The sequence below is a fragment of the Emydura macquarii genome, unplaced genomic scaffold, assembly GCF_026122565.2.
Source record: "Emydura macquarii macquarii isolate MOO-44397 ecotype Brisbane River unplaced genomic scaffold, CSIRO-AGI_Emac_v2 contig_1390, whole genome shotgun sequence".
NCBI lineage: Eukaryota > Metazoa > Chordata > Testudines > Chelidae > Emydura > Emydura macquarii.
Genome location: NW_027131527.1, coordinates 20,181,018 through 20,253,106, shown reverse-complemented (window position 1 = coordinate 20,253,106; position 72,089 = coordinate 20,181,018). Strand labels below are relative to the sequence as shown.

At 41.1% G+C, this 72,089-nt stretch overlaps 2 protein-coding genes and 1 long non-coding RNA gene across 5 annotated transcripts in view; all 3 read left to right on the top strand.

The window, feature by feature from the left end:
- The window catches only part of LOC137156130 (putative lysosomal acid lipase/cholesteryl ester hydrolase), a 21,542-nt gene extending 10,683 nt beyond the window's left edge, over positions 1 to 10,859 (top strand). For all 3 annotated transcript variants that reach the window (XM_067552812.1, XM_067552811.1, XM_067552813.1), the window contains exons 6-10: positions 1 to 83; positions 2,715 to 2,861; positions 5,895 to 5,966; positions 7,796 to 7,867; positions 9,178 to 10,859. The exon at positions 1 to 83 is cut by the window's left edge and continues 54 nt beyond it. In XM_067552812.1, the coding sequence (XP_067408913.1) occupies positions 1 to 83; positions 2,715 to 2,861; positions 5,895 to 5,966; positions 7,796 to 7,867; positions 9,178 to 9,411 (608 nt within the window). In that variant the 3' untranslated portion in view covers positions 9,412 to 10,859. The remainder of the gene's footprint in view (positions 84 to 2,714; positions 2,862 to 5,894; positions 5,967 to 7,795; positions 7,868 to 9,177) is intronic.
- Positions 10,860 to 17,663: 6,804 nt separating this feature from the next.
- CH25H (cholesterol 25-hydroxylase) lies at positions 17,664 to 21,487 on the top strand. The gene has a single exon (XM_067552965.1). It carries the CDS (start codon positions 19,368 to 19,370, stop codon positions 20,193 to 20,195), a length of 828 nt encoding a protein of 275 aa, XP_067409066.1. The 5' UTR covers positions 17,664 to 19,367; the 3' UTR covers positions 20,196 to 21,487.
- Positions 21,488 to 22,234: 747 nt separating this feature from the next.
- Positions 22,235 to 48,775, top strand: LOC137156245 (uncharacterized). The gene is made up of 3 exons (XR_010920724.1): positions 22,235 to 22,446; positions 24,178 to 24,263; positions 48,687 to 48,775. It is a non-coding gene; the product is annotated as an uncharacterized lncRNA (long non-coding RNA).
- The last annotated feature ends 23,314 nt before the right edge of the window (positions 48,776 to 72,089 follow it).

Below are 72,089 nucleotides of genomic sequence, written 5' to 3'. Positions count from 1 at the left end.
TTGCATTGGCACCTGTAGCTACAGTCAAGTTCGCCACTAGCCCTCTGACAAAACTTGGAGTGCTTCCTGAGCTGCTGCTCAAGGTATGTATTTCAGTCATGATATTTGATTTTAAACCCAAGTGAGAGTATTTCTTTTCAATGTAAAATGGTTTTAGCAGAGAATGTAAATAAAACTGTGCATGTAAACTTAATGCATGTGAACGTGCCTCTCTTGCTATGTACACACTTGTACAGAAGATTAACATACGCAACACGAGTTCTAAGCTAAATGTTGACCTTGCATCGGTATATATGTCCATAGTTGCTCTGTGGAGGTCAGTGATGGTTTTCCATATTAATAACTGCGTAACTAAGAGTAGAATTTGACCCAGTGACCAAAAAATGCATTTGATGCTGCCCATTGTGCTGCATGCCCCCCCCCATTTAAAAATATTATGTGAATAATAATGTGAAAACAAACATTTGTTTTGATGTTGGTGCATCACATGCTATCTGAAAACACTTAATATTTATCTTCGACGTACCATACACAAGGATGTAGACAGCCTTCAAAATGGGAGAGTGGAACCAGCAGGCTGAGAAATCTAAATACGTGACTGGAGAAGCCAGGGGAAAGTTAAAACTTAAAATTTATCTTATAAATAGGGCTTGACCTTAAAGAATCAGAAATATGTTTACTCATCAGCACATGGTTCTAGCACTTGTATTGCCAAAAAGCCATGATTAATTTATAAGTTGGTCAATTTTAGGAGGGTCATGTGATATCCTTTCTGCCTTTATATAGAATATTTTTCATTTGTCATCAGTTTCTGCAAATTTATTTAGCAATCACCTCTCTGTACTTCAGTCTTTATACAGATTTTTCTGTCGATACACCCACATGTTCCTCTCCACTAAATTGGGATGCCTCCTAGAGACTCTGCTTAATCTAATGCCTGCTTCTTGGGCAGGAGAATATTGGCTTAAATGCTGCCCCCATTAAGGAGAGTTTGGCTGGTGAAAAATGGCCCTAGTGCTTGTTCAAATATGAAATTCTAAATTCTTGTTTTCCAATGCAAGTTGCCAAACAGAGAGTGAGAGGAAACAGAAGGTGGATACAGTAAGATGTTTGATGGGTGTCGTGTGCTATGTATGGGGACAGCGCTGCCTACATCCACCCATTCAGCTCTCCTTTGGTTGGAGAAAGAAGGGGAGCCATGTGAGTTATGGCAGACTAGATTTTAGATGTTGGGAGTGTCACTTTACCTCTGTTAGGCATAAAGTTCTCTTTCTAACCAGAGGACACATCTTGAATAGATATTATTGTGTATTGTAACTGCCACTAGCTCCCCCTCTTCTGTCAGGCAGATAGAGACAAGACAGAATAACACATACCAGCTCCCTCTGTCCCTCTTCTCATAGTGAGGATGGCTGCTTAGTTAGGATAATATCAGAATTCCCAGTTAAGAGACCTTTATTTTATAGAAAATGCACCTGTTCACATAATACTGTGAAACTTGATTCAGTCATGGTGACTTGCATAGTGAGCTATTGTGGAACCACCCAGTTCACCACAAACCAGTGGATGGGTCATAAACTTTGTGCTGTGTCAGTGTGTGTTAAAAGCACTCTGTAGATTATGCTTAAACCCTTGGACTTTTAAAAAACAGTATCTTGGAAGAGGAAGCTGTCACCACAAGCCACACTTGTGTTTTACTCACATAGTTTAAATTGAGGAAGTTGCAAATATCAAACATCCCAATTTAAGCAGATGTAGCTTAAAATATTTAGCCTTTTTCCAGATATCTTGAATGCTCTCTTTGACATAATGAATACAAAACTGAAAACTTCTTAAAAAGTTAGAATTTTCATGGATTTTCTTTGGGTAACTATGAATATTTTATTCTATTCTTAACCTGTTAGCAAAGGTACTGATCATATATTTCACTTCAGAATAATGATCTAGGCCAGTGTTTCTCAACCTTTTAAGAAGCAAGTACCTAATAAGTACCCGAACACTCAATTTTCCAGGGAATTTTATGTTTACAGACTAATGTGAGCCATATGTTGGAAAAAGGGCTGAGTACAAGGCCGTGATATGACCGATGTCAGATCTAGTGTGGGTAGTGTTACCACTTTTACATCAGGGGTGCACAACTCAAGTATGTACCTGGGCTAGAGGGGATGTTGGCCAAAGCTAGGAGGCTTTGAGCGGCATGCCAATGCTGGGGAACATAAAGCGCTGTGCCAATTTTTTTGCTATAGATTTGAGAGGAGGAAGGGCTGAGAGAGAGAGACAGGGAAGAAGGGTGAGAGAGAGAGACAGGAAAAGAGGGTAAAATCTGGGGCTGTCATAGTTGTCAATTTCACTTCTCAGTTAGAGCAGTGAAATTGACAAGTTTTCTGGGCCCTGGGCTTTGAGCCAGGGAGGGAGGCTGCCATCTGGGCAAGTTGCAGGCTGGGACTGGGCGGGAAGTGGGCGGCTGCCGCACGCCTCTCCCAGAAACCAGGGGCTGCCGCCTGCCTCCCCTTCACTGTTTTTCCCTGGGTACTGCCCTGCCTGTGGGGTACGCGTACCACAGGTTGAGGAACTATGATCTAGGCTCTCGTGGTGAAAATGTTTTGCATTACTCTATCTTTCTTTATGAATTGAAATGGTTATCCGATGAAAGCTAAAATATAATGAGTAAAAGCAAAGAGCCTTCTGTTATGTGTGCACTTATTATTTTGCAGGATATGTTTGGAAAGAAGCAATTCCTTCCCCAGAATTCATTGCTGAAGTGGCTTGCCACTCATGTCTGTACCCACAGAATACTTGATGACCTTTGTGGCAATTTCTTCTTTCTTGTATGTGGTTTTGATGAGAAAAACTTAAACATGGTATGTTCTTTATACACCTAACAATTAGCTTCTTGTGACTTTAAAAGAGTATAGACTAGGATATAAGAATTTATACTCTACATGTGACCTAAAAAAAGTTTAGTGCCTTCTAGTTCTTGTGACTTTGAATGAGTATCTTACTATAGACAAGAGTTCAAAATCTATTTGATAAAATACATAAACTGAGTTTTAAAATTGTTTGAGAGGCTGAAACATTTGTACTCTGTGGGAGGAACATGGGCTAGATGGAGAAGAGAATGATATGAGACATGGAAAGGAGGAGTAGTAAAAATTAGACTTCACAGCTTGGGATGCATCTATGTGCAAGAGCTGCTGAAATTTCCAGATCTCATAGTGGACACATGCAATTGTTTCTCTAGGGGCCAGTTTGTACATTTAAGTCTGTAGCTGTTCCGTGTTCCAAATGGAGATTGACGCACAGGAGACAGTGCAGGTTGTGTTATGGTCAAATTAGTTAAGTGTATTTCTAATCTGAAAAGCGATTATGTATAAAATTGTCTATCAAGTCCTAATCTGTTATACCTGTGCAAATGCATTGGTGGAAATGTTGTTGCTGAAGATGTAATTTGAAGACTGAAGGGTTGCATGTTTTGATGAGGGCATAATTTGGCCTATGGAACCTTTGTTGCTGGTGATAAATAGGGCCCTACCAAATTCACAGCTGTGAAAAATGTGTCTTGGACCGTGAAATCTGATCTCTTTGAAATCTGGCTTTTGTAGGGGAGGGGCAGAGCTGGAGGCACCCCAGCCAGGGGCTCCTGGCATGGACCTACCTCCAGCTGCCAGTCCTGGATTGGGCTGAGGAAGGATGGGACTTCCTGTTCTCCTGCAGGGCCTGCTCCTGGCGCAGGGTCAGATCACCTCTGGGAACCTCCCTGGGCTGCAGGAAGCTCCACAGCTGCTGGCTGGGACTGCCCCTGACCGGGCAGGAGGCTGCAGCTTGATGCCAGGAAAACCTGGATGTATGATAACCTGTTCCCATACCCTATGACCCTCACTTCTGCACTGCTGCTGGGGCTGGCTTTAGAGTTTAGTGCCTGGCCAGCAGCCTCTGCTCTCCAGCTGCCCAGCTCTGAAGGCAGCGCCCCTGCCAGCAGCAGCACAGAAGGGTGGCAATCCCACGATTCCCCCATTCCCCACCCCTTACTGTGATGGTAGGGCTCTAGTGATAAAGCTTATGAAGGAAAGAAGACAGACAGCTTGAAATGTCTTAATCTCAAGGTTGAGTTTCCAGAGCTGGATTTTTGTTTAAAAAACAAACAAAAACACCAAGTAGCAGAACATCTCTCTGTGTTGCTCTGGACATCTGTGACCGACATTAAATGGGGAATCCCACAATGCCACTTTTTAGAATCTGTTCCTGGAGTAGTACTGTAAGCAGGGGCAGTGGTCAAGACAGATTTGTAAGAATCTACATAAAGAGCTCTGGGTTTGATCAGCACATGGAGAGAGAGTGAGTGTGAATCCGACTGGCCATCCTAGTGGGATCAAGCCATCTGAAGGAGCAATGAAACAGGGACACTGATGTCGGAAGATTGTGCAAAATATTCCCAACAAAACTTGTAACTTCAATGTTAGGTTTTTACTTTATAGACTCATATACTCTAAGGTCAGAAGGGACCAATATGATCATCTGGTCTGACCTTCTGCACAACGCAGGCCACGGAACCTCACCCATCCACAGAGAATCTACCAGCAAGTAACCCATGCCCTATGCTACAGAGGAAGGTGAAAACCCCCAGAGCCTTTGCCAATCTGCCCTGGGGGAAAATTCCTTCCTGACCTCAAACATGACGATCAATTAAACCCTGAGCTTGTGGGCTAGACTCACCAGCCAGAAACCCAAGAAAGACTTCGCTGTAGTAATGCAGAACCCATCCCATCTAACATCCCCTCACAGGCCATTGGCATATCAACCACCAGTAGTAAAAGATCCGCTTTTCCATGTAACTTCACTAAAATTGTGGGAAGACTGGCAAAACCATTTCTTCTGTCAAAAAGGAATTATTTGGGCAAAATCCTCCTGGTGAAATCTTGATCCAATTGATCAAGACGACTTGTCATTAACTTCAAAAGGGCCAGATTTCATCCTCACTTAAAAAAAACAGAATTTTGGTTGACAATCTGAATTTGGCATGATTTACATGAAATAGGAAAAAAGCTAATTTTTTTCATGCAGATTTTCCCACTCCCCACACACAATTGTGCAGGGTTCTAGATATGGGTAATACTTTACTCTGCCTGAGGATTCACCTTTCAGAAGACCGTCAGTATTTTTAAGCTGAAAATAAATGAAGATTATTAAAGTAGGCTGAACAGTTGGTCAAAACTAGCATAGTATAGGGAGACGTTTAAAACAGAAGAACTTGCAACGCTAATATTACCACTTTTAAACTTGTACATTAATATAAAAAATCATGCATATCATTGTCAACTTTAAAGTATTTATTTATAAAAAAAAATCCTTGTGTTAAGAACACCATAGAATATTTAAAATGAAGTGCTTTTCCTAAATTTAGTTTACTTTTCAACATCTATGCTTTTTATTTATTTATTTTTTTTTGCATTTCATTGAGCTGGATCGCAAAACTGGATTGATTAGTTTCACTTTTGCATCTAGTAACTTTTATTAACTTGAGCAGTACTGTTCTCTTGTTTTTTCTCAATGCGTTAGAAGGCTTACATCTCTTCGTATACAACCACACTTGTATTTTTTTCTTGGAAAAAACTCACAAAAAAACAAGGAACTAAATTTGACTTTTTATGTTTTTTTAAGTGTAATTTTACAGTAAAATAAACAGAACATCAACTTTAGTTTACACCCAGTTGACAATGTAATTCAATTAATAGGATGCTTAAGTCTTGGAGAGTACATGCCATCTAGTTGTGTATGCTAATCTACTCTCAACTTATTTCTTTTAAATTTAATTGATTTGGTTTTGCAAAAAGCAATACGGGATGGAACTGATGTACATTGATAGATGAAAATTGTTAACTATGTTGTTGTTGCAGAGCCGAGTGGATGTGTATTCAACACACTGCCCTGCTGGGACATCTGTACAAAACATGATCCATTGGAGCCAGGTACAGTTTCTGAAATGTAAAGTGCCTATTAACCAAACTTGTTTTATAAAATACTGCTGTCTGTGAAATGGGGGCAAAATGCCAAAATGATCCTATGGTAGCACAACTTGGGTAAGACTTTGGAACTACTAGAGAGAAAGTTAGAACAGTAGCTGTTAATCACTGCAATTTTAATTCTCCTCTTCCTTTCGATGTAGCATGTTTTTTGCATGAGTGCAAATAATAGATGCTCCAGATCAGCAGACAGTAATTCCTCCTGCATTTAAAACTACCATGTCAGAGATAGCGTTGCTACAACAAACATTTGATTCTCCTTCAACAAGCTTGGTTTCTGACCATGAGCTACATACTGTAGCAGGACTTAGATCAGAGGTTGTCTGCTTGCTAGATCAGAAAGAAGACCTGGCGTCAGTTTAAACTCAGGCTGTGTATCCAAAATCCCTTTCTCTGTCTGTTGGGTTTTGGAGAATCCAGTTTGAGCCAGTATATGCTAGCCTTTCCAGGTGGTAGTACCTCTTCGAAGGTGTTGCAACCTGAGTGAATTTGCCTAAACACCCCCTACTGTTCTTAGTTCATGGGGGGGCTGTGATCACCCTTCCCCATGAAATTACATGCATTCTTGGCCCATACACTGCCTTCGTCTACGCTAGACTTTTTTCCTCACTTTCCTACTGTTGATACCAGGAAATGTTAAGAGACCATATCTAATTGTAAAGATGCCAGTAAGTGTTAACGTTTCCCACTCCCAGGACTCTCAGCAAGGCAGGAAGATAAGACTGGTTTCCCCACAACAGATAAAGATGAGAAAATATGAATTAAGGATCCAGTTCTCGCACCCTCATTCCCACTGTGTAGTGCTTTCTCCCCAAGTAATACTTCCCATTGAGTAAGGTACTATTGGATCTGAGCAACTGTGGCAGAATTGAGCTAGGGAGATATTAATATACACAGTTGAGATCGTTGCAAGGGAATTAAATTGGGCTGGGAGCCTTAGGCCAAAGGAAGAGGATATATTAATATCAAAGATTGTGTCTTACATAACCGACATCGCTTTTTAAACTCTCATGGCTGGTTGTGTGAGGTTACCTTGCCAGTCTTTAGAAGTGTTTCTTTGTAATATTAGGCCAAAAATGTATGTGCGCCTGAGTGGTTAGCCTGCATATTTTTTCTGCTGTGATCCATGCATGTTCCCAGAACTGATTGTTTGCTTGTTACCAAAATGGCTAAGATGGCTTTGTGTGACATGAATTGTTTGTTTGCTGCAGTACAAATGCACCAAAACAACTTCTGTGTAAGAACCAATCTTTACTGCTTAAATCGTGACCTGCAGCTACTGAGCCAGATTTTCAGAAATATATAGTCCAATGTGCAAGTAAGTGCAACCCCCAATTTGGATTAAATCCAGCATACTTGGATATTTATCTTTTGAAAATCTGGCCAACTGTGTGTTGTTCCATTTCAGTACATGGTGTCTGCTCCCGCTTGTTCACTCTCAGTGCCCATAAGCTGTAGGTGAAAATGTGAGACCTAAGACGACATGTGGAGAAGTGGGTATATGGGAATGGTTAGCGGAACAGGGTCTGGAAATGATAAAAATGAATATTTTATATGAAAGAACAAAGGCTGTAATCAAGTCAGCTTTCCTTGCTCCAGTTATCTTTGTTTCATTGTGTAGATAAAACATTACCTCTTTTTCCTGGGGTGTGTTCTTTGTTTTTAATTTAAACACATAGGATTAAGGCATTCTCCAGCAGACCTTCATTTTTTATTTCTTTGCAATTCCTGAGTGCAGACACTGACATACATGTTTGTGTGAATATTTGTTTTAGGCCGTTAAATCTGGAGAACTCAAAGCTTATGACTGGGGAAGCGAGGCTGAAAATTTTGTTCATTATAACCAGGTAAAGAACTTTTAATGGAAGTCTTATGATCCTTGAGAAACAAAAAAGAAAATGTCTAAGGCACTGCCAGGAGACCCTGTTAGGCTGTGATCTAGTCAGCTCTTGCAAGCTTAAGCAGGGACCTGCAGCTGGGATGTAGACCTATAGGTGCTAGGAAATGGTTAGACACTAGGTAGCATTGTTGTCTGAGAGTACAGAGTCAATGCTTCAATGTAACAGGGATACTTTGTTGCTAGAGGAGCAGTAAATAGGTCTTAACCAAGGTCCTGACTGGTGCTGGGTGCAGGTTTTTTTGGTGAATACTAAATTCACCCAAAAAATGCATGTAAGGGACACTGAAAGTATTCACAAATTCTACAAATTTTTCAGCCAAAAGAGATTTTTTTAAATATCAAAACTGTTCATTTTGATCATTCTGAAATGATTTGACTTTTTGTTTTGAAATATAGTTTAAAAAAAAAAATTGGTGAAACCACCCGAAATGAAACAAAACTACAAACATTTCATTTTAATGTTAGATTTAGGGTGTTTTTTTTAGTCTGAAACCGTTTTTTACATTTATTTTCACTTTAGCCAAAACCTGAAAAAATTCATCTTTAGTTAGAAACTAATTTTTTTTCCAAAATATTTGGTGTGGCCCTGAAAAATCACTTATTTGCTCACCTCTAGGCCTGACTGTTTAGATCATTTATGATCTCACAGCACTTCTCATTAGAAGTTGGATAGGGTTAAATCTGATGTCCTGACCAAATTTCAGCTTACTTAAATCCTTCCTGCAGCTTCATTTGGATACCAAATTCTTCTCTAGATCCTTAGTTAAAAGTTTACCCCTCTTTAAGGTTACTGTGACTGTAATGTCTTGCAGTAATCTAGCTTGAGCAGTGCAATACAGACTAGAAACATGCATGCTCGTTGGTAGGTGTAATGTATTTTACTTTTAGTGTAATAATGACCTATAAAAGCAGGTTTGGGATTTAAATCGTATGTGATAGACTTTTTGCACACATCACTCATCCAGCATTACCTTGTAATGTCCAAAAGTCTCATTCTTCCTACTGAGTAGGCTTTAACGCTGAGTTAGTCAGGGCGTCTCTTGAATCGAGTGCTGCTCTCCCACCTGCTGCTCCAGAGCAAAGAAAGGGAAGGGTTAGGATTCTGCCTTCTACCATCCTCTTGCATTTGCTAGTACACTGTGCTACTGTTTAGCAGACAGGCTCTTTCTAAAGCCAGAATTGTCTTTTTACATATATGCTTTTATTTTTAAAAGGTTGCCATCTTTTTTTTTTCTTCTTCTTTTTCCCCCCTCCCAGTCTATCCCTCCAATCTATAAAGTTAAAGAGATGACAGTGCCAACTGCCATCTGGACTGGTGGACGTGACTGGCTTGCAGACTCGAAGGATATTGCCATGTTGCTCACTCAAGTCACTAATTTGGTTTACCACAAACACGTTCCTGAATGGGAACATCTGGATTTCATCTGGGGTCTCGACGCACCGCAACGCATGTATAAAGAAATCATTAACGAGATGAGCACATACCTGTAAAACTGCTTGGTGTTTGGGGGGTTAAAATCTGGCTAAATGCCTCTCTTGGAATGTGTTTTTGCCATGGCAATAGCACTACGTCTTTATTTATAATGCCTTTAAAAATGCCAATAATGCCTACTGATTTGGATTAATATCTATTTTTGGTGAAACAGAGTTATTTCTTTCCCCTTACAGTCCATTTCCTATCCTGCTGGCTTCATGCAATGTGGTAATACTGTCAGAAAACAATAGTGTGGCTTTGCCTAGACAAAATATTTTAAATCCCTGTAGATTTAATTAAATGTTTAAAAGACAAATTAACCCATTTTGCATGTCAGCAGCCTGAAAGTTCAAAAGGTAAGCACTTCCCCTGAATAAAATATTGACATGGATCTGAAAATCAAATAGACATTTCCAAACCTTTAGTGGTGCTCTTGCTAATACAGTGACAGTTTAACACTGACATCACAGTAACCAAAGACACCTAGCCATTTTCTCTTGTGTTTTAGCCGTATTTTAAGAACTAAACATATCAGGTTTTTTTTTCCTCCAAGAAGAATCATGCTGACACTGAAAGCTTTCAGTGCCAGTTGGAGTTGCAAATTCTGGGTCTGATTCAGTACTGCATTATTCCAGATTTCAGTGGAGTTACACGTACATACAACTAGACTAAGGCCCTTTATGTCTAAAATACAAAATACTGATGAGAATTACTACTTATTGTTTGCAGGTTGCTGGGAGACGCAAACAGGTTAAAAGAAAACACTGCTTTCTGTAACAAGTTAATTGTTATGAGTTGCAGTGAAAAGGATGGAAGATGTAGATAATATTTTTTTGCACTAATAACCACTAGAAAACAAGGCTTAAATATGTAGTACTGGCAGAGGAGGGGCCAAAGGTAAACAATTCTGTAATTCAAGTATGCTGTGCTTACAGTTTCAGTGGAACTCTATCCATAATCAGGTGCTGTACTGATGAGCTAGGAGATCATAGGATTTCTGTGGCAGAGCAGGAATTGAACCCAAGGTCTCCAGAGTCCCAGTCTGTAACCCTAACCAAAAAGCCATCCTTTCTCCTTTAGCTGCCTCCTTTGCTTGATATAGAAAATGTTAGATGTTAAGCTATTGGGGGAGAATTCTTTGTAAATAAACAAGAAAAAAAAGCTGTAATTTTTTGCAGTTTTTTCTCCTCATCAAGTCTCAGGGAGTCCCTTGCATTTATAAGTTCTGTTACTTTTCACTTTTAAAAAATTGTTCTTGATTAATATCCTAGTTTTGGCTCCTAACAGAGCCCTAAGCTTTGTACTCTTGATATTGGCATTTGATTTAAATTGCTTTTAAAAAGAAGTCTCTGAAAGAGCCTGAAGTGGTTTGGACAGCCGCAGCCACAGTAAATGATATAGCTGAAGCATTGCCCATCATGTTCATTAATGCTTTAAATATTTCCAATAAATCCAACTGATCTGCCATAGCTTGGAATGGCATGTTCTGTTACGTTGCATGTAGTTTTATATATGCATATATAATGTTTGTCAAAGGTACTTCATTGACATAGATGACCAGGATAGATACACGGAAGGGATAAGGTAGCAAACTGAACACCAAGAGCACACTTCACTCCTAAAACAGTCGCTCTCTAGAGCTAATCGATCATTCATTTAGTCTCTAGCTTCTCTTGTGAGACTTTCAAGAAGGGTGTCAATTGTGATAACATAGTCACAGGGACTAGCCTGTGAGCCCAACACATGGCTTATAAGCCTCCATACAGTGGGTTATGACCTCTCTTCACACCAGTGACCTGGGAAAAAGGCTTTCTGCATCACATTCCTTGTCTCTATCCCCTAAACAATCCAGTTACTAGTGTTTTGTTTGTTAATCTGCTACATAGTGAGTAACTGTGCTGCTGTGCAGGGGGGGGCCCTAATCTCAAAACACTCTGAGATAGAGGTCATGAACTTCATGTTTTCTATTTATCTACATACACTGAACATGAGCTGTAAATTGCATTTGTACATTAGTACTTCTCCCTTTGGAACATATTTGATCTTTACACTCAGTAAATGCATGTTGTGAGTTCCTAGTATAGTAGAGAATGTGCATTTGGGTACTAACTTTCCCCAAGCTGCTGTCCTAGAGGGGCCCCAGCATGATTGGAGGTAGCACAAAAGCAGCATCCCATGTTCCATAGAAGCCTCTGCAAAGTTTCTGTTCTTTTCAGGAATTGGGATATGGATTAACAGCTGCCGCTGTTCCTGTGGATGTATATGCAAGCAGCACCCCTCTGCATGACTGCACTGGATGGGAAGAAGCATGCCATCTATGATGGATGGGGACAGGAAAATCGTTCTAGTGGAGTTACAATATTTAAAATCTACCGTGGGGGGGAAAACACAATTACACATTTATTGATTTATTTATATATATATATATTTTATATATAAAATCTTCTGTACCAACCCTCACCCACCCATCTCTGGGCTGGACACAGGTGCTGGTAGATGTCCTAATGTAGCATGTGCCTGCACCTGTTTCTCTGGATTGGGCGTAGACTCCCTTTGTTTACGTGGAGCTGATGCAAAACCTAATAGTGCATAAAGGGTTCTGAGAAGATATACATAAAAGAATATCAGACAAGGGAAAGGGTACAGATCAATGGGTGAAAGAGGATGGGGGACCTAAGGGAATTTAACAGCAATAGTGAAACAATACCACAGTCCCTTTCCCCACCTGCAGACGTGCCCAAAACCTTCCCTCCCCTTGAGGCCCCTAATCCCACCCATGCACATAAAGTTGAGATGTGGTAGCCTGGTGAGGTGGTTGCTCAGTCTGGACCTGTGGGGTGGTGGGTACATGCGCCTCAGCTACTTGGACTTTTCCTTCCCTCAGGAAGTGTACGTCCAAAATGTTTATCACCAGCCTGAGTCGAGCAGTGTCCAATGCTGTCCTTTTCCCTGGGCTCACATACACCCTCATTCAGGGCAACACAGTCTGCCTCTTGTTCATGGATGCCTACCCATGCATATAATCCTACTAAAACGGTACCTCCCCACCCAGCTGCTCTCAACTGTCCTGAAATCCTCCAGCTTCTTGCTCTTCTAAGCCGTTGTTCCTCTAGGACTTGGCTGAATGCCCTTAAGTGTCATCTGCTGGTTTACGTTATTCCCATCCCCTCAACCCCCTCTCACCTCCCAAAAGAGGATGCATACGTGCAACCTGCTGAAGCTCCTTCATCTGGCCAGTCTACATACCTGCTATGAACTGCCTTGGGGTTGAGACTGGAGCCAAGCGGGAGTCTCCGAAATGGTCTGCAGAGCCCTGCCCTGCTGCCCCATAGAGCATATGCTTGCCCTCGCTATCTCCATTTTCAACAGGCTCCGGTCATACTGGTTTCTGACTGAGGAGCGTTGTTTAGCGGTTGTGTGTTGGAACTGGAGAAGCTTGTAATACAGGACCCCTGAGAGTATCTTGGCTAAGATTGGGTGGTCACCCAGGATTCCTGTGTAGGATCAATGTCCTTGCACTGGGAATTCCCCAAGGATTTCAGCCAGTTGTAGTGTACCGCAAGAGATGGTCTGTCCAGCTCTGGAGAGAGCTCAAATATAGCTCACCTCAGGCAGTTTCCTGGTGGCTGAAAAGGTATCATTACATTTTCTGTGTCGTTTTTGACACTGCACTTTTCTTCTAGTCTGGTCTTGTACCCACACCAATGCTCCTGGCTAGCACATGTAACTGGTAAGCCTGAGGTCAGAGTGTTCTATCTGTCTTTGTGTGGCCTTTCCCTAGTGCCGCATAACAGCTTGGCTCACAAAACTCAAGTCCTCTGCTACCCATGTGGCGTATTCAGGCGGCTTGCCGAATTCTTCTGATACTTCAGAGGCTGTTACAAGGAGGAGAGAGAAAAATTGTTCATGTTAACATCTGAATATGGGACAAGAAGCAGTGGGCTTAAATTTTACAGCAAGAGTGGTTTAGGTTGGACATTAGGAAAAACTTCCTGTCAGGGGAGTTGAGCACTGAAATAAATTGCCTAGGGAGATTGTGGAATCTCTGTCATTGAAGATTTTTAAGAGCAGGTTAGACAAACACCTCTCAGGGATGGTCTAGGTAATACTTAGTTCAGCCTTGAGTGCAGGGGGACTGAACTAGAAGACATCTCGAGGTCCTTTCCAGTCCTGCACTTCTATAATTCTACCCTAGATATAAGTTCAAGGGCGAGGGAGATTTTCTCCCTAAAAACACCATTCCACTTGTCTTGCTTGTGGGATGACCGCCCAGCAATCCCATATCTACCATCAATTTGTATCAACCCTTTCACTTCTCTGTGCAGGACACAAATGTTGGTAGATGTCCTAAGGTAGCACGTGTTTGCACCTATTTCTCTTTGGGTTGTGCTGAGAATCACTTCACGTACATGGATCCAGCAGTCCTACACAAAAACTCAAATTGCTCACACAGGAGTTCTAAGACCATTTATATAAAAGAATATTCTTCGAGTGCTTGCTCATGTCCATTCCAAGTAGGTATGTGCATGCCATGTGCACAGTCTGAAAAGTTTCTCCCCTAGTGGTATCTGTAGGGTTGACTCTGGAGCTCCCTGGAGATGTACATTCATGGCGCTTACTGCCCATGATGGTCACTAAAACACCGCATCTTCTCTTGCTTTGCAAGCATCTTCCTAGTGGTTGTTTGAAATGATACCTGTAAATAGTTAGTAATTATAGCTAGTCTAGTTAGACAGGACCCCGCTTATCAGGGTCATCTCCCCTTTCCTGCTGCTGGAACATGTCTTGTTCCCCTGGCTTTAAACCATGCAGGTCTTGCAAAAAGCCCATGCCCAGGAGCAATCCCCGTACCACTTGTCGTAAGTGTCTCGGGAAGACCCAGCAGAGGGATTGATGTAAGATCTGCAGCAAGATTTCACCCAAGGATAAAAAAGGCGAGGAGTCAGAGATTAAAGTTCATCCTAATGGAGGCTACTTTCTGACCACACTGAGCCCGGCCAAGCTGATACCTAGTACATAGGCTTCATTGTGCAGCGCACCGGCGTCTGTAGAAGAGATGACATCAAGAAGGATTCTGTGTCTAGAGACCTCTGGCACTGTCACAGATCACCAGCACTGAGGTACACATTATGGACGCGGCACTGCTTGCATTCCCCTGTACTGCGTAAGAAGCAGAGGAAGACAGACAGGGCACTCACTGACGCCCAAAGCAATGGGATGTAAGGGCTCAAGTGGAGCGTGACCCACATGGGGCCGCTCCACTGCTGCACCTTGCCTGGGTACTGTTGACTCCAGCCCAGGAAGGGATCCATCAAGTCTGGTGCCTTTGGACTCCCTGCTCAGGGAGACCCACGAAGAGGACCTACAGCTCCCCTCCATGCTGGAGACCTTTGAAGCAGCCAGGGAACTGACAGAGAACTCGGTACCACCATCCCCTTCCAGGCGGGAGTGTGCTCTGGACATCAGACCACTGGTGCCAAAGAAGCATCCAGTGCCATCCAAGAGAGAGCCATCTATTATGGTGTGCTCTCTGGCACCAATGGGAACCACACCACCCTGGTCCCTGTGGAGCAAGTTGTTGGGCTCTGACTCCGAAGCAGAGTCCTACTCAGCTAGTGAAGCTAGCACTGATCAGAGAAGTAGTATCAGAGGATTAAGATTGGTCAGCCCTTCCCCATACAGTGGTTGCCACATTGGCAAATGCCAGCTGAGTGGCCTTTTTGGACCCCCTAGGTGTTCCATCAGGCTCAACAGTCATAATCAGGATGGTCGCTATTGCTCTCCTCTGGGAGCAGATATCACCCACCTCAACTGGAGGACATGCTACTGCTTGGTACCAAAACCGGCACTGAATATGATGCCCGGCACCAAGCATGACGTTGGCCCTGATTTGAGGAACCAGCACTGCAGGACCCTCTGGGGGCAGAAGGTCAAGAGACTGCCCCAGTTAACATGTCATCGTCTTCGTTCCTGGACAAAGCAGTTGAGAGCCTTGGGCCTCCTACACGAGGTCCAGCATATGATTCAGGACCTTCCCTTCCCTGCCGTTCTCTGAGCAGACAGAGTCGAAACTGAACAGCCTTACGGATTCTTGGGCTACTTCAAGGTTCTTAGGCCTCCACACTCCAGCACCGTAAACTAAAGGAGGCATTTCAAACTTCAGCCCCTACCTCGGTTCTACACAGCCCTGCCAAGATGGTGCTCTTCCCAGCTGTCTTCGATTCCTTCAGCTTCTTGTCCCTCGGGGCTGTTGATTCTCCAGGTCTATAGCTGCCATCTTCTGGCTTATTATACTTTCTTTCTTTAGCCTCCTGCACCCTCAGGTGCATAGGGCGTCCACCACTTTTTTCAGTGTTGTGCTGATATGTTCAGGCTTCTGAGTGTCATGCTGATAAATATCACTTTGTTGTTCTGCCTGGTGTATCTCTGGGTCAACCTCTTCTTTTTCCGGGTGGTGTCCATATTATCAGTTGCAACGGAAGTCATGTTAATAACATCCATAAAGAGTGTCCTAAATAGGTCCATCATCTTACTGCGTTTGATGCTTTAGATGAGTTTCTTCTACATAGAATTTCTGATGTTGCAATAAACTTTTTCCAGTGGAAATTGAAGGGTTTTTTTTAATCTACTCTTGTATAATATTATGATACTTGAGATTTGGGGGTACACAACTCGGAACCGTGTAAAAAATGGATCAGTATGGGAGCTAAGGGAACATGGCAATCCTTCTATTGAGGACCTGAAGATAGTAGAAAGTTGTGCCATTTCAGCTATACCAGTTTAGTTAAAATGCTACAACCCCACCTAATGTGGATGTAGTTATAGTTGTATAAAGGTGATTTGGACCAGTATAGCAATTCCTGTATGGGAAGGAGATATCTGTTGGTATAAGTGTATCCACATTAGGGCATGTATCGCTGTCCCTGCTTTAGTAAAAGTCAGCACACTCCCCAACTGAAATAGTCACACTGATAAAATGTTTGTGTGTAGACCAGGCCTGAGTTAGGCTTATAGTCTATTGAGGTGATCAGGATCAAGAAAGCACGAGACTAGAGATCACTGTACAGCTAATCAATCAGTGGATACACAGGCCTACATTTAAAAAAATAGATATGAAACGCAAGAAGTATATCTGCATAAGTCCAGTATTTGCAGACTCTGACAAGTGTGCACATTTGTGCATACAAAAGGATGTGTGCTTTGTTCTCACACTTTAAAACATCTGAGCCACAAAATTTCTGATTAGAATTTTGGGTTACAGCTTTCAGTCAAGCTGTCTGCAATATGGATTCAGATTTGTCTTCTTCTCCTGGTCCTCTGAAGGCATTTTGAAGCTTATTTTTTAAAAACAGGAATAAAAAAACTGTATCCTATATTCAGCACATTGCAAAACATAAATATTTCTCTAATATTAAAGGTAAGCTAGTTTCATCCATGGACAATGCAAACAATTTTATCATTATTGAATTGAAGAACTAAGTAAATCATGGACTGTGATCAAAGTTACCCCCATGTGGTGTGTGGTTTTTTTTTTTAAATAGATATTGGTACTAAGTTAAACTTTGAGGAAACAATTTACTTTGCTGGCAGCATCCAGTTGCAGCTGCTCGTGAAAATTCATCTGAGTAAGAAACTACTTTTAGAGTTTTATTATTTGCTGCTAACAGCATAAAGCAAATCTTTACTTCCAAAATAGCCATTATAACTAAGTCTCTCTCATGAAAGCTTTTATTTTAAAACCACTTTATCTTGTCATTGATAAAGCCATTTGAAATCTGGTTTTGGCCACAAGGTGGCGCAGATATACTTGTAAATGAGACTCTGCAGTCTAGTTCAGCTGCTGTTGGCACTTGGTGTTTTAACAGAACTCAAGTACAACAATCACCTGACTTGTTTCACACAGCTTCTTGGAGCAAGGTGAGTCTTTATGTAAGGACCCCAGTCACCTTCCCTTTTCCCATCTCGCTTAGCAGTTTGTTCTAAAATGAAAGACAGGGAAGCCTTTCCCCTTCTTTACTCCAGTATCTTTGTAGTTTAGGTAAGCCCTGAATGGCTCGCCTCTCCAGCTGCTGTCCTACAGAGCTTGCCTATGCTGCTCCCCAACTCCCTTTTCCAGTATGGGGCTTAATGTGCATTAGGACTGGCTGTCTGAACTATCCCCATAACTGTGGACAAGAGAAGGGAATTTTGACCCCCCCGAGTGCTGATCTTGGGTCCTATCAAAACATCCTGGAAAAACAAGTCAAATTCAGAATTTTCTTCCTTGTTAGCATTTAGTTCCAGATGGTGAATTATTCAGGTCTGAATTTCCCTCAGCAAACCTCCTGCAGTTTGACTTGTGCAAAGGAGCTGGACCTCATGATCCTCACCTCCAGCAGCTGGGATCTAACTGGGACAGAGTTGAATATTGCAGGGCCTCATTCCAATATATGGCTTGTTCACTGAATCTCTATAGCAAGCCCCCCTGATTTTTGTGAGGTACCAATTTGAAATCCTGTGGCGTATGGAAACTTTGGCAGCATCATGAACTGAGTGAAAAAAGCTAGGTGAGTAATGTTGAGTTAAATACAGAAGGGATATGCAAGTACTTATTCCAATAGTGTGCTCAGTAACTGAAATGTTTTTCAGTTTGTTTTACACTGACACGGAAACCTTGGGGCTTATCCACATGGTGCATTAGTCTGTGCCACAGAGGTGTAAATTCTAGCATGCACTATAGGTTGTGTACTAACCAGCCTGTGTGGACGCTGCTGATGAATGAGCCTAAAAGGTCCTTAGTGCACATTGATGTACTATTTAACATACACTGACACAGACACCTCAGTTTGATGTGAGATGATGTATTTAAATAAAATTACATAACCAAGGGCCCAATTATGCATCCAGCCTAAGTCAGTGGGAGTTTTGCCACTTACTTCAGTGAGTGCAGGATCACAACTTGGATATGTGCTGTGAACTAGACAGATGTGTATCAAAGCCACAAATTCAGTTCCACAGCTTGGTGCTGTTCTGATTTCAGGGGTGGGTTGAGCCCATTATGGAGATTAGGGGCCTGTGACAGGGTGTGAGTAGCCTAAACCAGACTTGCCACTTTGTGCACTTTCTAAACATCCCTAGGTGGGACAAATTGATAAGATAACTGATTAATCACCAGGTGCTCAATCAATTAACAAGGCGATTCAGCTTGTCAGCACTAGATAGTGAAGAAGAGACCATAGGAGAATAAGGAAAGGCCAAAAAAGCTGAGCCCTGGGGTTTGGATAGAAGGTAAGTGCTTTATGCTCAGGGGGCCAAGCACATGTATAGGGTGTGGTAAATAAAGGACAGCATGTGGTGCTCCGGGGGAGTGTGTAAGGATTTTACAGAGAGGAATCTAGGGTGAGAGAATCTAGCCCTATAACAGAGCTGTTTGCAAAATATGTGTGTACTTTGGTTCAGATTTCTAGCCTTCTCACTCCAAAGAGTTTGGGGAGGGGATGTCATATCTGGGGTTAGGTTCAGGTAAATCTCTAGTGTGAATCACAGAAAAATACGCTGTGTAGCTATTCCTAGGTTGTTGAGACAGAGCTGTGACTGCTTTGATTTACAAAGTTGTAAAATGGCAACAGTCTTTGTGCCATAGAAAATGGTATTGCAGCCATTTCTCCTGTTTCTAATGTTCAGGGATATTGCATTCGTTTACTTCCAGTTACCATTCATATAATACAGTAAGTTTTTTGCATGATACTCCCTTTTCCTGTAACTATTATCAATTTACAAAATTAGTTTCTACAATATAGGTGGGCTAATGAGACAAATCTACTTGCACAGACACTGTAGTGCACTCCCTTGCTTCTGGACTGAGAGATTTCCTTTTTGCGTGCTTGTGCTGTGACTACGTTTTGTGTGATGTCACTAAATGGGTGGGGTAAAGTCTTAAAAAAGCAGCACAATCATTCACAGCAGCTTCAGTAGGAACTGAGACAGCATCAGTATGAATGGCAGCGTGCAGAACAGAGCGCTGCTGCTCAGCTGTGGAATGGATAGGAGGCTGGATCCATTGATTCTGCAGCCACTCTGGGACTTTGTCAAAGCAAAGGAGCCATTGATCAAGTCACCTTACTTTCCAGTACTGTTTTCCTTTACAGCTTACATGACTTTCTGCCTTCCTTATGTTGCTCTGGACATCTTAAGCACTAAAGTTCCAGCCTTGAGAAAATACAAAATCCAGCCTCTGAGTTATCCAACTCTGGGAATGATGGTGCCTTGTGTGGTTCAATGTGTCTATCATCACGTTGTCTTTATCTTCCCAGTGACAGTTGCTCACTGGTACTGGAGACCAGTGGATTTACCATTAATGGCTCCAGAGCTGCCAAAGGTCGTGCTGGATGTAACAGTTTGCCTGTTTCTCTTTGACTTCCAATATTTTTTGTGGCATTTGCTTCATCATAAGGTGCCTTGGCTCTACAAGACATTTCACAAGGTTCATCACAAGCATGTATCTACGTTTGCTCTTACCACACAGTACTCAAGTGTTTGGGAATTACTTTCATTGGGATTTTTTGCTGCCATTAATCCGGTGTTGCTGAACTGCCATCCTTTGACAGAAATTATTTTCTTTCTTGTTAATATCTGGCTGTCAGTGGAGGATCATTCAGGCTATGACCTTCCATGGTCAACAAACAGACTGGTGCCATTTGGCTTGTATGGAGGCGCTCCACATCACGATCTCCATCACCTGAAGTTCAAATCTAACTATGCTCCTTACTTCACCCACTGGGACAGACTCTTTGGAACACTTGCTCATGTGCATTCTCAGTAAGGGAATTCGTCTATAACCTAGCACATTCTGGACAGCTAATAAACTAAAAGAAAAGTATATTTTCAAAGACACAGAAATCCATATATGGGAAATCATTTTAAAACAAATCTGATTTAATATTGTGTGTGTGTGTGTGTGTGTGTGTGTTTGTTTGTTACTGTTTGTTTGGAAACAATGCCACTTTATAAGGGAAGTATTAAGAGAGAGACTCTGCTTTCTTTCCTTTTGAATATGCTAGCTTTTATAAAGCTTGTTATTACTGTGTTTTATACATACATAGAAAAATATTTTCTTGCTGTTTGTAGAATGATTTGTGGTATGAATAGAAACAATGTGCATATAGTTCCTTGAAATTTTGTTTGCCTTAGAGCACATGTTTTGTTTGCTTTAATATATACCTCTTATTTAAAAGAAAAAGTGTTTGCTGCGGGATTGCGTTAATTCTCTAATCTGATTCTGTTTTTCATTCCAATAATTTGGATCTTTATATTGCATACCCCAGTATGCTCTATTTTTTTAAAAATGAGAAATAAATATATATGTTTAAAACTATATTTTGTTTCCTTATATTTAATACTCAGTCTGTATATTGAAAATGTACTATTCAGACTGTATGTAGTCTTGTAGTTGTGTTGGTCCCAGGATATTAGAGAGACAAAGGAGATGGGGAGCATGGTAATATCTATTTTATTGGACCAATGTCCTATTAAAGACCCTGAAAGCTTGTCTGTCACTGACAGAAGTTGATCCAATACAGAAGTTGATACAGTAAAAGATATTACCTCACCTACCTTGTCTCTCTGATTCTGTCTGCACAGTTTGGGATTTGTTTCAATTTCATAGGCCAGGATTTTCTTATTAAAATATTTAGGTTCATGTAGGCAAAGGCATATGTTGAATATCAGAATAACAGTTTGCTTGTTCTCCAGAATAAAGCACTAATCAAGAGGATTTATTTAATTTTCAGTTTTTGATGGTACAAAGAAAGGTAGAATTCAGTCTAAAAATGTGGGCCAAATTCTACTCTGTTATATTGGTGTTCATTTTGAATAATTTGCACTACATTATGGTGTGAGTAGGACAACCCTTCTATAAGAGTCTGACTTGAAATTCTCTTAACTCTTGTTCAGCCAAATTCGTTGTGACTTGCAAAAATCTGACTGGAACACCCTCCTCCCCACCCCACCCCCAATGAGGAATCTTTCAATTGATTTTCATGCATCTTGAATGGCATTGGTTGAAGAACAATTAAGGCTGTCAATAGCATAGTTATTGCTAACATGGGCAGAGTTATCCAGAAATATAAAGCTGATAAGAGAATGTAAAAATACAAGTCATGGGTCAGATCCCTCGCTCCTCCCTCAGCAAAATCCCTAGTGACTTCACTGGGCATTCTATTAGTGAAGTAGTACAGCACTGGTCCTCCAACATGAAATCCTGGAAAGCTCCTGTACTGGATTCTAGTAAACCACACACACACATCTCTGGAGCAGGTGAAGGTATGAGTCTGCGGTGCGGGATGACTGTTCTGTATACACACTGCGTCATCCCGAGATGCATTTGTATTTAATTTTCTTCAGCAGAAGAATTGCACAGGTTCTGAAGAGGCTGAGCATCCATGAGTAAAAGTCATTGTTGCTGTTGGAGATTGTCAGGCTGTATGGTAAAGATGGAAATATTTCTGGAAATATCTTGTTTTGTGGGGGGGTTGGTTTTTTCGTTTTTTTGTTTTGTTTTTGTTTTTGTTTTGTTTTTTTTGGAGGGAGGGGAGCCATATGATATTTTTAGTAGCTGCCTGGGGTGATTATTTCATGAGTGAAACATCTCCATAAAAAATAATTTATGTTTATCTAAAATCACATTCTGTTTTTAAAAGGGACTAAATTAGCTTAGATTTTTTTTCAAAGAATAGAACCAATTGATGTGTTCACTAAGCAGAAATAAAGACCCATCTACTCTGCTTTCTTATTATAATCTTAAATATTTTGGGGTGTGCTGCTGGGAAAGAAAATGTTCTTTTATGGCAAATGAGAGGCAAGTCTCAAACTTTGATTTCTCTTTAATCAACATGTCGTCTTTTGAGGTGGCCAAGGGTCCAAAGCTCTACCCTTAAACTCAGGAAAAATTTCCACTGCCTCCAGCTGGCCAAATTCTTAATTTCTACTGATGGTGTTCGGTGGTTTCAATGGGGGTGTGATATCGTACTGTACATGTGATGCTGTGAGCTTATCAGATCTGCATGCTAAACAAGGTTAAGCCAAATTTTGAATACCTCTGTTTTTAAAAAACAAAACCCTTACAAACAGATGCTACACAGGAAGTGAGGCTGGCAATTCAGTAGAATGCTCTTTTTGAATAGATACTGAGTCTGCTAGAGTAGATTGAGGACTCTGCTACTGGAGGTGCTGTGTCTGGGGCACCTGCCCCCTAGGTTATTGAATGAGCTGCAGAAGAAGGAGTGTTAGGCCAGGCATTTTAGGCGAATGCTAAGTGAGTTAATTCACTCAGCCTTTCTACCACCACCTTTGGAGAGGATGGCTATGACGTAGTCACATCTCACTGTGCTTATCTTTTAAGCCATCGCTGAGATTCCAAGTCTCTTGAGAAACAACAAGTAGCTTCCTACCCGAAAAATATTTCCTCCCTTAGTCATCTGTTGAACTTCTAAACTTACACTGTTGTAATGCCTGTGTTTGGCAATCAGGTCTGGAACATGAGGCAGAATAAGGCATGTTATTGCCCGAGCTTGCAGAAGTTGAAATGGAAGATTTGTACCATTGGAAAAGGGGGATTCCAACATTGCAGATCTGACACACAACACACTTCTCACCTTGAAGAGGCTTGAGATAGGGCTAATTTGTAGCAAAGAGCACAGCAATCAGTTTAACATTCTCACTGGTCTCACCAGGGCCCCTCTGCTGTCAAAATTACCACTGGCCTGGACCCATCCTTTCAGAGTTTACAGGGACAATGTTTTTAACTGCCATGAATGATCAAGGTGAAGTAACTTGATCTTAAATGACTTGCCCCTTACACCACAAAGAGCCTGTACACCCATTCACAGATCAACTAAGCACCCAAACAGAAATCACTCTCCACCCCAGAACTGAGCTGCTATTGAGCAACATTACACAGCAGTGCCCTCCAGGCAGTGAAGAATATCCCAGACAATGGATGTTACCGGAAGAATCTTATGTCAGCTAAGTGTAATTACCCCAACTGAAATTTGGCCAGGACCCTGGGGCTAACCTTCCTATCACAGGCAAAATGTGACATGGAATATTTACTTAATGGCTACATGTTGTCAGGGATTTTAATAGCTCTCTTTCCCCATAAAGGGCACTCTGCTGATGGAGTGGCCCTCAGCATGATGCTAAGGCATTGTCACTGACTCAGGGTCTGGCTACACTGCAGTCAGTTTGAGTGATTTCATCACATGCAGACATCTGCAAGCTAGCCTAAGTACCACCAGCAGTGCAGCTGTAGCAGCAGCGGCACTAGAGGCTGTAAGGCACTAGACTGGGACTGAGATCCTAGCCCCATTGAAGCCAGGGAGAGTTTTGCCATTGACATTCTGGCCAGCATGTCTATACCTTTGTATATAATATGCACACAATTTATATGAAAAAGAGCTATTACAATGTTACCTTTAGAAAATAGCCTCCTTTTTCAGATGTAGGTCTTTAAATACATCAGATTTCGGTTGCTACTTAAATGGTCTGTGGGACAACCTGACCCCTGTTGCATAGATCCAACACATAAAACATGGAAATTGAGAAGAATCAATCACTGACTCACTGAAGGGATATATAGAGAAAAGAGAACCCATTAGGTTGCGCATTTACCTTTTATCTCCATTTGGTTTTCATTGACACAAGGACTGATTTACTTCTTTGTTTACATTAATAATAGCAGACAACTATTAATTACTAATTTGTTAGTCTTTAAAGTGCTACAGAACTCTCGTTTTTGCTGTATACAGGCTAACCGGCTACCCCTCTGGAACTTATCTATGGATGCTTAACAGCGGTTTGGATTCACCCTTGCTTTGTCTGAAGCCTTGCTAAGGTATCTATTAATTGATATACCAGTCTACAATGACCGTCAACACTTAAATTATCCTGTGTCAACATGGGAGAGCTCTCTGCACACTCCCTTCATAAGCCACCTGTCTCAACACAAGACACTTCCGAAAATGAATACACTGAATAAACAGGGTAAAAGTTAGACCTTCGCTAAAAATCCATACCTATTACAAACAACGTGGGTGAAGTAATATCTTTTATTGGACTGACTTCTGTTGATGAAAGACACACTTTTGAACTACACAGAGATCTTCAGCTCTAGGAAAAGTATGCAAAGTATCACAGTTAAATACAAAGCGGAACAAATTGTTTAGCATAAGTAGTCAACACACATTGCAAGAAACAGTTCAAGGTGAAGTGGCTAGTTAACACCTTTGCAGTGATAGGACAAAAAAAGCTGGGTTACAGATTGTTGTAACAAGCCATAAATTCAGTGTCTTTATTAAAACCTTGCTGTTTTGTTTTTTTTTAGTGTCTAGCAAAGTTCCCAGGCTCATCTTTTGAGGGTTTTGAGCAGGCTTCCTTTGAAGATGAGGACTGAGAGATCAAACGTGATGTGATCATTTTGTGAAAAGTGTTCACGGTTGAGTGATTTTTGCATTTTTTTTCATCTTTTTTTCTGTGCGAGTCCATTTGAGAGCGTAGTGATTGATTGTTTGGTTTCATCCACATAGTTGTTGTTGAGGCATTTAATGCACTGGATTTAATTTAATGCACATTTAATGCATGTGCCTTTCACAATATGTGGCGTAGTGCTCCTGGATCTTGAAAGGTGTGTTTGTGAGAGGGGGAGGAGTTGATCATCATAGCTATGGAGAGATGTCTGCAGATTTCGCTTTCTTATGGCACAGGGTCTGGTTCCACTTTAGGTCGGTGGGGTCTGGTTTGTGAGAAGCTGGATTCTGATGATGAGCTTGACAAGGTGTGAGTGGTGTTTGAAGGCCAGAAGAGGAGGTTCAGGAAAGATTTCTTTCAGGATGTGGTCCCCATTGATTATGGGTTGTAGTTGTTTGATATCCTATATGGGTTCCTGTGGGGGATGGTATCAGCTAGGGGTTTGTGGTTGATGGGCTTTTTTCTGTATCGAAGCAGGTTCTCTTGGAGTATTTAGGTAGCCCATTTCATGATGCAATCTACTTCTTGGTGGAGTGCTCTTGTTTGGTGAAGGTGGTTTTAAGTGTGTTTAAAAGTGTATATCCCAGATTTTCTCCTCTGAACATATTATGTGGTATCCAAGTGACTGGCTGTAGAATACAGATCCAAACACGTCAAGAAATCTGTTAAGGTAAGTGTGGTAATCTGTGTCCCCCCCTCCCCCCCCACAGTTGTCTATGGGGTGCCATTGGTGAAACTGATCTTGGTGCCCAGGAAGTTGATGCTGTTGTGGGAGTGTTCTAAAGAGAGTTTGATGGCTGGGTGCTGGTTGTTTGAAGTTGTGGTGGAAATATGAGGAAGTTTAGGTAATCTGTCCAGAGGATGAATATATCATGATGTTTCTCAGGTATATCACTGGTTTTGTGTTGCGTTTGTTCAGAAATTCTTCCTCAAGATGGCTCATGAAGAAGTTGGCATATTGGGGAGCCCTCCTAGTAAGCCAGGGCTGTTCCCATGATTTGGCAACATGTTTGTTGTTGAATGTAAAATTGTTATGGATGAGGATGAAATGGATGAGTTTGGCAATGTGTTTGGAGTGGGTATTTGAGTGTTGTCCATTGTTTTGTAGATATTTGAGTCGGAGCATTGCAGTCACTGTATAGGATACTGGTATATAGGGAGATGGCATCCATGTGGCAAGGAAGGTATTCAGAGGTAGGTTGTTAATGCTGAAGAATTTATGAAGGAAATTGGTTGTGTTCTGGAGGAAGCTGGCTCTTTGTAGCTTGAGGATGGCTTCTGTCAGTCCTGCTTTTCCTTCAGTAAATGTGTCATGACCAAATATGACAGGTCTCCCTGGGTTTCCTTGTCTCTATCTTGAGAAGCATGGGGTGGGCTTGTGGGATATGAGGTTGTAGAGTTTTTCCTGGAATTATTTGGTGAAGGATTTGATGACATCCTTAAGTTTCTGGGTGAATTGGCATGTAGGGTCTTAGTTCTTTATAATAGGTGGTGTAGGAGAGTTGTTGGTTGGTCTAATTAACATAGTCATCATGGTTGTGATCTATGATGGCACCCCCTTTGTCTGCTGGTTTAGTTATTTCAAAGTTCAGTTTGTTTTTTACTTCAAATATTCTATGATACCTTATACTGAAGCTAGTGTAGTAACCTTGGCTCCAGCCCTAGCACCTGGTGGAGTTTTGAGTTTATTGAGATGCTATTAGGACCTGCAACAGTGATTGAGCAATATGGAATGTCGTCCTTGGCTGTTCCCTTCCCATGGTGATATATCATGGAAATTACTGGGAAAGTTGGAGGAAAATGAAGGGAGACTGTGTGTGTGTGTGCGGGGAACTCCTCTTCCTCCCCCCCCCCATTTCATTCTCTCCCTCTTCTACTTTTAATCTTTTTTACAGAAAGGGAAAAAAGTGGGGAGGAGGGAAGAGTTGGCAAAGGAACAAAAAATAAAATATGAAATTTGGTCAGCTTTTGAAAACTGAAATAAAATGTCATTTGAAAGTATTTTCATTTGAATTTTACATAAAAAATGGAGGCTTCTAAATGAAACAGTTTGCAAAATATTTTGATTCAGATAAAAGTGCTTTATTTTTTTTTTATTTATTTTTTGGATCAGGTCTACATTCTCCTGCTTCTGACTTACGGAAGTAGCTGTTTATTTTCATTTACAAAATACAAATCCAGTTAATGTAACATGAATTCATATGTACATAAACTCTGCATCTGGTTAATTTTTGTTCAGTAAAAACATGCTGTATTTTCTGCATCAGTCATTATTTCCTTGATCCAGAACTTCTGCGCAAATTTGAGACGTCTTCTGATATCTTTATATGGAATGTGGAAGTTGAATTAAAATGTTGACGTATCTAATGGACAGGATCTAAGACCACAATATATGTACAAAGTATCCATTTGTTTCACTGACTTTGCATTTTAGGGCTCATCTTAAATTAGCTTTCAGTCAGTTTGTGATAATCCTGCTCAACTGGTATGTGCATTGTTCCCTTAAAGCCTGATTGCTATGTCATCTATATGTCACCTTCCCTGCAATTATAATAATAATTTTAAAAAGTGAAGGGAGTATTAATTTTACTAAGCAAAAATTAGATGTGTGCCAAACTTCAGAATTATACAGTTAGCCAGATATGCAGGAAATCATGTTTCTATACACATTTCACTGCCTTTGTCTCTGAGGACTTCCCCAAAAATGTTTCTGTCACCTGTTGAGAATTCGTCTGAGTGTACAGTATGTACATACATTGTGGTCTTAGAACGTGCATAATGTCAACATTTTGATTCAACTTCCACATTCTATATAAGGACCTCCAGGAAACATTTCAAGTTTGGGCCGAAACTCTGCATTATGGGAGTAGCAATATAAAGATAAAAACATAGAATTTGTTTTACTGAACAAAGTTTAGCCAATTAGAGTTTCTGCACATGTGAAATCATATTGCATTAATTGCATATGACGTTTTCAAAAGAAAATAAACACCTTCTGTTAGTCATTGAGTTGGGAAAATGTAAAAGTGATCAATTTTTAAAATAAAAAAAAGTTTAATCAAAATCCAAATATTTTGTGAACAGTTCCATTTTTGACTTTCATTTTTAGAAGCTTCCATTTTTGATGAAAGAATTGAAATATAAATACTTGTTCCATTTCAAATTGATATTTTCAATTAAGTTTTCCAAAGCTGACAACATTTTGGTTTTTGTTCCTTTTCCCCCCACACTGGAAAAGGGAGAGAGAGTGGAGGAAAAATATTTTTTCCATTTACCTTAACGTGTGTGCGCATACAACTTTTTTCCTGTTTTTTTTCGCCTTTTCTAGTGACTTCCACCATACATTGCCAAGGATTTTGACAATCTCATATTTTCCCGTTAGCTGATTTTTGGTGCTATCTTCAGTATAAGGTATCCTAGAATCTATGAAGTAAGTAGCGTGAACTGAACTCTGAAATGACCAAAAGGTATGTATCTATTTTTAGTCAGGGTTTAACTCTTACAAAAATGAATACAGTGGATAAACACGGTAGGTGTCCTGTGGAGGTGGTTTATACAGGCAGTATGGAGAGAGCTCCCCCTTGTCAGCACAAGATTACTGCAGCTCTGGACAGCTGTCTAAGAGGGAGATAAAAGAAAAATCAAAATAAATGTTAAAAATAGCTTTTCTGGAGAGAGAACTTGATTTCTTGATTAATTATTGTGTTAGATTTCCCAAATCGTGTGTGTTTGTTTGTTTTTGTTTTGTTTGTTTGTTTAATCCAGATTTGCAAAATAGTTGAAAAATGTACCAGCCCACCACATGCATGAACACACATCAGGATAGACTTTGTGTTTCAAGCTCAAAAACATCTCTCTCTCTCTTTCTAACATAAGTTGTTCCGATTAAAAAAAATATTACCTCACCACTCTTGTCTCTTGTGAATAATCCACACCCCTAAGTGATGTAAATTACACCAACCTAAGCACCAATGTGGATAGTGTTATGTGGTGGTAGAGCTGCTCCTGCCAACAGAGCTACCACTTCTCGCGGAGGTGGAGTTGTTATGCTGATGACAGAGCTCTTTCCTGTTGGCACAGCAGCAGTGACCATGAGATGGTCGAGTTCAGGATCCTGATAAAAGGAAGAAAGGAGATCAGCAGGATACGGACCATGGACTTCAGAAAAGCACTTTGATTCCTTCAGGGAGCTGATGGGCAGGATCCCCTGGGAGGCTAATATGAGGGGGAAAGGAATCCAGGAGAGCTGGTTGTATTTTAAAGAAACCTTATTGAGGGCGCAGGAACAAACCATCCCAATGTGCAGAAAGAATAGCAAATATGTAGGTGCCCAACTTAGCTTAATAAAGAAGTCTTAACAAAGACAAAGTCCTGGCTGGGATGCTTTAGCTGAGGTTAGTCCTGCTTTGAGCAGAGGGTTGGAGTAGATGACCTCCTGAGGTCCCTTCCAACTCTAATATTCTATGATTCTATCTTCACCAGACATGCCACAGCAGTGCAGCTGCATTGGTGCTATACTGCTTCTAGTGTAGTCTAGCCCACTCAAACACCATTTTTCCTCTTTCTCTAACACAGACTCTGTGTCCCACCTTCCTGCTATTTATATATTGTCTAAATCTTAGCCCACAGGGATTCTTTGTGTTTGTCTATATGGTGCTAGTAGAACAGGTCTCTACATCCTGTCTGAAGTCTCTTGTAGTGCTACTCCAATACAAATAATACACAAACAATAACAGTTTAATCATCTTGACCATTTTTCAGCTTCGGGAGGGGTTTGTTTATTCTAATTTGGAGAATACACTATTGCTGTGGTCTAGGAGTGATTATTTACAGGGTTGGGTCATGATTACCTAAGCATTTACTTTTTAATTCTCTGTGGTTTTGTGGTGAAGGGAATATTAGATGCTAGCATTGAGATAGGACTAAAATTTATTGTTCTTTCTTAGGAGGGGGAATTGAACCAGTTCTGCTCTGTAAGCATAGTTGCTGGAGTTCCTGTGTGCATGTGATATTTGGCTTTAGCACTCTAGGGTTTCTACTAGGGTACGTTGGTTTTGTTAGCAGTTGGAGTTGGGACCTAGACCTCACTTCTGTACAGCTGAGTGAATTGAATTACACTGTCCAATAGTGTTAACAGTGGTTTGTTGGAGGTATAGCTATACTGTAGAGATAGAGCTATACTGTAGTTTTCTAGGCGTTTTATAGCCAGTCTGAAGCACATCTGATGTGCTCCTGTTAAGTCCAAGCATTTCTCATTTAGGATATGTTCAATTTCCATGTCTGCGTTGCTAACAGCTGGATCCAGTACTAAATGGTCCTAAGCTTGGGCCAAAAGCTTGATCTGAACACATCTGATTCCCTCAGGGAGCTGATGGGCAGGATCCCCTGGGAGGCTAATATGAGGGGGAAAGGAATCCAGGAGAGCTGGTTGTATTTTAAAGAAACCTTATTGAGACACATAGGAGTTCAAAATCTGAAATTTGCTGCTTAGGACCATTTCTATGCAAATGCAATATAGAAATAGCAACATTTTAAAACTGAAGTCTGATTCTTCCATCAGATTAGTTAGTTTGTTTAAACACTAGTTTAAATCTTATTGGTAATATTTTCAAAGGGGGTCTTAATTCAGCCTGTAAAATTGCCAGCACAATGTTGTGTATGTGTACACTTTATTGAACATATGGGAAACAACTTTTATAATGTGTTAAGCTAATACCCACTTTATCTTATGCATGTTCAAAATTTTTCCTTATCTGGACTTCTACAACCCAATTCTTTTAGAGTCCCCACTTCTTATAAGTTAAATACTTCTCTATTTCACAATCATTAACATTTACATCAATTAGTTGCCATAGCAATATTGAGTTAATCCTTGTGAGTTTTGGTTCTACATATTCCTTAAAAAACACCTTAAAATATCAATAACCTGGGTTTGCCTTTTCTTGCTTCACACCAGCTAACTGACTAATTACACTTATTTACTGCTACAACTTGTGACTTAAGGTCACTTGCTTGTCAGTTAATTATGTCAAGCGTTAGCCTAGGCCTTGGTTACTTCTATAAAGCAATCTTACAGGCCCTGGGCCTGTTGGTCCTCTATTTGCATTACTACATCAATCAATACTTATACCTTATCTGCATATGCAGGTGGCTGGCTATGGAGGGAACAAAAATTCAAGCATATGTGTTCAATGCAAATGTGAGTTTAGTGTATCTCCTCTATTGCAAGGCCGATAGTCATCTTTAAAGTTGAACTAAATTATAAAAACATTTGCATCTGGTCCTCGTAATGGTAGTTCTTCTAGGCTGCAGAATGCAATTACAGCAAACGTCATTCAGAAGTTAAGGAACAATTCTCCTGCCTCTCAAATATAAACACTGCAAAATTGGCAAACTCGTTCTATGAGTTCAGCCAATTTTCTTTGGAGGAAGTGTTTAACAACAGTTGGAGGCTTTCTTTAGCCTCAAGGAAACAAGAGTGCGTGGAGGGAGAGAGTTATGACATAGGAGAGGAAGGAGAGCTGGACAATGTTTGCTCCATTATAAGTTTAATTTAACAGGTCACCTCTGAGCTTGCAAACTTCCTCAATTTCACAAATCTAGTGCGCGATGATGAATAAAGTGAAAACATGATTCCTTAGTGAGCTGGAAAGACCTTTGACTTCATTGGGCATTCGATCAGGCCCTATATTATGGGTCTGTTAACCTTCATAAGGAATGTTGTGTGCACCTGGAACTTTCCTAGCAGAGTTACTTTCTTGAGAAGTGTTGGTTTACCTGTCTCAAGATCATGTGTGCATGTAGGCAGGACTAATGGCAGAAACTTGGGATCCAGAAACCGAAGACAGGGGTCAGAGCCAGTATCTGTGTCAAGAGTCAAGCAGAGGGCCAAAGCTAGAGACAGAGTCAGGAATCAGGCTGAGGGTCAATATCAGGTAGCAGGGTCTGTGTTGGGGTTGCAAAGATTGATTGGGAGTCAGAATCTGAGTCAGAGCCAAGGTCCGTAACAGGAACTCAGAAGCAGGGCGGTTATAACAGCTAACTATGGATCCATGTTGTTTTCTGAACACTTTCTGGTATGCTCATGGGCTTATATAGAATCAAGGAGCCAATCCGGGATTGCTAAAACCATTGTCAATCAAACCACTCAAGTCAAAACTTCCTGTGGTGTGCAGCCTTTGTGGATTGCTGAGAGTAGCTACGTTATGGCTGCAGTCAGGTGGCAGTGTGGCGCTAGTTGCCTGGTAGCCCTGCAGGCCCAGGTTCAAGTCCTGCCAGTCCTTACAACTTGCATATTCATATCTATTAATTTTGTTTTTTCCCCCATGAATAGATTTATTTTTCTATCCAGAAATTGGGTTTGATTCTTCTCTATAAAACTATAGTTCACAAAATCCATATGTGATATTCATAACAGCTGTGACATATTAGCTAAATCTGAGGAGTTTTTCATAAAGTAACAATTAAAAGATTTGATCCTCTGAACTGCCTTTACACAGAACCTCTGTCTCTGAAATCCTAGGCTCTGCAAGGTCAAGTTTACAGGCTGTAAGAACATATGTAATCCATTTCAGAGATGTTAAAAACTTTATATGATGTTTTAAAGCCAGTTCTTGAACCTGTGCCAAAAGAGTTGCTCATCTAGCAAGCATTTGGTGAAAGCAGCCTTTTTGATACAGCTGGGAGTATTCTCTAAGCTTTAGAACTAAATTAACGACACTCATGCTGCACAGACTCAAAAATCTTTAAAGATTTGGGGTAACATTTTTCATAAGCACCAAAGTGGCTTAGGTGCCCAAGTCTCATTGAAAGTCAGGGGGATTTAGGCCCTTAAGCCTTAAGGTTATATCCACACTGAAATTAAAAACTTGTGGCTGGCCTGTGCCAGCTGATTCTCTCCTGTGGGGCTCAGGCTAAGGAGCTGTTTAATTGTTGTGTAGATGTTTGGGCTTTGGCTGGAACCTGGGCTCCAGGACCACGGAGGGGGTGTAGTTGCCCTGAACAGTGACAGGGGATTTATATCTCCACCAAGTCTGATGTATGGAAACCAAGTTATTTGAGCTCAAAAGAACCAAACAAATCAACAACTAAAGGAACTCTCAACATTTTTCTTGAATTATTTAAAAAAAACCCACTCTCCTCCAATTTAGAGAGTGACCTAAGTAAACTTACCAAACTTCCTTTTAAAAACTTCACCCCGTGCTGTAAAGAAATATTTAAAAAAAGTTTGCCCCAAAGACTAATTTAGGTTTTCAGGAAAAAAAGTGCTTGGAAAGTAAAGGGCTAAGAAGGAAATTACCTCCCAAATCATAACCATGCTGCCACCAATCTCCCATCAGCATTGAGCTTTCCCTGGTGATGCTAGTAAAAAAGGCAAATAGAGGAGTGATCCCCATATTTCAGTCTGTGAGGATGGTCTGGATGCTTATCTGGGTGAGCATAAGAATGGCCATACTGGATCAGACCAATGGTCTAGATAGCCCAGTACCCTGTCTTCTGACAATGGCCGATGCAAGACACTTCAGAGGGAATGAATAGACCAGGTAATTATCAAATGATCTGTCCCCTGTTATCCAGTCCCAACATCTGGCAGTCAGAGGCTTAGTAGACATCCACTGGTTGCCACTGGTGGACCCATCCTCCATGAACTATCTAATTCTTTCCTGAACCCAGTTATACTTTTGGCCTTCAACATCTCTTGGCAATGAGTTCCACAGGTTGACTGTGTGTTGTGTGAAGAAGTACTTCCTTTTGTTTGTTTTAAACCTGCTGCCTATTAATTTCATTGGCTGACCCCTGGTTCTTGTGTTATGTGAAAGGGTAAAATAACATCTCCTTATTCACCTTCATCATTCATGATTTTATAGACCTCTATCATATCCCTCTTTAGTCATCTCTCTTTTCCAAGATGAATAGTCCCAGACTCTTTAATCTCTCTTCATATGGAACTATTCCATACCCTTAATAATTTTTGTTGCTTTTCTCTGTACCTTTTCCATTTCTAATATATCTTTTTTTGAGATGGGTTGTAACCCTTCTGTGCCCAGGGCAGCCATCTGAGAATGCCAAGGTCAGGGCAGGCTGTAAATGGAGAGCAGATTCTCCCAGCACTGGTGGGTGGCACTGAAGCCAGACTTCCCAACCAGCCACAAACTGCGTTGATTTCCCACACTAGTTATCAAGAAGCCAGTATACAAATACACATAGCCTCCTTTACTGCATTCCAGTCTCCGACTCCCAATCAGCCACTAGGTCCGGTAAAGAGACCAGTTATTTAAACTCTATGCTCTTTACTAAAAAGGTTTCCTCTAACCCCAAAGGGTCAGCCACAGTACCAGATCAATATAAGTTTGGATTTTACCCAAAATACCATGCTGCCAGCCAATCCTTTAGTAACTAAAACTAAAGGTTTATTATAAAAAGAAACAAACCATAAGAGAAATGTTAAAGGATTAAAGTCATCAGATACATATAAATAATTTGAAAGTCCATGTACATCAGGTTTTTAGAAGAATTGTGGAGTTTGCAAGCTTATATTGTCCCTCTGGAATACATCCACTATTTGGGTGGGTCTCAATCCTTTGTTGCACAGCCTTAGTTTCCCTTTACAAAAGCCATGTTGACTCTTCCCCCAACAAATCATGTTCATCTATGTGTCTGATCAATCTGTCCTTTACCATTGTTTCAACCAGTTTGCCTGGTACTGAAGTTAGTTTTACTGGCCTATAATTGCTGGGGTCGACTCTGGAGACTTTTTTTTGAAAAATCAGCATTATTTTAGCTATTTTCCAGTTACCTGGTACAGAGGCTGATTTAAATAATAGGTTAGATACCACGGTTCGCAGTTCTGCAATTTCATACTTCAGTTCCTTCAGAACTCTTGGGTGAATATCATCTGGTCCTGGTGACTTATTACTGTTTAATTTATCTACTTATTCCAAAACCTCTTCTAGTGACATCTCAATCTGAGGCAGTTCCTGAGATTTGTCACCTAAAAAGAATGACTAAAGTGTCAGAATCATCCTCTGCAGTGAAGACCAATGCAAAATATTCATTTAGCTTCTCTGCAATGTCTTTCTTGAGTCCTCCTTTAGCACCATGCTCATCCAGTGGCCCCACTGACAGCAGATTTTTCTGCTTCTGATGGACTTCACAACCATTTTCTGTTAGTTTGTGAGTCTTTTGGTAGTTGCTCTTCAAATTCTTTTTTGGCCTGTTTAATTATACTTTTACATTTGACTTGGCAGAGTTTGGTTTTTTTCTATTTTTCTCAGTAGGATTTGACTTCCAATTTTTAAAGGTTGCCTTTTTTCCTCTGTGACACATTGCATCTGAAAACACCCCAAAACCCCACATTCATCAATGTCATGTAATTATGATATGTTCTGTACCAGGTATGCCTTGTCTGGTATTATCTTGATCTGCTAAACATTAATATCCTGTTGGATTATATGTGTTACCATAGTAAGTGAAGTTATAGAATATTGTGGTAACTGCTACTAGAACATGTTGTGAGGTGAGAACCACCTAAACCAGATTTTCAGGTACAACAGTGAAGCGGTTGCACATGCTAACAGGCCACCAAGGAAAGAATCCACTACCTGGAATTGCTTACAGTGTAGATGTTCGCAATGGGGTTGCTTGACAAATGGGAAGCAGCTGCTATGTCACATGCGTGGACTGTTCTAGCAAGCTGAAACAGACTATAAAAGGAGGGGCGCCACACTTGCATTCAACTGAACACCTGAAGAGTCCTGAAAGACAAAAAGACTTTGAAAGGGGGAAGGGGAATCCCAGGCTGCGTTTAAAAAACTGCTTGTACCAGCTAACAACGAGACATTGTGAATTCAAGAGCTTGTTAGTATGTAGAACTTAGACTGTGACCTTATGTTTATTTCATTTGGTAACTTCTTTTAATCTCCTTACACTTGCCAGTTAAAATCTATTTTTCTGTAGTTAATAAACTTGTTTTATATTTTATCTTAACCAGTCTACCTTTGAGTGAAGTGTTTAGACAAACTGCTCAGTGACAAAAGCTAGTGTACTTCCCTTCCACTTTGAGGGAAGGGCAGAGTGGATAATAATCTTCCCTGATCAGGTTTTTTGACCAGGGTAGATGGTGTCATCCTGGGCTAAGGAGCCAGCTGGAGTTTCTCTATTGTTGGTTCCTGAGTGACTGAAAAGCATTCATTGAACTAAATTGGGTATGTGGAGCCACCTGCTCTCAGATTGGGTGATAACAAGGTCTGGAGAGGCTGTTTATGGGTCACCAGCCAGAATGATGTGGAGGGCTCACCCTACACTAAATAGTTGATAAGGGTATTGAGCAGTTCCGCAACTCCTAGGCTGCACCACAGGGGTTCTGCATGCTGTCACTGCCTCTGATTGCTTCTTCTACTCTGCTGTTTAGCAATGGCACTCTTATTTTGTTCCTCTTTCTATTGTTTTATTTGGAGTATAAACTTAATTTGAGCCTCTTATGGTTTTTTAAAAAAAGTTTCCATGCAGCTTGCAGGCATTTCACCTTTGTGACTGTTGTTTTTAATTTCTGTTTAGCTAGCTTCCTCATTTTTGTGTAGTTCCCCTTTTTGAAGTTAAATGTGACTGGAGTGAGCTTCCTTGTTGTTTCCTCTACTCCATCATCTCAAGGATGTTAAATTTAATTCTATTATGGTCGCTATTACTGAGTAGTTCAGCTATATTCACCTCTTGGATCAGATCCTGTGTGCCACTTAAGACTAAATCAAGAATTGCCTCTCCCCTTGTGGGTTCCAGGACTAGCTACTCCAAGAGGCAGTTTTTAATGGGGTCTAGAAATTTTATCTCTGCTTCTCATCCTTAGGTGAAATGTACTGAGCCAATATGGGGATGGTTGAAATCCTCCATTATTATTGGGATTTCTATTTTTGTAGCCTCTCTAATCTCCCTGAGGATTTTACAATCACCATTATCATTCTGGTCAGGTGGTCAATAGTATTTTCCTACTGTTGTTCTCCTATTATTCAACTGTGGAATTTCTATCCATAGAGATTCAATGGTATAATTTGATTCATTTAAGACTTTTTTTTTACTATATTTGACTCTATGCTTTCTTTCAAATATAGTGCCACCCCCCCCCACCCCATCAGTGAGACCTACTCTGTCGTTCCTATATATTTTGTACCCTGGTGTTAATCAATGAGTCATGGTATCACTGTTCAACCAAACTTCTGTGATGTCTTTTACATCAATATTCTCATTTAATAACAGGCACTCAAGTTCACCCATCTCAGTATTTAGACTTCTAGCATTTGTACATAAGCATTTATTTAGTTGTCTGCCTTCATATGATGTAATTGAATGGGACTCTTTCATTTGACTATTTCTCTTCAGCTCCTGTACTTTATCAACTTCTATTGTCTTCTCTTCTCTAGGATATAGAGAACCCCCATTAATAGATCCTCTCTTATGGTATGTTTCTGTCTGAACCATGAGGTTCTCCGCACCTGTTGGCTTTCCCCCAGCCTTTAGTTTAAAAACTCATCTACAACTGTTTTAATTTTGCATGCCAGAAATCTGGTTCCATTTTGGTTTAGTTGGAGCCCATCCTTCCTTTATATCTCCTCCTTTCCCAAAAGGTTTCCTAGTTCCCAATCAACCAAAAATCTTCCTCCCAATACCATTGTCTCATCCACACATTGAGACCCTGCAGTCCTGCCTGTTTAACTCACCCTGTGCGCGGAACTGGAAGCATTTCAAAGAATGCTACCATGCAGGTCCTGAACTTTAATCTCTTACCTAACAGCCTAAATTTGGCCTCTAGGACCTTTCTCCTACCTTTCCCTAGGTCATTGGTACTGTGGCAAGGCACCTCATTTGCCTCCTCAGTGTTTCTCCCTCTGGGAGTGGGGGCTTGAAGTAAGGCAGTCTGATTCTGGAGGGTTTTCTTTATTCTTCACTCTGGTTTCTTTGTTGATATTTACATGTACACATCGGGGTAGGCCCAAGGAGTACTTGTCAGCCAAATAAAAAAACCAAAATCATAACACAAAAAAGGAATATCTGTCCCTGCCCCCTCTCTGGCGTGTTGCCTTGTAATGCTGGCTTCTGGGGGCCAGTTCTTCCCCAAACAGGTAGTTAGCTGAGTTGATTCCCTTAGAGGGAGGAGAGCAGCCTTGCGTCAAGGAGAAGCCTTTTCTCCCTGCTGCCACTAACCCTGCAGTAGCTTGTCTCTCATCCCTCCTCCCTCTCTCTCACCAGAAGAGGAGTTTTTAAAGTCCTTAATTTCAGTTCTCCTGGTCATCACAAACCCAACTATCTGTATTTCTAATAATTAAATCCCCCTTACTATTACTAGTCTCTTCCTAATAACTGGGGTTCTCTCTCCCGGAGGGGTATCCTCGATGTGAGAAGATACCAGGACATCATAGTTGGGATCCTCCTTCCAGATGGATCATTTCGCTCTGCTCCACTCTGATGTTCTCCTTCCCTAGGACTTTCATCCTAGTCCTCAACATCACAGAGGCTGTCAGACTGGGAGTGGGACCACTCTACTGTGTCCTGAAAAATGTTCTCTGTGTACTTCTCTGCATCCTTCAGCTCCTCCAGTTCAGCCCCTATAGCCTCAAGAACCTATACTTGGTCTCTGTTGGCCATAAGCTGCTTGCACCAAATGCACACACATCCCACCTGCTCACAGGCAGGAAATCATACATGCTGCATTCAGTGCAATAAAGTGGATAGCCTCCACTCTGCTGCTGGAATCTGCTTGCATTGTTTTTACAGGGGAGGGGAGTTAATTACCCCAGGTTTAAAGAATGTTAGGTGTATCTGGTTCTCATGCTCCCTCTCTAAACTCCGTTTTCTGCTCCTGGTTGCTAGCTTCTCTGGTTGCTTAGTAGCTGGCTTTTTAAACCCTTGTTCTTCGTGAATAGACCTGCCTCTTTGTTAAGGGGTCCTAAAGGGATTAGGGATCAAAGGATGGCAGGCTAGAACCTCCTTAGGAAGCTCTCAGCCTTGTCTAGCATGCCATTAGTCTCAGTGCACAGCCCCCCAAACAGACTACACTATAAACATCAAACAGCAGACACACAGTGCAAATTGCTATGGATTTCAGTGAGAGAGCAGGATCAGACCCAAAGTAAGCGCTGGTTGTAGACACAAGTAGCAACAACATAACTTGTTCTGTTTTCAACAGACTGCTTGATCCTTCTCATGGTTTGTGGGGTGGAACTTTTTTCTGTTTATCACTTACTGCTGGATTTATTTTCTCTTGACATTTATATTACATGAACTTTAGGTTTCTAAACCAGAAACAATTTAGCTTACCTTCTGCTGGCAAGAACTGAGAGCCAGCAACTACATGCACCTATACCCATGCTGTTTCTTGTTTTGTTTTCTTTTACTTAAGTTATACAGTAAAGCTAATATCCTTCATACGTCTCTTTATTTTAATAGAACTTCATCCAAATTCCTGTTTCCTGTACCATTTTGACTTTCCCCTATGACTCAGACTTCATTGTTTTGTTATAAAAGTAACCCACATCTCCTTTCACTGAAAGGTATTTCATAATCTCCCACGCTTGGTGCAGAAAGCAGATTTGTTTCCAACCGCTTATGCAGGCATTTATTCAGTTCATCATAATAACTAAAAGAGCAGGGCACATAAAACCCAGTCTAACTTTAAGCTGTACTTCCCATTTTATTTCCTTTTGCATGCTGAGCAACAGCCCCTGCTGTGTTTCTAAATGTTAATTTTAAAGACTCATGGGGTTCTATTAATGGATACTTTCTTGTGCTCCTAAACCAGTATCAGGATCTTGTTAAAAAATTGTCCATATTGAGCAAATCTGTTCTTTCCATCACTTGTTGAAGGTGGAGAATCTGAAGGGGTGAATTCTTAAATAACTAAATGTAGTTGTCTTCTTTCAGAAAGTTTGTTGAAAAATAACATCGTTCTGAAATGTGATGGAGTAAAATGGAATTCAGCTCTTTCAGAAAATAATCCTAAATATCCTTTAATGAAAGAAGGCCACACACATAATTAATAGATGTAATTAAACTAATAATTGTGGACACAGAAATTAGTGCTAGTGAAGGTGAGGTACTATTATTATAATTTATATTATTAATGTAGTGCCTAGGAGCTCCAGTCATGGACCAGGACCCCATTGTGCTAGGTGCTGTACAAATGTGGAATAAAAAGACAATTCTTGCCCCAAAGAGGTAGTAGTCCCGATTTAAGATAGGTGTCATGAGGACACCATGTATTCTGAGATTCCTTAGCAGTGGACTCTACATCTTTCTGTAGAACTGAGTCCCGTATCTAAGTATTAATTTGAAACAAGTTATGTTTCTAGCTCTTATAGATACAAACAAACAAACAAACAAACAAACAAACCCCTTCAAAATACAAGCCAAGCGTAAAACAATGCAGTTTTTCCCTGAGTCTGTGGACAGCCTAAAACTACAACTCTGAGATATGAGAACTCCCCTTATAATATCAATGGGCTGTTAGCTCAGAAATGTAATGAGAACAATTTCAATGTCAACATTCATTATTTCACTGCTGATCTTTTAACATAAATGTTCACTAATAGGTTGACCCCTGAATCCAAAACAATTGCTGGTGCCTTTCCTGGTGCCAAATGTCCCTTATTCACCTGTCCACATGTTCAGATTCCCCTCCAACAGCTCCTGTAATGGCATTATGAACTATAAGTACAGAATCTGAAGTGTAGTTGTGAAGCTTCCTCACAGGGCTGAGAGTTACCTTGTTACTCTCAAGTCTTGGTGAGAGAGAGTGCTGCTTATGCTAAACTGAGTGTCATCTCCCTGTCACTCCAGTCTGTTAGACACCCAAATAACTTCCCCAGAAGCTCTGCCAGCCTTTACTTTGCCCTGCAGGTTAACTGTAGGTGCACCTCACTCCCTGCGCCCCCTTGAAGAGTATTCCCCGGTAGCATACAACCACTGTCACTGGACAGGCACAGAATTAACAGTTCACTGTCTCCAAAAAGACCATGTACCAGCCTGTTTAGTTTGGCTGAGGTGGGGGGATGGGGTGAGGGTGGTAGAGGTGGTAACAAATTAGGTAACTCTTAATCCTGATTGCCCAGAGGAAGAGTCACAGTTGGTTTGCTGTTTGGCTGAGGCTCACATTTCAATCACTCCTAAACTAGATTTTGAGAGATTCGCAAGTGAGACGGTAGGAAACCAAGAGAAGGTTGCAGGGCAGTTGTTTTCTGATTTCTTTATTTCAGGTGATAGAAATAGAACAAAAGAAAGTATAAAGATGGGCTAAGGTAACTAGAAAGCCAGAAAACCAAGCTGGGGCAGGCCCCAGTGAAACAGCCAAGAAGTTAGAGCTGGTGGAGAGAGAGAGAGAGAGAGAGAGCAGAAAAAGATCCTTAGCACCGGCAAGCCTCTCTGTTGCTGAGGCAGGGGGGGTAACACAGTAACCTACAGTTCTGGCACCCCAATAAAGCGCCACAATAGTGTAAAGTGAAAACGTAGCGGTAGCGGAAAACAAACTCCATTTAATATCAAAATAGCACATATAGTGCACTAATTTGTATTATTCATTTTCATGCTTGCTTCAGTAAAAATTGCCATTATTTATTGACCTGAAATTGCTACAGGATTTCCTGTCTTCCACAGCAAGGTCTCAAGGTGTAGCCACGCTGCAATTGGAATTTGGAAATGTGATTGCCTGCAGCATGTGCAAGCAAATCCTTTGCTTGAACAAGCTTGAATAATAATAGCAGTGAAACCAGGATAGCACGAAGTAGCTGCTCGAGCACATACCCAGGGTCTTAGGCAGTCCACGGGTTCTCAAACTTTTTTTCCCCTGGGACCTCCTTTGAAAATATTTCAGGCTGTGACGATCCCCCCAAAAAAGTGATGATGCCCCCCCATGCCATGTCACTGCCCCCCCCCCAACACATGCCATGCCACCCTTACTTCTGTGCTGCTGCTGAGGATGGTGCTGCCTTCAGAGCACCCAGCCAGCAGCTGTTGCTCTCTGGCCACCCAGCTCTGGAGGGCTCTGGCTGTCAGCCATGAGCCGGGCATTATGGTGGTGTGGTACTACTACTACCACTACTAAATAATGAGTAATTTGGCTGTCCCAAGTTCAAGTGCTGTTAGAGTGGCTCCCTATGTCCTTTTGTGTTTATTATGTGATTTATCATCTGATCACTTGGATAACAAGGTCCAGAATATGTAATAAAATTATTTTAAAAAAATAGTGTTCAAGCTTTTTAGTAACTTTATGTAGTTGCTGTTGGCCTATGAGACCTCTGACGCTTGTTTATTTCCAAAGCTAATGTATAACATGCTGTCTTGGGAAGAAGCTCATTGGGAGAAGATTAATAGAAATGAACATTGGAATAAAATTTTCCATTGTCCCTGAAAGTCAAATGCAACAAACACTTAAAAAATAGAACAAAAAAAGAGACTTTGTACATCATCTAGGTTGGAGGGGTAGCAATAATTATTACTGAAAACCGTGTCACCGGTGCAACCTATTTGCCCTATTGGTAATTTGGTGGCAGGCAGCTTCTTCCTTGACAAAATAATCTGTACTCTAAAGTCCTGATTCAAACCATTGAAGTCAGTGGTAGGAAGGACTCCCTACCCGTGGATGCCCCACTACACTTTTTCCACAGTTTGGCAACATTTTGTGTGTGAGAGAAAATCTGCAATTTACTTAAACTGAAAGAAAGTTTAAAATTCAGTGTTTGATCACCACTGACCATTTTATAAATGATTACAAAGTAATTGGCTTCAATTTCTTGACAATCCAATTATCTTGTTTGTTTGTCTTTATACAGTAACTCAGTTTAGATTAGTTTATGCTGCATGGCCAGATGTTGGTAATGCAGTCAAAATTAAATACTGTAGCAGAGACTTTAGCCATCAAATGAAGTAGCCTACTGTGACATCATTTTAGCCTGGGGTGTCGCTGAACATAGCATACTTGAAATAAGTGAGATCACTGGAAAGAATTGTCCCCACAAATTGCATGCATTGTCCTCTTTAAAATTAGGTCTGTAAGGTCAGGCAGCTGTCATGCAGCTGTAATTTGTCAGACTTGTCATTACTGTACATGATTAAGTGGTGTCATTGTCCATAGCTATGGCATTACAATTGAACCAGTTTGGTCTGTAAAATATGGGCCTTTTCTTTAACATCAAACATACTAACTTTCTGTTTCCACCAGTAGTTTGCTTCAACAAACATTCCTATTGTGGCAAAGCAAGAAAAATCCATTTTTCTTTGGAATCCCTCTAGTTTCCTTACAGTATCCTTGATTTAAGTAAGCATGAAAGCTTTTCTGACTGAGTTCCTTTATAAGATTAAAATTCTTCCCATAGATTGGGACGAGCTGGCTGGCAATAGACTGCAGTGGTGTCACATCATACATCAAAGCCTCAGCCCGTTTTGAAGAGAATCATCTTGTTCAGGAGGCTAAGAAACAGCAGAGGAGGAAGGGAAGTGTACAGCATCCCAGCCAGCAGTTGTATTCTCTCTAAGCAACTGCCTGTCACACGTAGAAAAATCTGTAGAGTACAAATTGGACTCCTCAGCCATCTTAGGTCTCATCAGTGACTTTTCCCCCTGGCAAACATCACCCTCGTATTGAGGGATCATTAATGACAACCTTTGTCAGCCTTAGCAAACAACTGCTAGTTGGAATATATTGTCACTTTCTCCAGCAGCACTTTTTTTTTTTTTTTTTTAATGTATTACCCTTATTTTGTCTTGCCAACATACAAAACGCAGCCTTCCTTGCCACAAAGGGTGTATTTGGCACTCACATCAGAGGGCGTAGCAGCTGCACAGCTTTTCTTTGCTTGCATAGGTCCCTTAATAAAGGAAAAACTGAATGGGTACTAATAACTCCCAGGGGAAGGATTTTAACATGGCAAGATGAATACAATTAACTTAAAAGGGGAAGTGCTGATGGAGGATTTAGCAATGCTCCTTAATTGCTGTACTGGGACACAATGAAATTAAAAAACAAAACAAAAAACAACTCAGGGGAGAGGGGGAGAAAGGGTGCTTTTGCAGCCTTGAAGTACAGCAATAAGGGGAATGCCAGATTAGTAGCCTGGAGAGGCTGGGATTTTTCTTGTGGTAAAGGAAGTTCCACCTACTTACACAATATTAGATTGGGCCCTAAGAAGTGCTGTGTCTGTGGAAATGGATAACACAAAACCTGGCTAAAAATGTCTATATCTATTTTCCTCTCACACCTCCCTTTATATGGATCTTAAACATTTAAGATATTTGGAAATAGAAGTGCTATGTTTTAAATATTCACATTCTTGCAGCCCTTTCCAGTCCTAGGAATTCAGACTCAGTTTTACTTTATCTTTCTATTCCAGTTGCCTCTCTTCATTAGCTCTACATTTCCCATTCTGTAATTCTAGAGTTACCTCCAATATCTTGTAAGCTCATCAGTTAAATGATTGTCCTTCTGTTAGGAAAAAATATTCAGATACTTCTAATTTTTGATGCTAGCATTAAAAATATCATTTTTTCACGAATTTTTTTTTCTTTATGAATGGATGAGTTAAAATTTTGTATGGCATGATGTTCTAACTCATGTTAGTTGGAAGTTTTCTGCAGAATTGTTGGGAAATGATGGAGAATGTAAATGGTGATTGTTTTTTAGTCATGCACATTAAATACATTAACTACTTTGAGAATATTTAAAAATAAGTTTCTCATGTAATTAGTTTTATTTAATATTTTTATACCTTAGTTATTATAATATTTATGTGGAATGGAGATGGTGGAGTCAAATCGGAGTAAGGTGACTCTGGTGGCAATGGGTTCAGATTATTATGAAGAAAGACTATAATTTCCTGTGGTAGAATAGAACAGAATAAATAAATGCAAGTCTGGATAAAAGATTTGGTAGAAGGAAAATCACAACTCGACACCTCTTGTCTTGTCTTTTGATTTCAAGTGGTGGCTTTTAGAAGACCTAAATAATGAAACTTAAATGGATATTGCAGTTTATCAACAGGTAGACTGAGATGTTGCAATAATTTAAAGGTTCCATGCACACTTTTTAAAGTAAGTGGAATCTGGCAATACCAAAAATAGGTAGAGAAAAAGGTGTGCATGCTCAGTGGTGATTTACAGCATTGGGTAAAAGTAATCCTGTAACTAATTCAAAATAAGATGCATTTTTGTCTATCCAGAGAAACCTCCAAATTATGGTAACTTTAAAGGTCTGTCACTCTGGAGAGTGATTTGAGACTTTGAAACTGAAAAGCATCAAGTGCACAGTTTCAGATCAAAGACCAGAAATATGTAAATAATACAAAATTAACAAGGCACACATAAAATGGATTAAAAACTGGCTAAATGATAGGTCTCAAAATGTAATCGTAAATGGGGAATCCATCATCGAGCAGATGTGTTTCTAATGGTGTCCCACGAGGATCAGTTCTTGGCCTTCGATATTTAACATTCTTATCTGTGAGCTGGAAAAGAGCTAAAATCATCACTGATAAAGACGGCAGACAACAAAGAGATTGGGAGAGTGGTAAATGATGAAAAGAATAGGTCACTGATTCAGAGCAATCTGGATTGCTTGGTAAAATGGGTGCAAGCAAACAATATGCATTTTAATACGGCTAAATGTTAAATGTATCCATCTAGGAACAAAGAATATAGGCCAAGAGGAGGAACTCTATTCTGGGAAGCAGTGACTTTAAAAAAGATTTGGGAGTCATAGTGGATAATCTGCTGTACATGAACTGCCTGTGTGACCCTGTAGCCAAAAGGGCTAATTCAATCCTAGGATGCATAAATGGGAATCTCAAATAGGAGTAGAATGGTTATTTTACCTCTGAATTCAGCGCTAGAATCCTGTGTCCAGTTCTGGTGACCACAATTCAGGAAGGATATTGGTAAATTGGTGACATTTCAGAGAAGGCCACAAGAATGATTAAAGGATTAGAAAACATGACATATAGTGAGACACTCCAAGAGCTCAATCTATTTAGCTTAATGAAGAGAAGGTGAAGGGGTGACTTGATTACAGTCTAAGCACCTACAAGGAGAACAAATATTTAATAATGGGCTCTTCAATCTACCAGAGAAAGGAATAACAAGATCCAATGGCTGGAAGTTGAAGCTAGACAAATTCAGACTGAAATTGGGTGTACATGTTTAACGTTTAGGCTAATTAACTATTGGAACAATTTTGCAAGGGTCGTGGTGGATTTTCTTTCCCTGGTAATTTTAAAATCAAGACTGGATATGTTTTTTTTGTTTTGTTTTTTTGAAAGATATGCTCTAGTTCAGTGTTTCTCAAACAGTGTTCCGCGGGGCTGAGTTGAAGGGTTCCACGAAAAAGCGGAACTGCGCCGCCGAAATTAAGAGAAATCATGGGCTGCCGAACAGCTGTTGGCGCACCGCCGAACAACTGTTGGCGCCGGGGAAAACTGTGCCGCCAAAAACAGCCTACACTGCACCGCCGAAAAAGGGAAAATTTCCCGGACTTTTCGGCGGAGGGTATGGCATGGCCGCGCAAGGGTTCCACGGTGAAATATAATTGAGAAACACTGCTCTAGTTCAAAATGAATTGGAGGGGGGGGTGCAGTTCTGTTGCCTGTGTTATACAGGAAGTCAGATTAGATGATTATAATGGTCCCTTCAGGCCTTGGAATCTATTTAATTGTTAAGGTCCCGGTATTACAGGCAGTATGTACATGAGTAACTTCACTTATCTAAGTAGTCCTTTTGAGTTCAATAGTGCTACATATCTGAGAAGTCAAAGGAGGTACTCACATGAGTGTTTGCAGGATCCAGCCCTAAAAAGGAGAGGTTTAAGAAGAGCTGGTTGAAGAAATAAGTGCAGTTGAGCCATATCTTACAGATACCATAATATAATTAAATGCAACATCCTACCACACACTAGCATCTCAACAACCTCCCCAATCTTGTGTGCATGGCTAGAGACCTGGTAGTACACTTACTAGTAGAAATATAGAACTGAATTTATACATACTAAAACTAGACAAAATCCTGAAGTTCTTATTGAGGGCACACTCAGGCAAGACACTTATTGACTTCAGAAGAAGATGTGTCAGAATAAGGCTTCAGGATTTGGTCCTCTTGTATTACACATAATTGTGTATTTTTGTTTAATTATTTCAAATTACAGTGTTTGTAAAACTGGAATTGCCCAGACTGACCCCCTTCCAAAATTTAAAATACCATTGGATGAATCTGTTATGCTTGGAAATAATTGGCAATAATTTGAAAAATTCTGGGAAAAGGAAAGAGAGGTTAAATGTACATCTTATAGTGGGGTTTTTTGCTTTTATTTTGGCATTAAATATAAGGCCTCTGATAAATATTTGGAATGTGCTTGGGGGCCTTTGGACTTTGTGGTTCTACAGGCTAGAACTTGTGTTTTTGTGTTCCATGCATTTCCCTTATTATAAACCTGAAACTAGAAGAACAAATATTTATCTGTTACTGAGCTTTTCAAATGCCAGATGGTACTCAACAGGATTGTTTGTAACTGAGCCATCAATGTGGTTATTGTAGTAGCTAAAAACCTTTCCAAATGATAACCATTCAGATAGTTCACCCAAGGCCCACCGACAGCAATTCCGGGCTCCAGGACAGAAGAGTCAATGGCCACCCTTGAAAGGGAGGGCTGAGGTCCGAGTGGGCTTCTGCCACAAGTTTTTACTTATTTATTATGTGCCATGCACGTTCCCGGGCGGCTGAGGAGGCGGTATCTGCTACTCAGCTTCTCGGGTCCCTTGGGATCCCCAGGGAGAGTACTGATGAACCTGGGAAACTGAATAGCAGATACCACCTCCTCAGCCTGCCTGGGAACCTGCATGGTGCATAATAAATAAGCTCGGCTCGGGAGGGGTGGAGAGCATGAGTGGCGGGGGCCTCAAGGGAAGGGGGTATGGGGAGAAGAGGAGGATACGTTCTCTTCTCCCATCCGCCCAGGCCCTTTTAAATCATCGGGCCCCTGGGCAATTGCTCTCTTTGCCCCCTCCCCCTGTTGGCAGGCCTGGTTCACCCTCTCTCTCTCCTGGGATGTCAGGGAAAGAGAATTTCAGTCAGAATCTCAGGCCTGGTCTACACTGGCAATGGAGGTTGATGTAACGCCACTTAAGTCGACCCCCTAAAGTATGCGTCTCCACTGGCACTTAAGTTCCGTCGATTTTAAAAAGCGGTAAAAGTTGAACTAATAAAACCATCTCTGCATTGGCGTAGTGCTGAATTCGAATTCGATGGGTCGAATTTGCATCAGTGTAGGCAGAGCACAATGTAAATCGATGCCACTGGCCTCCAGGAGGTATCCCATAATGCCCCGTTGTGACCACTCTGGACATTCATGCTCTGCTGTAATGTGGCCATGTACACAGGAAATAGCTCCTCCCCTCAAGCCCCAGAAAATCTTGAAAGTCCATTTCTGGTTTAGACAGTGTGGAGAAAGCTGTGTAGCTTAACTGCTCATGATGACTGCATGGCCCAAACGCATTCCATCTTGGAGTCAACCAGAGGTCTTGGATCTCATCGGTCTGTGCGGCAAAGAGTCTGTTCTGGTTCAGTTCTGAGCCAGCAAAAGAAATTTAGATATATATGAGAAGATATCTCGCAGCATGTTGGAGAAGGGGCACAACAGGGATGCGTAGCAGTGCCGCGTTAAGATCAAAGAGCTGAGGTAGACTTATCAGAAAACTAGGGAAGCTAACAGCTGTTCTGGCTCCTCGCCCAAAACATGTCGCTTTTACAAGGAATTGCATGCAATTCTCAGCAGGGACCTCACCACTGTGCCACCACGCAGCATCGATACCTCCAAAGAATCCCAGTCCAGGACAAATGAGGAGGGCTCTGTGGACGAGGAGGATGAGGATGAGGAGAGCGGGGTATCCATTCTCTCTGAGAGCCAGGACCTGTTCATTACCCCAGAGCAGTCCAGCCACACACAAGACAGTGGGACTGATCGAGATGCAGGGGAAGGCACATCTGGTGAGTGTGTGTGGCAAATCTTTTTTTGCGGTTCTGTCCCTAGTCCAGTTCTTAAAAGGAGTTTGTGTTTTTGAGGGGAAGGTCTTACTGGGTGGTGGCAAACTTCAGCGGAGGGTTACTCCCCGAACAGACTATTTATGTGCAGAGGTATGTGCCGAGAATCCTTTGTGGATATCTCAAGGAAACTTTCATGTAGGTAATCTGTTAACCTTTGCAGAAGGTTTCTGGTGAGGGCAGCCTTATTTCTTCCACCACAGTAGGATGCTTTTCCCCGCCACTCTGCTATTCAATGAGCAGGCATCATCGCGGAACACAGCATAGCAGCATAAGGGCCAGGCATGTACTATAATGCTTGCAGCAAATCTTCTTTTTCCACCTGTGTTACCCTCAGGAGACTGATATCACACATGGTCACCTAGGGAAGATGGCGCAAGTTTAAAGTACTCAACCAATGCAGTCACTCCATTTTATTCCTCTGCCATGGACGGAGTCCCTGGGGGCCTCCCCAAGACTATTCCTAGTCCTGCTACTGTTGTAATGGGCATTATGGGTTGGGACACTCGTTTCCTTATGTTTTCTGCTGCTACAATTCACCCTCAGTGTCCTCTAATCTGTTCTGCCCACCTCCTCCCAAACCGGTCTTTGACATCTTACAGGGGAGCCCGATGATCCCTTTCCTTGCTCCAGTGTGGATTGTGGATTTTAATGCTAATGAAGCCTCCCTATAACAGATGCAAGGGGGGCCCCTTGCTTACCATGTCTGTAACGCCAGTCCGACCCTTCCGAGATGTACAGAATGGAATACGGGTCTGGCTTAGCCTTGTGAACACGAAGGGGAGTACTTTTTACATTGTAACATTTCCTTTACTACTTTGGGTCAGCTAACAACTGCAACTTTGTGCTTTGCTTATCTTACAGTAGATACCTCGGCCTTCAGCCCCCCTTGCCGAACTCCAGCTGAAAGACTTTCCCAGATTAGGAAGTGGGGGAAAAAAAACATGGGATGACATGTTCAGTGAATGAATGAATGTCTCCATGGCTGCTGACACAGAGCTCAGAGCCTGGAGGATGTCCTTGTCTGAAAAATTAGACATGGACATGGAACACAGAAGATCTGCACAGGAGCAGGAGTGTGATATGCAGCAGCAGCAGATGTTGCATATTATGAGGGATCAGTCCGACATGCTGAGGCATCTGGTAGAGCTCCAGGAAAAGCAACATCAGGACAGATTCCCACAGCCCCTCCAAAACGCTCCACTGCCTGCTGCTTTATCAGCCCCCACCTAAGAGGAGACTGAGCAGGGTGCAAAATGTGCTATGCACCACACCAGTGGAGGTGAGCAGAAGGACGCGACGGCCCCTTTAAGAACTGCATGCAACCACAGTTGCTTGCACAGTGACACTTTAAAATTTTAAGTTAGTCTCCTTTCCTCCCATTAAAATGGGTCACAAATAAAACTTTGTAGTATTAAAAAACATCTGTCTTTTATTCATTCATAGTTTGGGTGGAGAGAGAAGGGGAGGGGGCTGCTGGAGCATTGGTGGGGGATGGAAAATAAAGGCACAGCACAGATATACATTACTGCAGTTCATTGCAAAACCAGTTTTTCAATGCTTCCTAAGCTGAAGCGCTCTGCGGTTGGCTCTGAGCGTAGCACTGGAATCTGGCTGCTCAAAATTTGAAGTCAGCCTATCAGCCTCCATGGCCCAATCCTGAGGGAACTTTTCCCCCTTCATTTCACACAAATTATGGAGCACACAGCATGCAAATATAACTGACAGGATGTTCTTTTCACTGATGTCAAGCCTACTAAGCAGACATCTCCATCTGGCTTTTAAACGGCCAAATAAACAGTCCACCACCATTCTGCACTTGCTGAGCCTGTTATTGAAATGCTCCTTCTTGCTGTCCAGGTGCCCAGTGTAAGGCTTTTTTAGCCAACGGATCAAGGGGTAGGCAGGATCCCCCAGGATCACTATTGGCATTTCCACATCCCCAATGTTGATTTTTTTTTGGTCAGGGAAGAAAGTGCCCGCCTGCATTTTATTGAACAGACCCCAGTTCCTAAAGATGCACGTCATGCACCTTTCCAGACCACCCCACATTGATGTCAGTGAAACATCCCCTGTGATCCATAGGGGCCTGCAACACCATTGAAAAGTATCCCTTCTGGTTTATGTACTCTGTGGCAAGGTGGTCAGGTGCTAGGATAAGGGTATGCGTGCCTTCTATTGTCCTCCCACAGTTTCGGAACCCCACTGCGGCAAGCCTATCCACTATGTCCTGCACGTTTCCCAAAGTCACTATCCTTCTTAGCAGAAGCCTATTGATGGTCCTGCATGCTTGCATCACAGCAGCTCCAACGGTTGGTTTGCCAGCTCCAAAGTGATTCCCAACTGACCCATAGCAATCTGGGGTTGCCAGCTTCCACAGAGCGATGGCCACTCGTTTCTCCACTGTCAGAGCTGGTCTCAAGCGAGTATTCACGTGCTTCAGGACTGGGAACGGCTCCGCGCAAAGTTTAAAGAAAGCGGCCTTTCGCATACAAACGTTCCGGAGCCACTGCTCATCATCCCACATCTTCATAACGATGCGATCCCACCAATCTGTGCTTGTTTCCCAGGACCAGAACAGGCGCTTCACGGACTGTGAAGGTTATGCAAGACAGCCTGCAGCAAACAAGAATTGTTCCGCTCTATGGCTTGTAGCAGGGCGGCCTCAGTAACATTGCTATTTTCCATGCTGCAGCTCCTCTCTCGCCTTTGAAAATGCTGCAGGATAAGCCGGGAGGTATTTGTGATGCTCACAATGATAGTGCTGAGGGGGCTCCATGTCTCTCTGGCAACGGTGTGCGCACAGCAAAAAAAAAAAAAAAAAAAGGTGCAAAAAAGCATTTGCAATTTGTTTGGAACAGGAAGGGTGGGGGAGGGAACACGTGGCATCATGGGAGGACGACAAGCTTCCCAAAAGCCTCTGCAGTTAGTTGCACTGTGGGATAGCTACCCATGGTGCTCTGCTTTGAATGTCGACCCAAGCGTGGCAAGTGGGGACACGAGCCCGGTACAAGGAGCGGGGTGTGATCACATTCCTGTGACTTCTAAAATTCAGTGGATGAAAGTCGATTTAAAGTAAATTGACTTCAGTATTCAGTGTAGACATACCTGAGCCTTGAATTTGTTGATGTTTCTCTCTTCTGAAGGTATCTCCTTTGCTCAGCATAAAGTGGGCTGTATGACTTGTTAGCGGTTCCTCCTGCTTTGTCTATAATTAAGGTTGCCCAACATTCTCCAATAAAAGACCATGTTTTCAGTTGCTTATACTTTGCAAAACTTGAACTATTTGGACTGAAATTTTCCATGCTGGGTGTCTACCTCAAGCTGACTTTTTTTTTAAAGTTTCAGCTAAAACTGTTTAGCCACATCCAAGAATAAGGTTAGGGAAAAATAGGTTGATTTTTCCCATGATGAAAAAATTCTTAAACTGTTTTGTTGAGAACCTCTAGCACTTGCATGATTTGGAACAGGGACTTGAAATTTGGCAGAGGTGTTCAGATGTCCCTGGTGACTCAAATGCAGAGGGATGAGAAATGTTGTGGGGAGGAAAAGAGATGCAAAGAAACAGACAGAGAAACGGACTTGTGTGGGAGGGAGCATAGGAACCTGGGGGAAGGGGGTTAGGAGCAGTAGCTGAGGTGATGAGATAAATAAGAAACCAACTTTTTACGGCCACTTTATCCTCCTCCCAGCTATTGTTTAGGATTTCCTTGGCAGCCATGGAATTCTGACTCTTTTTTCAGAGAAAAGGATGAATATATGTGAACTCTGGTATTTGAAAGACATGGCTTTTTGTTTCAGATGAATAATATACTATTATGTGAATTCCATCTAATATGTCAAAGAATAGCAATCACTGTTTGTTTAATGATGAAAGTATCTTGTAGAGAAAGTCCAGAGTTACCATTTTGGTTCTAGTAAAAGGGCTTTAAAGGACAAATCTACAAGCCTCCAGTATTCTGTACACCTTTGTCTGCACTTTCCTGCTCAGCCAACATGATCAATGCCATCCCACAGAGGAGACTGCCCTCAGGAAATGAATGCCTGGACAAAATCCAGCTGGCTGATGAATAGTCCAGGGAATTCAGAAGTCAGTGATGCTCGTAGGGAAAGAGAATGAACTCAAAGCATTTCTTCACTGAGGAAACATCTTGTGGAGTGGGGATGTTTTCATGAAAGTTTGGATCCTGGTTCCTGTAAAACAGCCAGCTCTGAAACAGAGTGAACTTTGGGTGTGGAGTGGGGGCCCTACTGTATTAGATAGGAAAGATAACTTCAGTGTAGGGGGGTCTGGTTTGCATTTTATGGTTTTGTTTTGTATCATAACCATTTGTTTACATCATGCTCTCTTGCTTCTAGTTGAACCTCTATCTTTCTTACATACAGAGCTTGTAGTACCTTTCTCTGTGGCATTCATGGCATGCAAGATAATTTTAGTGTTTTAAGGCTTTGTCTGAACCAAAAGTTTGCTTTGTTGCTGATTCAACTTCATCTAATTGCTTGATGTGTACTGTGATATTGCAGCTCTCCATCCTGCACAGTAGGTCATAGAGCAGAATATACACAATGTGTGGAACTGGTCTTGCAAGTCCTGTACCTTTTGGGAAATGACTTCAAACACATCAGTGTGCTTTTCAGAGAAGACATGTAGGTAGCATTTTTGAAGGGCATCAAGTATTTGGGTGTGTGCTTCCATTGCATGTGCTCCTTTTTCCTTGCAAGAATTTGGTTCACAGTATTGTCTGTAGAAAAACATAGAAGATTAGGGTTGGAAGGAACCTCAGGAGGTCATCTAGCTCAAAGCAGGACCAAACCCAACTAAATCATCCTAGCCAAGGCTTTGTCAAGCTGCAGCTTAAAAACCTCTAAGGATGGAGATTCCACCACCTCCCTAGGTAACCCATTCCAGTGCTTCATCACCCTCCTAGTGGACATTTTTTCCCTAATATCCAACCAAGATCTCTCCCACTGCAACTTGAGACCATTGCTCCTAGTTCTGCCATCTACTACTACTGAAAACAGCCTAGTTCCAGCCTCCCTGGAACCCCCTTTCAGGTAGTTAAAGGCTGCTATCAGATCCTCCCTCGTTCTTCTCTTCTGCAGGCTAAACAAGCCAAGTTCCCTCAGCCTCTCCTCATAAGTCATGTGCTCCAACCCCCTAATAATTTTTGTTGCCCTCCGCTGGACTCTCTCCAATTTGTCCACATCCTTTCTGTAGTGGGGGGCCCAAAAGTGGACACAGTACTCCAAATGAGGCCTCACCAGTGCTGAATAGAGGGGAATAATCACTTCCCTTGATCTGCTGGCAGTGCTCCACTAATGCAGCCCAATATACCATTAGCCTTCTTGGCAATAAAGGCACACTGTTGACTCATATCCAGCTTCTTGTCCACTGTAACCCGCAGGTCCTTTTCTGCTGAACTGCTGCCTAGCCAGTTGGTCCCTAGTCTGTAGCAGTGCATGGGATTCTTCCCTGCTAAGTGCAGGACTCAACGCTTGTCCTCGTTGAACCTTATCAGATTTATTTTGATCCAATTCTCTAATTTCTCAAGGTCACTCTGTATCCTATCCCTGACCTCCAGCATATCTACCACTCCCCCCAGCATAGAGGTAGATAAATTCCCCAGATCTGCATACCATTTGCGGATGGAGTCCAGTAATTTCTGGCTGGATGCTAATCTCTTAACCAGTGTCTCATAACTCTTTTGGCATAATAAACAAAGGTGATAATTGATACCACTTAGCCGCTCCTTTTTCCTGATAATGGCAAATCAACTTGAAGCCTCCTTCTATTATAGTAATCTGCAATATTGGAAAAAAATAATCAGGTATCGTGTTCTGAGCATTGACTTATAACACAGTACTGCCAGTTGAGGGCCACAATTTAACTTTCTGAGGGCTGCATGTTTGACATCCCTGTGTTAAAGTATAATTTTTAAACATTTTCTCGACCATATATATCTACATAATGATCCTAGGTTTGTCATGTTTGGTGCCATTAAGTTCCTGGGGAAAGGGCTTTTGAATGATACCCACCTCAACTGATTTCCTGCTGGAGGACTTGGAGCTGGGAGCCGGGGGGCTGGCATTGAGTCCATCCTGCCACATCACAGAGAATGACACCAACGAAATAATGATTCTGTAGATTTTTTTTTTAATGAATCAAATGATACCTTCCTTACATTTGTCACTAACTTTCTATAGAATGAGATTTTAGTACATTATGCCATCAGGCTTTTTTCTCTTTTGCTAGAAGCAGAAGTACAATAATTGAGTTTTGGCTTGAGAGCTGCTATTTTTCAGCTTACATGCAGTAGATGTGTGACATGTGATTTGTCTGATTAACTTTAGCTGTCCCATTCAATTGGGGAAGTAGCTACTAGCTCTAATAGGGATTTTCTAATGGTTACCTTACATGAGGGGGACTTGCTTAGATTAAAAGTTCAATGTGAATGGATGAAAATATGCCATTTTTAGACAGAATAATTTAAAAAGTCTAACATTTATTTATAGATTATAGTAAGTCCTTTAGCTGGGTCATTTGTTCACTCTTTTGATCAGAATTTAATTTGCCTTTTGATATTATTGTTTTAACTTTCAGCTGCCCTTGCCTTTACAAGTTACCTTAATTCTCTGTGTTTTTCTCATTTAGATTTTAAGCTTTTTGGACAGGCTTTTTCTCTAATCTCTCTAAATTGCCTTGCACATTTACTATGCTATGTAAGTAATCCTGATAATGATTGAGGGAAGAGGGAAAGGAGCCAAATAAGAGAGAGTGGCTAAGCAGGAGGGAAGAGGCAGAGCCTGATGCAAGGTAAAAGAAAGATAAGATCAGGAGGGGGAGTAGAGGAGGGTGAAGAAAGGGCAGTGAATCACAGGAAGAGGCTAGTAGGAGGGACATGTTGAGTCAACGTCTTAGTCAAAACAGTGGGATAAGAAGGAGGCAGTTTCCTTTCAGATGGTTTCAGTTTTCTCATTAGGACAATCTGGGGAAATCCCATTTCCCTACAAAAGAGGAGTAGTAGCAGAGAGAGTGTGGCTAGAGACAAAATTGCAGAAGAGTTGGTGGGAGTTCTAAGCATAGGAGTCTCAGATCCTCAGAGAGTCAAGGTTTTGAACTGGGTTGGAGTGTGTTGATGACAAACAAACAAAAACAATTAAAATGCATTCTGTACACCATCAATACAATCCAAACATCAGGGCTGCTGTTTGTTCATCCAACTGAGATACCACTTATAAGAATAAAATGGTTGGAACCACATTTTACAAGAGCTAGCTCCTATCAAATCTTATTTTCATAGCTCAGTACTGGCATATTCTGTGGGAATAAAGTGGAGCAAAGTTTTGACTCCTCTTTCATGGAAATTGAGTCTGCAACTCCCTTTGCCCAGTGACGGAGGAGGGGAAAGCCAAGCCATTAAAACATTGGCAAGCTGTCTTGCAATCAAGTGAAGTGTTGTATTCCAACTTCATGTGGTGCTGTTGATCTGAACAGATGTGCACCAGAAACTAAGGTGCCAAAGGCATTTCATTTGTAGTCTAAATCAGATATGAATTTAGGTAGACCTAGAATGAGATAGCAGCACTTCTGTTCTCCTCCTGCCAAGGCTAAACATTTCTTTGGTAACTATAAAGTATTGCTCATAAAGGATTATAACATTTCCCATGAATAAACATACTTAGACTACTGTACATCTGCATTACTGAAGGCAGAGTGGGAGTTATCTGGAGACTAACAGGAAATCTGTGTTTATAGGTGGATTGTAATTATCCAGAAAATATCCCCCCTGGCAAATCAGAAACGACACTAAGCATTAGATTTCCTGTAAAGTTACTTGTTGTATTTAATACTTTCATTTTTAAAAACCCTTGTGTTGTGTTTTAACAAGTGTTGAATAGTTTTTAACCGCCAGCTAACACAGTGGTAGTGATTCTGATTTCACATAGAGTGGGCTCAATCAGAAGTGTCTCCACTGATGAGAATCAGGCCCAGTATGTTTAGATTTGATCTGTCTATTTCACACTAATTAAATGGTAGCTAATGATTAAAGTATCAAACATTGATTGTATGTTACAGGCCAGATTTTCAAAAGTTCCAGCAGTTCCACTGAGAACAATGCCAACTAGTAAAACTGAAAAAATAGAGAGAAAAACAGCTTAACAGGACACCATTAACTCAAAAATCATAGTCTCTGGTGTCTGAAAATGGTTGTTTAACTTACGATTGATACAAGCAACCGCTAAGATTACTGTAAATGAAAGAGATTAGATCACTAAACTTTCTTTTCTCTGTTTATTTTGTATATTTGACAGCACTGTGTGTACTACTACTGTCAGTTTCACAGTTGCCCCTGTTTAGCTAATCAGTTTCCCCTGATAACTGTTCTGTTGCTCAGCAAAAAGAGAGTGTATTTTTGAAAGGAAAATATGATTTTAAAGCCACACAAACTGCCAGGGGGATTTCAGCAAGTATAGTCCCTAAAATGTTTCACTCATTTCTTCGCTCTCCCCCACCCCCCCCCGAAATTGACTAGATTTCAAATTGACTGTGTCCTTTTAGTGTCACATTTCCTGCTACAAATGGAGAAGCACAAATTATAGGAAATTTAATTTTGTTTGAAATTTCTCAGTAAAACCAAATCCTATTTTAAAATTTTAGTTTAATCTTGTGGAATCAATACTTAATATAAAACAGTAAGAGTGGGATCTTTTGAGAGTTGACTTCCATTTACAGTATGTGCTCTTTATGGATGAGTAGTATTCTATTCAGGTTCTTATACCCAACACCTAACACTGTTGTATCAGAGCACATTTCAGCGAAATAACATAGGAAATGACTGATATCAACCAATTAAATTTTACTTTTTTTCCTTGCCCCACACACTGGGGAGTAAATTAAGTAGTTAGGTTTAATTGTTTTGCTTTATATTTGGGAAAGCCAGGCCAAAGAGGTGAGGTTTGCATCTTGACTGCAAAGTGGCAAGGTTTGTGGTCATTCTTAATCTGTGGGAGTGAATTTCATAGTCTTGGGCCCACTGCCAAGAAAATCCTGTCTCCTGTGCACATGCTTGAGGCAGTTCGGAGGCTCCTGAGAAGCAGAATGATGGAGGGCATCTGAGGTCTCAAGAGTGAGGCAGTTCTTTAGTAGCCTGGGACCAGCCGACTCAACATTTCGGAAATAAAGAAGCTAGGCCTGAACTTGATTCTGCATTTCTGTAGTGAGGGCTCAGTTTTTTGCTTGGATTGTCCCATTTTACCACCTACTTGCCTTGGGGTGAATAATCTGTCTAGGGGAAGCAGAATTTATCCCAGAATAGCTACATTTCATGAATATGTCTCAATATTTTTATTGTGGCATGGACTGAATCATTAAAAAGGACAGTCAAAGAGAGTCGCACATAAGCTTAATCATCCTCAGCAATTAAACAGTGAGGGAGGAATGCAATAAACTGTAGGCCCTTAACAAACTAGTAATCAAGAGGTCCAAACTGCCTTTCATTACTACTCTGGCACAGTTGTATGCCTGTTTACCTTCTGTCCACTTCTCCTGCCAAGTGGCATTCCAATCCTTCAATGGGGGAAGAGCTAGCAACAGGAAATCAGGGTGGGATTTCCTGTTACTCTCTAATCAGGGATGAGGGCACGCCTGGCCGCCCATTCATAGCCATGCTGCTGCTTTGTGGACTAATGGCTGCATGTTTAATAGGGAGCCTACAGAGCATGTGGCGTTCAGGAATGATGTTCCGTTAGTAGTCAGTGGGGCTGAATTGTTTGTTCCAGCACTTCCTGCACCCAGTGCTGCTTTTTCAAGGCTTGTGTTTTCAAGGCAAGATGTATTATGTTGCAATAATCAACTTTGGGGGTAACAAATGCATTTATGACCGAGTGAATTCTCGTCAGAAAGAAAAGCACGTAGTCTCTTAGCTAGATATACATAATGAACATATTTTATGTCCTTTATGTTATGGGATAAATCATTTCTCTATTTTATATAATTAAATTTTCACAGTTGCACAAAATTACGGGTTTTAAGCGTTTTATTTTTATTTTTATCTATTTAAATTTTCACATTTGTGAGAAATTGAGGGCAGTCAGGCAATAATTATTTAATGACAGTAGATGTTGAGATTAAAAAAGTTAAAGCTTTATAACCATTACAACACAAATTGTCCACATCACAAAACATACAAACTAAATATCCTTAAATCAAACCCTAATAAGCTCTCAAGCAGCATTTTTCTTTCTTTTTTCCATCTGTAAATTTAAATTATCAATGAAAATATTTTTTGTCCATTTGTGTGTATTTAGTGAAATTGATGTTTACCTAATTTATAAATATACCAACATCATCTTAACACTAGAATTGTTTTAATAGGTCTGGCAAACAGATTCTTCCTTTCAACAGTGCCAAATCCTTTGCTGTAGAAATTTCCCCTCAATATATAAACCACAGATGTCTTCAATATCTCGGGAAGGGAATATGGGAAACCATTAAAGGTGGTTTGCAAGTTAGTACAGAAATGATACTTTCTGGGTTCACAGGTTTTAATTTCTCAAAACAGAGTTGCTATAATGACTGAGATATAATAGCTGAAACCAAAGCTGCCTCATTTGGTAAGCGCACAGTTCAAACCAAACCACACAAAAAAATTCCAGTGCTATTCTGATTTAAAATGTAACTCTCCTCCTGCACCCCTCTATTTATAAATCTGATCTGAATGAAAATAAAGTTGTTCACAATCAATAACTAAAAAGTAATTTTCAAATGTCTCTTTTCAGAGGACATCACTTATTTTAGTCCAAAAGTTACTTATGTTCCATACAAATTTGGTGTTCCTTCATTTTTGTTGTTGAAAATTATTTAGTTGAGAAACAAAGAGTAATTGAACTGAGGTTATAGAAAAGATTATTTGCTCTAGAGGAATGAATCTTCTGAGATTATACGTATCTTGTATGAATAACTTATTGTGTTCATAATTTTTGGATCTTTGTTAAATCCACCTACATTTTGGATTTGGCAGGTTGAGAAATACAAACTGAAATAATAATAATAATAATAAAAAAAAGACTCCCCTCTGCGGGGAAAAGGGCCAGCTGGTCAAATGATATATTGTGAATAATTTACTTGATTAATTTTGTCCTTATTTGTGTTTGCAAGTTATCTGCAGTCCAGGATTTGATTTTTGCTAATTTGCTTACCGATACAGCCACCTTATTTGAATGTTTTTTCAACAAATTTTAGTTCATCCGTGTGTTGTGCACTAACTGGCCCATGTGGATCCTGCTGGCGCACACTAAACATTGCTTAGTGCACATTAATATAGTCCCGTTTCAAACAGTATTACCTTAACATTCTCTAGGTGACTTTTAGCGTGAGCCACATAGGTCTAAATGACATGCTGGGGTGCGTAATAACTTACTAGTTTGGACTAATGCACCACTTAGACAACCCCCAAGATTTATAAAATGGAGGAAGTCTTCCAAACAGCATGATTTGCAAACCGCGTGATTTTTGTAAATGTTTCCTATTTGTAATTGTTTAAATTTTTGTGCAAATAAAAAAAAAGATTTTCAAAATGGCCGTGAGAGCATGTGTAATGCAAATACATTCCTGGCAAGAACTGGTTGGAAAGCGCTGGGGTCCCTGGTAGTAGGGCAGTCTGCATGGTGGACCCTCTGCAGCTGCTGACTGAATTGACATTCTTGTCAGTTGAAGGGCTGCTATTAGGGAGGCTTATTTCACAAAATTTCTCGCAAACTGGAAATCCCAAATTTTGGCCAGCTCTCCTCTTTAGTCCTCCTCATTTGTGACACGTTTTTGTGTTCTCTGACCACTCTTTCTTGTAAAACTTTCTTAGGGCTTGTCTACATGAACATCTAGTTCCTGGCAAACTGGGGTGTGAATCTACCCTGCCGTGGCCTGCCATGCACTACCTGGCCATGTGGACCATGCTGACATGCATGAACAGGTCTGTATTTCACTTTGAAACTGGAGTCAGTCAAAGCGCTCCAAGAAACTGTTAGTGCAGCTTGCCGTGAACTAAATATTGGTGTAGAGAAGGCCTTACTTTCATTTTTATGCATTTGAAAAAAGGCTAGGAAATTCCAGCACCACTTAGCCAAATATATTCATAAATGTTCTTGATATTCATGAACATGAAAGTTAAGTGATGCAAATCTCTTTTAACATTCATGTGTTGAAACTCCTCTTTATTTTTCCAGCGTTTGCCCTTAACCACTAGTCTCGTGCATTGAGTAACCTTAATTTGAGCTCTTAGAAACATTTCATTATTAATGTACATAAAACTAGAGAAATAATTCTGTAGAAAAGCCATTTAGGTAACTTAGTCAGAATTATGGGAAATAGTTTTTAACCATTATGGACCAAACTTTCAAAATGTGGCTTCCATTTGTATTTGTGCAATCACTTGCATGTGCAGCTTTGAAGCACTATCACTCATGCATACATCTAGTACAATTTACATACTTAAAACAACGTTCCTTAAGCTTTCCACCTTGTGCATGTACATTGAATGTAAATTGGCTATGGGTATGTATATTTATTTGTATGCAGCAGTATTCAAAGAGTCCAAATGCTAGAGCCAGCAGTCGAGTCAGAGTCGGAGTCAGGAATTAGAACCAAGGGTCAGAGCCAGATTACCAGGAATCAGGGAAGGCAGCAGCAGGGCTGGTTCTGAGACCAGGTGCAAGGCTGGAATAGGATTGGAACAAGGGTGGATGCAGTGCAGGATGTGGGCTGGTGCCGTGGAAGAGCAGGACTTGGTGAGAGATGAACACAAGGAAGCAGAGAGACCGTAGGCATGTGTGTTGAGCAGTCAATGAGCTACTGCTGCTGGTGGGTTTAAGAACCAGCCTGCTAGTTTCCTAAACCAATCAGGCAGGTGGTCCCTCAGGCAGCCTAGCTGGCTCATTAGGCTGGCAGTGGGGCTCTACATGTCCAACCAAATAACTTGCTTCATGTTGCAATTCTCATACATGAAATCAAAGGAATTTTTCCTGCAGTATCAGACCCTTTTTTGGAGCTGTTCAGTTCTAATTTACATTTTACTGTTTCATATCAAAAGCTGAGCCATATGACTGATGCAGCACCTGTATAAAGGTCTGAGAGGTGTATGGTTAGAGAGGAGCAAATATTGCATTTTTTGGTTGGGGGACCAAACTCAAAAATTAAAAAAAAAATTGGTTTTATTCCAACCCAAAATCAATATTCTTGAAATTTTTTGTCTAATCAAAAATTTAAAAAATAAAAAGTTTTAAAATTGACCAAAATGATAGGGTTGCCTCACAATCATTTTTTAAAGGTTTTCATTTTAATTTGACAGCTTTGGGGTGTCTTTCACCTTTTTTGTGTTTTTCTTTATTTAATCAGCTAAATTTAAAAATGAAATACCGTTTTGAAATAAAAGTTGAAACAAAATGTTTTGTAACGAAATAGTCTAAGCAAAATGTTTTGAAATGGTTGAAATGAAATTTTTGACTTCTTTTGGAAAAAAATTTTTCCCCCCCCAAAGAACTGTGTGTCGAATTCACTCTGAATACACAAATAGTTTTGGAGCCCTCAAAAGTGCATTCTTGGTTGAAATTTCTAGTTGCCAAAACAAACTGCTCAGCTCTCTCTATAGTATGTTGCATACAAAACCATTCTGAACTGAGTGGGTTAGAACCAACTGAACTAACCCTGTACATCATAGGTTAGAGTGGAATTAAATGTAAGTATGGGACCCAGAAATGGAAGCAAAAGATTGGTTTTCCAAGCTTTTGCATTATGGGCATGCAAATGAAGTTTTATTTTACTGCTGTCTTTGTGAGGGAAGGGCAGGGCGAGGCTGGTTTAGGCATGAATTAGGTCATGGCTGTGAGCAAAGAGGAGACAGAAGAAAGCCAAACTGACTTCCCAGTGAACTAAAAAGTCAGAAACGTGTAACACATGGAATAGGAGTCCAAAGAAAGAAAGATGGATATAGGTGAAACAGCCCCAGTGATATTGATACGCCAGCATACTGAAAAATGCCATGAAACTCAAACAGATCTGGGAGACATTTCTAGATGGGGCACAGGAAGGATCTCATTGCTTGCCTGACTGACTGCACCAGCCAGCTAATCCCATAAGGGTAAGGAAACACCAAAGCCTTTGGAGTGATCTGAAAAGTCCCTTTTGTTGCCACACCTGTGGGAAGCGAGAGGATGAACAGTAACACAAACTCCCCTTCTCCCCCCCTCCAAAAAGCTCAAGATTGAGAATTTTGCAGTTACTAAGCCAGGGGATCTTAGCTTACATGTTGTTTCATTCAACTATTTCTTTAAGGAACAAAAGTTTGGTTTGACATTTTGCAAGACAGCAATACAATCAGCAGCCTAGGTGTTGATGAGGAAATTGTAGAAATGTAGGGCTGAAAGGAACCTCAAGGTCATCTAGTCCATAGTTTCTCAACCTGTGGTACGCGTACCCCTGGGGGTATGCGAGACACAGGCAGGTGGTACCTGGGGAAAAACAGAGTGAATGGAAGGTGGGTGGCAGCCCTCGGCTTCTGGGGGCGGTGGGCTGCAGCTGCCCGTTTCCTGCCCTGTCACAGCTCCCAGCTGGGAGGCAGGTGGTAGCTGCCAGCTTCTGGGGAAGGCGTGTGGCAGCTACCCATTTCCCGCCCAATCACAGTTCCCAGCTGGCAGCCAAGCGGAAGCCACCTGCAACTTGCCCAGGTGTCAGCTTCCCTCCCTGGCTCAAAGCCCAGTGCCCAGAAAACTTGTAAATTTCTCTGCTCTAGCTGAGCAGTGAAATTGACAACTATGACTGCCCCAGATTTCACCAGTTACCCTCTTTTCCTATCTCTCTTTCTGGTCCTCCTTCCCTGTCTCTCTCTCACCCCTTCCTCCTCTCAAATCTATGGCAAAAAATTTGGCGCGGTGCTTTATATTCCCCAGCATTGGCATGCTGCTCAAAGCCTCCTAGCTTTGGCCAACATCACCTCTAGCCCAGGTGCATACTTGAGTTGTGCACCCCTGATGTAAAGGTGGTAACCCTACCCACACTAGATCTGACATCTGTCATATCACGGCCTTATATACTCAGCCCTTCTTCAAACATATAGCTCACATTTAGTCTGTAAACATAAAATCCTGTGAAAAATTGAGTGTTGGGGTACTTATTAAAATTTTAAATAAGTTGGGGGCACTTGCTACTTAAATGGTTGAGAAACACTGATCTAGTCCATTCCCTTGTGCTGCAGTAGGATTAAGTATACTTAGGTCATCCCTGACAGCTATCAGAACTATATCTGTCCTGTCTTGCCAGCAATCAGTCTGACACCCCTTCCACAAGGCAGCCAACATGATGGATTTTCCCAATAGACTGCAGGTTTTCAGACCCTCCTATAAGGCTACAGGGAAAATCCCCTGAGTGGCTCCAATTCCCAGCACTGCCTCCCTCCCAGGACAGGGTGAGGGAGGGGCCAAAGGAACTCCCTCTTGGCCCCCCATGCCTTGGGAGGGGGGCAGTTAGAGACTTCTGGCTGCTACACTACTCCTGAACCTTCCCCAGCACCAGAAGGGGAGCAAGGAGCAGAGCAGTGTGGAAGGAGCAGAAGCCATGCTTGACACTGAGGGGAGCAGCAGAGTCTGAAGAGGTGTTTATGAGGCATACCTGGTGTTGGGGTCCGTGGGTGTAGTAGATTAACTCATGGGAGGTGGTGGGTGAGCCACCACAATATTGTGACCTCTGCTCAGTAGCAATTACTCTGGGAAAAGAGCATTCCAGGACTCTTATTTCAGCTCTAGTGAAAGAACATTTTGACACTGCCATGTTTTCCCCAGGAATTTGCATTCTATTGTGGGACTTTGAGGAATAACTCGAAACAATGTTGTGAACCAGTTCGGCTAGGTGTTGTGGGGCATAGTCAATCTATTCTTCCAGATTAATTCAGTCCATGCATAGTTCCTTTGTTGGTTCCTGTAATTAAATAATAATTTAAAAAAAAATCGTTATGCAATTGCTGTAACAAATGTAACTTCCAAATTAAAAAGGGACATTTCCTTTCATGTTCATGTGTAAATCACTAATTTCTGCACAGAGTAGAGAGAAGCCTAGTTCTGACAATACACTTACTGTTTTTCTAATGGAGAGTGTGATCCAACTCCTAAAGATGTGCATCTGTAAAGCAGTGGTCTGTCCCATTAAGGGTCAGAGGCCTAGAGTTGGCCAGCCTGTCCAGTTAGCCCTGCCTGCCATTCCTGGGAGGGATGGGGCTTGATTAGCTGGCTGATGAAGGGCTACAAGAAGGAGACAAGGAGTTCTGGGAGAGACTGCATAGCTCTCCAGGCAGTGGAGAAGCCTGGGGCCTTATAGCAGCTGCTGCTAGAAGAACATAAGCTAGTAAGACAGCCAGGGTGGACCAGGAAGAAGCTGCTGAAAATAACCACGTAGAGAGGCTGCACAGCTGACAAGGGAGACTGAGCCTGACCAAGCTCCCTGAAGACTGGCTGACCTGGCGCAGAGACTTTTTTTGTTTTCAGACTTCTAAGGTCTGAGTGGCCCTAACCTGGGCTCTGAGGTAAGAGCCTTTAAACTGAATAGGCTCCATTAAAGAGAGAGACATGGATGTTAATTAGAGTATTTGGTCTCTCTCTGCAGGCTTTTAGAGTGAACTCCTTACCTCATTGATGGGGAAACTGAGACAGGCTGCAGCAGGGACACTTAGCCAGAAGGGGGTGCTACAGAATAGACATGTCCATTGACAGAGTCTTTCCATTGACTTTAACAAGAGTTGGGTTGGGTCTTAATTTGCCATGCTGTCAGGAAACTGATCTGAGATCAGTGCATCTCTTCCATGTACTTTTTTTGTGATTCATGTCAAGCCTCTGACAAGAATATAAGTGGTAACTCTCATAAAACAGCAGAACACTGCTTAAAACTACAATATTGGTCCAACCATCCTGGCATTTCAACAGACTGTTGCTGCTATATAGAATTAGGGAACGTATCTGCTGTAAAAACATAATCACAATTCCTGATAATATTTTAGCTTTGTTGTGAAAAAGTAGCCATAGACAACACTTGGCTTCCAAAAAGAAAAATATTCTGCTAATCAGACCCCTCACATATTGATAGTTCCTGGTCGGTGATTGTACCAATTTTTTTCCAATTTCCAGTTTTTCCAATTTTAGTTTATATAAGCATAGACTTAATGAATATTAAGGTGCTGGTAACTCAGGGTCAGGCAGGTCCCATACAATTGTCCCTTCTTGTATTCAGATCCCATCTGTTCCTGACTGAGCAATGATTCATTTGCGCTTAGAAGGTGATTCTCCAGTGATGATCACTGGATAAAATGACTTAATAGCCCATGTGATTGTGGTAGAGGATTTTACGGATTCCCCCCTTTTCCTTTGTTAGTTTCAGTTCTGTGAAGTTATATTAAAGCATGTGGCAACTTCCTATGTACTATGAAAATATCACAGTATGTCATTTAATTGTATGTGCTAAGAATGTCTGCAAAATACTTTTATAAGGTAAATAGTGCTCTTAAGTGAAAAGAAAGGCTGGTGGAAAGACATGTTATGTTATCTCTATTTTACTTATGAGCAAGGTGAGACACAGTTCAGAAATTTCCTATTACCTGGAGGTAAACACTTTTCACAAAGCGATCACTCTATATCTGTCCTCATCCTCAAAGGAAATCTGCCCAACACTTTCAAAAGACAAGCCTGGGAGGCTCAATCCATTACTCTGCTCGATGCTAAAAATCACAACCTGAACAGACACATGGGGATTTATGGCTTTTTACAACAATCTGTAAACCACTAACCCCCTCTTCTTTTTTTTTTTTCCCCCTCCCTATGACTGCAGAGGTGTTAATGGGCCCACTCTACCTTGACTGGTCCCTTAACAAAATGTGTTAACTGCTTATGCAAAGCAATCTGTTCTACCTTGCATTTTGCTGTGATGTTGGTACCTACCTTTCCCAAAGCTGAAGGAGAGCTCTGTGTGTGGCTTGAAAGCTTGTCTTTCTCACCACAGAAGTTGGTTCAATAAATATTTCCTCACCTACCTCATCTCTTTAATATCCTGGGACTGACATGGCTACAACTATAGCACATGCTTTGATTCAGAGGTCAAATCCAAATGGGATCCAGCCTTCTGTTGTGTTTCACATAAAACCAAATGATGCATTCTGTGTACTCATTGAAACCTATTGTCTTTAAAGATGCTGGATGACACTGAGACTAGATAAGACAGAAAATATAATGCCACTATATAAACGGATGGTATGCCCACGCCTTGAATAGTGTGTGCAGGTCTGGTCAACTCGTCTCAAAAGAGACGGTACAGAGAAGGGCAACAAAAATGATTAGGTGTATAGGAAGATTGGAAAAAAGACTGGGACTGTTCAGCTAAGAAAAGAGACAACTAAGAGGTGAGATGATAGAGGTTTATGAAATTATGAATGGTGTAGAGAAAGTGATAAGGAAGTGTTATTTACCCCTTCACACAACGCAAGAACCAGGGGTCATTCAATGAAATTAATAGGCAGCAGGTTTAGCACAAACATAAAGAAATACTTCTTTATGCAGCACACAGTCAATCTCTGATGCTTGTTATCAGGAGATCTTGTGAAGGCCAAAAGTATAACTGGGTTTAAAAAAGAACTAGATAAGTTCCTGAAGGATAAGTCCACCAATGACTATTAGCCAGGATGGTCTGGGCTGCAACCCATGCTATGGTTATCCGTAAACCTCTGACTACCAGAGGCTGGGACAGAATGACATGGGATGGATCACTTGATAATTGACCTGTTCTATTCATTCCCTCTGAAGCCTCTGGCATTGGCCACCGTCAGAAGACTGGATAGCTGCTGACCCACTATGCCGATTTTTATGTTCTTAACTTCACTCCTTTTTAAGATTAGAACCAGCAGACACTCCATAAATAAATGTGTTCATCAACTTTTCCCACTGCGTTGTTTTTATTTCTGCCCCTCTTCTACCCCAAAATCCATACAGTTCAATGAAGGGTAAACCTTACCCTTCTTGTTTGGTGTTAAAGTAACTCAGTAGGACCAGATTTAGATCTGGTGTGAGTGTGTGCAATGCCACTGCTTGATAACCGCATCTGAGTTTGGCCTAGTGCAGTGGAGGTTGGTTTTTGTCTTAACTTTTATGATTGGCTGCGAGATAAATATAACAGATGTTCTCTAATACCTGTCTGTAAGTGATCTTTTCTTACTGATACCTAACCAAACCAAACCAAACCACAGTGCGTGGTTATAAAATGAATGCTGTGAAGGAAGGCCTGTGTTTCATTCATAGGTGCATTTGAATGGAAAGGCTAAGAAATAATGACGGTAAGGAGGTTTTTTCTTTTTTACATTAACCTTTAATTTATTTCAAATTAAATGGCCCTCCAAAGATTATTTTAAATTTTAAAAAATGTATTTAAAAATAATCCTAACATGTAAACTGTGCGTATGTTACTAAATTTATTTGGTAGCTGAGTTCATAGTTCAGGTTGCAAGAGTGTCAATTGAAAGTGCTAGTTTTCACTACCGGGGAACCATCTGGGGGGAAAAAGCCTTTGATCTGAATATTTCCATGCTTAGTCTCAACCCAAAGATTATCTGTATAGTGTGAGCCATCCCCAGGAGCTGTGCAAACAAATCAGATGTGGACTCCTTGTTTTATTGTGTAAGTGAGATAAAGGTAGAGAGAGATTTTTCCTTGACTATTATGATAATGGTATAGTACTGTTTAGTGCGGCGTAAGTGTACTCCCTCTTGTGAGTTTCTTGAAGTGAACTCTTTTCTGAAACTTGTACTATTGAACCTAAAAATATCTTGATGAATTCTTTGTGTGTGTGTGAGTGAGGAATGTATGTGCAGGACATAAAAAGACCCAACCTAAACTGCTCTAACAACATTAAGGGGAGTAAAAACTCAGACTGCCATCCTGACCAAAGTTTCCATGTTCTTACCCCATCTTTTATACTTGCTGGCTCGCATGTAAGTCTATGGGCCTTGCTGTGTCATGCTGCCTCTAGGTTCAGTGTGCTTGTTAATCACCAGTTAATTGCAAGAATGACTATTCTCTTATTTCTGTACTTTGTTCCCGGAGTGGATCTTTCTGTACTTTAGGGTCATTGATATGCATTCTTCGTTCTTCACATTCTGCAATTGTCATCTGGAGCATCAGATTCGCAACTGACAGATGCCCGGCTCCTCTTCGTGCCCAGTCTAGTTGGCCACTAGGATGGCTCGAGCAACGCATAAAAGGACTGGTAATTATACCACACCAGCTTGCAGAACTTCTTGAGTATGAATGTGTGTGTGCATGTGTGTGTGACTGCTTTTTGATATTCTGACATTTACAATAAATGCGGCATATTGCCTTGTCCCTCCCTGAATAAGATCCTGCTAGTCTTTTCTTTTACAAGTACGATACTTGTATTCCCTAGCAGAATCCGCTGTTGGGTCAGGTATATATGGGGACTGGGTAAGCTGCATCGCTGTCCTTTAGAATGGTTCATCCAATTTCCTTAATACACACAGACTTCTTGGTTAGCGTAATTGTCAGGGCAGAGATTTTTAGAACTTAAAATAGACCAGCCCATATCCCACCTTCAGGAATATAACAGATAATGTATCCCACTTCCTCCTGCCTGGCCACACCAGTTACAGCTATGATAAAATCTTTTAACTTTTACATTATTGCAATAGGTTCCACTTACTACAGCTTCAAAAGTTGTAGGTGTTACAGATGATTTATTTGCTTGATTGCTGGTTTAAATCTAGTAATTCATGTCCAAGCCTTGTTTCAAAAGTACATTCTTGCCAGTGTGTGTGTGGTTTTTGTTTTTGTTTTCTATTTAATAAGGGAGTGTCAGAAGTTCTGGCACGTAGAAAGTTAAGTGCACTGGTTTTAGGCAGTTCCATATTTATTTATTGACCCCAACCTGATTTTATGATGTATAATCCTGTTTTGTGTCTCATGAGTGATTTTTTTATACTTGCTATAGGTAAAATGACATTATAGGAGTATAAAGGATGTATTGCTTATTGGCTTGAAACATGCATGGATGGGGAAAATAAGTGAACAGAAGTAAATGGGTTATTAAGCTTGCTAGCATTAAGGGCCTGTTATATTAGGTTAAGAGTTTGTGCAGGGTAGTTATATAAAAGGTTGAAATGTAGCCAAAATGGGAGACCCCTAATACGAAAACCCAAGGTGAGATATTTTGCACTGTCAGTCTGGGAGACAGACAAGCAACCCCAAACAGATACAGCACGCCACAGAGCTCTGTAGGAAGGGAGTGTCAGGTGGGGCTTTGGCAATTAGGTTGCTATGCAGCATTTAAGCAGTTAGACTGCATTTGCGTATAGGAATTATTAAGAAATAAGTAATGTAAATCATGAATATTAATACTTGATGCTTACTTATGGACACCCCAAAAGCCTTATAGCAGTCTTATTATTGACCTCATTATAATCAGGGTAAAGGATCGTGTGTGTGTGTGTGTGTGTGTGTGTGTGTGTGTTAATGTTAGTGTTAGTGTTAGTGTTACCATAAGGAGGGGTATAAAATATCACACCCCGTTCCTCTTTCTTTGGGTTCATTGGGTTTCTGATACAGTATAAACTGAATCAGTATTTCCACTCTGATGAGTTCCACTTACTTTTTCCTCCTTGTTTCCAGTGGTCTCCACAGAGTTGTGAGTATGCACAAAGTTAGACTGTAAAGTATGAACAATGCAGGAAACCATTATACTGTACTTATTCGAATTGCTATGTATATTGATTTTTCCTATGATTTCCATTGTAGATGTCTGTATAAAATAAAGTTTCTGTGTGTGTTTCTCAGTTAACTCTAAGTAGCTGCCAAGGATAAGAACCTGGTTTTTTTTTTGAAAAGTTGCATGTTGCACAGCAATACTTAATCTTATATGTGTAATAATTGTCCAGGCTACATTTATTATCACGCTTGACACTAGTCTCTGTACTCCTTACATACAATAAGTCCAAATACACTTTTTCTCCTGGCTGCAGCCAGCTGTACTTGGCTAACCCCACTCAACTCTGAGGGATACTGCCTAGAGACCGTTATGGAGTTGCTGTCACAAAGCTTTCTGCTTATTTCCAGGGGATCCTTTCCCTCTAGTACAAGAAGTTCTGCTTTTTTTTTTTTTTTTAAATGGTTCTAGGTTGACTGCCCAGTGACAACTTCAGTGCTGGAACTGTGTGCATGTCCATTACTAAGAGACTAGCATTATCTTTTGTTTGGACTTTTTGATCACAAGAATTCATATATTCAGGAAATCCATTAATCACAGTAATGCTAAGCAAACCATTATTTATAAACAGAAAAGCTTGAAGTACGTTTTGGAAAGGCAGTCTTGGACTACAGTTTGGTCTAAAATGTTGTTGTTATAAAATTGTTTTTAATTAAAAATGGTTCTCAGTCAATATCATGTGGATCTATTAGTTTTGACTTCTGAGACTGGTGAAAGAGCTGTAAGGTTTCTAAAAGGCCAGACCACGTCAACAGTTTGTAGAAGTGGAAGTGAATCCTGCTGCTAAAGTTGATTGTCTGTGTGTGTGTTAAATTTGCCCTTTCAGAAAGGTTACTTAGTTTTATCTTAATAAACCAGGATCGTCAGAACATTCATGCCAGTTACTTCATTTTCCATCTTTCTCTGACTCAGTCGTATTTATGCCCACCCTGTTTAATGTCTCAGTGATTACCAGTTTCATGTTCAGGAGCCTCCTGAGCCATTAAGCTGCCTCAGAGAGCAAGTTAGAGGACACTCAGAAAATATCAGAGGAGTGAGGCTCTTCTGAGCCTGTTCTGGTCTGGGAGAGCAGTTGGCTCAATTTAAGCTGATAGAAATCTACGAGACTCATGAATTTTTTTTTTTGAAGGTTCTAGAACTAAAAGGCAATTGACGAGAGAGACAGGCATAGGTTTGTGTGGAGATTCTTCCAGTCACATCCCACTGGCTCTTTTCAGGATCCTCTGCCTCCCTACATGAACGTGTAACTGCACAAAGACATGGCATGGAGTGTCTCAGGTAAAAGGCATTCCTAACAAGCAATTTGGGAGGTGGATAGAAAGTTACTGTCTAAGGCAGGCT

Bases quoted from the DNA above. Each gene is read 5' to 3' on its own strand.
- CH25H (XM_067552965.1), top strand. From the start codon at position 19,368: ATGAATGGCAGCGTGCAGAACAGAGCGCTGCTGCTCAGCTGTGGAATG.